Below are 72089 nucleotides of genomic sequence, written 5' to 3' on the forward strand. Positions count from 1 at the left end.
GCACAGATATAGAAGTGGCGTGGAGCCCCCTTCAAGTCAAACCACCTCCTCTTCCTCTCCTTGCAGCTGAGTCTTTAGCTCTTGTTGCTATGGTTACACCATCACTTCACTTCAAGTAAAGGTCCATGTCTCCTGTATGCATCTCAGCCATGTAAACATTTTCACAGCCTGGAAACAGCATCTCCAGGCTGTAAGTCACCTGAAGTGGTACATGGTCCAGCTCCTACCTTCTACTCTGTACTTGGTAGGCACTTTAAAATGTTGACTGCTACAGGGCCATTTATTTTTATTGAGTTAGTCTCAGGATCCTAAAAAGAATCCCATCTTTTTGAGGCTTGGTTCCCTACAGTTGGACAGAAAGACCCTGGAGGGACACATTCTTTGAACAACTGTGCTCTGTATCCATTAGATCTTCTGTCACAGGTGATGGAAAACCACATCCAATCTGTCTTGGCAGTAAAGTAAATTTATTGACCCAAGTGTCTTAAAATAACCCAGGGGCAGATGAGCTGCAAAGCTGGCTGCTTTCAGGGGCTTCATACAGTGTCATCAAGAACAAGTTTTTTGGTTCCACATTTTCTGGGTTAACTCCCAAGATTGCAAAGTAGCTGTCCCACGTTATGTCGTTCTTGATTTGTGACCAGAGAAGAAGAAAGAAACTTTATTGTCTTGGACTAGCTTCAATCAGGTGCCAGCCCCTGGAAGCTTGATGATGAGCAGGGCATGTTCCCAAGTTGACCTAGACCTGGAATTGACACACACACACACACATGCACACACAAACACTCTCTCTCTCACTCCCATGTGTCCTGAGAGAGGTAAAGGAATGGCTCTGTCAGGAACTGTAAAGAATCTGAGATTTTATCCTACTTCAAATTAAAAAGGTGGTTTAATGGATATTAACAAAAGACACTAGATTCTGGGATCAGAGACTATGTCAGTGGTTCCCAAGACCACACCCAGGCCCAAGGAGTCACTAGGAGGACTCACAGAACTCAGAATATAGTCTTACTCCCAGCTATGACTTATTACAAAGTAAAACCAGCAAAGAGAAAAGGCACATGTGTGAAGTGTAGGGGAGGCCAGGCACAAGCTTCCAAGAGTCCTCTCCAAGCAGAGTTATGGAGTTACACAGGACATGCTTAATTCCCCAGCAACAGGTTATAACAACATGTGTGAGATGTTGTCAACTAAGAAGTTCATGAGAACTTTAGCACCCAGGGTTTTTATTGGGGGCTGATCACATAGGCAGCCTCTGCCTGGCACATACCAAATTTCCAGACTTCCAGAAGAAAAGCAGGTGTTCAGCATAAATCACATTGTATGTGCAAACAGTTTAGGTGCCATGAGTCATTCTTATCAATTCTGGGGATGTTGAGATCCAAGTTCCCAAAGCTGATCTTGCAAGGAGGCCTTTGTAAGGATATTGGTCAGGCCTATTATGTTAGCTTTCTGCACAGAGACAAAGGACTCTTTCTCACAGCATTGCAAGCAGTTTACGCTTCATCTTCACGTCATTTCCCCATGTCCCCCAATTCCCAAGGGCCAGTGTAGAGGTGGGCTCAGGTAGATGCTGTGCACACATGGGTTTGTGTCAAAGCCAAGGAACCTCAGCATAGGAATCTCCAACCTATTATGACAGGATTTGACTAAACCTGGCCAACCTCTAAGGGAGACATCATCTCTATTACATTGGACAGCAAACAAACCTGCCCTCTGCTCTGAAGGGAGGCATTGTCTCCAAGGCTGTTGAGTGCAAATCTTGAAAGATGGCCTAGAACAAATTGCTGCCAGTGCCTCTGCTCAGAAGACCCATGGAGAACTGTCTCCCAACAGAATCCCCTAGCAAAAGCCTGAAATGTTGTTGGAAGAAGGAGGGATTGTTGCAAGGAGGCAAATAACAAATTTTGATTGCAGTGGACAAAATGTTTTACACAATAATAATAATAGCAGCACATATTTATTAGATAATTACTACATTACTACTAAAGCACTGATCTAATGTTTTAACTCAGTCCTTGATGAGTCTTTCATAGTGTTCTAATAGGTGACAGATGGGTCTTACTTTTTCTTTTTTTGAGATGAGTTCAAACTGGGGACCTTTGCCAACAAAGTACAAAACCATTGGGTGCAAAATAATAAAAAATGCTGCTCTTAGCTAAATGTGTTTCCTTCCTTTTTTTGAAAGAGAGCAATTCTAGGGTGAGTTTCCACTGATTAATTCAATATGATGACTACTACTAAAAAAAAAAATTTTAATGGAATTAAATTTTTTTAGCTTTTGGCAACTTTTTGCTAAGTATTTTTGTTTAATGCCCAGAATTCTGTACCATTTCCTCCCAAGGAAGGAAGAGGAAATAGGGGGTGCTGTGGTGGTATGGGTGGTGGCAGCAACTTAACCTCAATTAGGTTAAATTTCATCAGGAGGATGGAAGTGGTGAGGAGCCCATTTAAGAGATCTTCTAGTGTGACAAGAGCTGGGGAATCATGTTTCTGGTTTGATGTAACTATATTTTTTATAAAAAAAAATTTTTTTTAATTGTATGTTTTCCCTGAGTGTGCCCTCCAGGTGCATGCTTCTGTATGCACTCATAATGAGGTGGCTCGAAGCTCTTCACAAATGCCCTTTTCCTTTCATTCATTCTTTAACAAATATTTATGGAGCATCTCCCATTTGCCGAGGCCTCTGCTGATCACTAGAGAGCTGCAGGGAACAAAACAAGGCTCTGCAGCACGGTGCTTTCATTCCATCTGTGGAAGATGGGAAACCAGCGCCAGGATGAGGGCACTCTCCCAGGATGCAAATTGCAAGGGGACGCTCAAAACACTTAGTTATCAAGATAAAAATATTTTGATGCAATATTTTTTAAGAAATCAAAATCGATGCAAAAAATCCCTGGGGAACACGATATCAAAATTTGTTGGGCCCATTTTTAGGAGCAAACATTATCTGTGAGCCACATGGTGCCTATGGGTGGAGGATAAAGATGGCGCCCGCGGGAAGCAGGGGAGGCTTAACCCAAGATAGCTCCAAAAGGTTTTTATTGGTCCTGCAGTATTTCCGCACTCGTGAACCCTGCGTGATTGCTATGCTCAACATGTTAGTACAAAATGCATGCCCGCATGATCCTTTCATTGATTGGTTAGTTCATGGAAAGCCCTACTTGCTTGCTTATATAAATTGCAGTGTTATGGCAATAAAGTGGAACTGCCCTGACAGAACCCCTGCTGTGTCTGAGTGTCTCTTTCACGGGGCTGGGTTGGCGGGCAGCAGGCTCACTTTTCCCGGAGATCCCTCGGTCCGAACACCAGGGGTAATCCTGTCGGCTCCTTCTCCTTCTGGGTCTGCAGGAGGACCCCAGGCGCACCCTCACAAAAATTTAAATGTATAACATGATGTCAAGGATGGTAAATGCAATGAAGAAAATAAAACATGGTAGGAGGTAGCATGATGGGGGAGAGTCCGGTCTTACATGCAGAGCTTAGGGGAGACGACTCCAAGGAGGGGACCAAGGACTAGAATGCAGAATCACTCAAGGGAGCCACCTGGGCAAACATCAGGAAAAGAGTGTCCCTGGAGAGGGATCAGCAAGTCATGAGTCTGGAGGTGGGAGATTAGGGTGGCCAGTGTGGCTGGAACCAGAAAGGGAAAGAAGTGGCGAACAGGAGCTGGGAGGGGTGGCCAGAGACCAATTCACATAAGGCCTGTATATTCCTCAAATATTTCCCCAAATCTGAAAATTAAAAGTAATTTTTGTCTTGAATTATCTCAGTAATCACCCTAATTTTCTACTTTATTTTAACCTTCTTTGGGACTCCCTCCTAAGAGTGACCTTAAATAACAGGTGTAAGACTCTTTAAAAATTCTCACACAAAGTTTTTTAATGCTTACTCTTAAAATGACTTACTTTGCATATTAGCTTTTTCCAGACAGTATTTCAAACTGCAGCTATGGAAGAGTACATGAGCAGAACTATTAGGAAATCAAACCTTTGACAGTTTAGAAGTCTGAAATATTTGGGAACTATTATAACAGCATTTAAAGTACTGGTTCTTAGCCTGGGCCTCAGGACGCTGTGAATGAAATGCAAACATGTATATCCTGTATAAACATTTCATAAGTGTTAAGAGATATTTTCCTGGGGAATAAGTCTAAAGTTTTAATCAAGATCCAACAACTCCAAAAGGTTAATAAATACTGGTTTCACTAGAGGAGGAGGATTTTCTTTCATGATTTCATTCTTCCCCTTTTCACATCTACAGCTTGGCAGGGACAAAGTTGTCCCTGAGAATTCTTGTAAGGAACATTTATTGGCTCATTCAACAAAAGCAAATGGCAATGGAGGAAGTGGACCATAATGACACCTGCTTCCCAGCGTGGCTGGGAGAATGAAATAGCTCAAGTCAAGCAAAGTGAACACAGCACCCGACATGACAGCTAACTCTCAACACAAATTAGTTGCTCTTGATGATGATAAACCACACAAAAGTTTCAGCTGTGTATAGTCTGAGGCACAGAGTAGCCTAGAGACCAATATTCTAAAAGAGGAAACCAAGGAGGAAGAGAGAAATCCAGCTGCCTGAGCTTTAACCTCAGCACAGCTCCCACCCACTGTTGCGCTTTAATGGCAGGCAGTTTAATGGGGATCTGGAATCAACCTAGGAACACAGCCTTCTGCTGCTAGAAGCCATGTTAGATTTTGGTCAAGCCTCTTAGTGTAAATGTTTAGATGGACTTGTCATGTGCCGAGAAGTCTGCAGTTCTCAGTTTTAGGGTCTGCCAAAACTGGGCTTGTTACTACACTCTGTACTTTTTCTTTTGGTTTATTGAGGAAATAGTGAGTATGCCAAAGACTCTTCTAAGCACTGAGGATACAACTCCCTTAGGGAGTTTGCAGTTCTTGGGATTGGTGAGATAAAATCATAAGCCAATCAGAAACCAACTGATTGAAGGTTTCTTTTCTTTCCCATTAATTTCTTTTAATTCCCATTAATTGCAGTAACATATACCCCAAGTTTATATAAATCTTGAAGTTTTCACATACATTTATTTTCTGGGCAACTGTTCCCAAGTGGGAAATATTTTCAACTTTTGTTTCACTTAGGTCAATATGGTAACATCCAATCATAAAAGCCCACTTTCTTGGCAGGGGAGAGACTTTCCCAATAATTAAGGGAACAAATAGATGGTCAAGAGCCTGAGAGCAGACGATCACGGATCTTAGCAGGGATTTTGCAAGGGATTTGTGTTCTCCTTATAGATAAAATACAGTCTGTCTCTTGGAAAGGGAATGGAGATATCAGTGTACCTTTTATGAGAACAATTGTATCGTCTGTTAGTTACACCTGGTTCTAAATAAATAAATAAATAAATAATAATAATAATTAATTAATTAATAATATATATACATATACATATATATATATATATATATATATATATATATATATATATTTTAGCCTGGGCTGCAGGAGGTCGTGAATGAAGTACATACACGTATAAACTGTACGCAAAATTTCACACCTACAGGAGTCTTCGAAAAGTTCATGGAGAGATTTGTATCATCTAATTGCACTTTTTCCACGAACTTTTTGAAGTACCCTCATACACCGTACATAGTATACATGGCAATATCAGAAAGTCCCGGGCCTTAGGTAGACGATCTTACTCCCCAGGATCTACTATAACATCACTTCACAGTTGGCGCTCAGTAAGGAGTGGGTTCTCCTTCTAAACACATAAATAATTGAAGTAATAGATCGCGTTCACCGGCATCCTTAACTGCAGTAACAAGCCGCGGGCCTTTCTCTCAAGGCGCTCACAGCCTAGGGACGTGCCAGATCCACAGTCACGCAAGGCTGGGGTGGGAGTTGGTCAAGGAGCGGTGGGGGCTCCTGAGTCACCCACGCCCTCGCCGTGCTCCCGGAGCGTGGGCGAGCGATTCCGATCGTGCAGCAGAATTCCAAGTCCTCAGAGGAAAGAGGAAAAGCACACGCGGCGGCCAGGAGCTCCGGAGACGCACCCCCCCGCCACTTCCGCGCCGCAGGAGCGGCCTGCGCGGACGCAGCCCACGCGGCGAGCCACGCCCAGCTCGAGGAGCCGCTCTCCATGACAACCTGGACTTGGCAACGGCCCCGTCCTGCCCCCTGCGTCGCGACGGACGTGCTGCTGCGCCACCGTGGCGCGCCGGAAGTGGCTGCAGATTTCGTCAGCGACCCCGGAAGTAGCTGTTTCAGGGTTTTGGAGCTACCTCTGATTCCCAGCTTGCGATGGGTTGCGACGGGGGAACGATCCCCAAGAGGCACGAACTGGTGAAGGGGCCGAAGAAGGTTGAGAAGGTCAGTGACGTGGGCCCAGTATGGTCCGGGGGTGGTGCGAATGCGGACGCCCCAGGTAGCGAGGGGAGGTAGGAAGGGGGAACTAGCAGGGTTCCAGACCTGACTGCGCGCTCTTTTATCCCATTCAGAGAACTCACATTAACAATATTAATAATGGGCATTAGTTGAGTGCTTACTGTGGTCATTCGCTAGGCAGTAGCCTTAAACATGGGGGTTTCTTATGTAATTCTCACATCAGCCCTATGGGTACATACTGTCATTCCCATTTCAGACATGGAAATTGAGGCTCAAAAGGAGGAAGGTGTAATAGTAAGTGGCAGAGCCAGGATTTGAACCCTGTTTGTGGTTAGTAACGATAATGCTAATAAATACTATTTATTGAGCTTTGTATACATCAACTTCATTTCCTCGGAGAAGTCGTCCCAAACCGCTCCCTTACCTATGAGATTAGGTCCTTCTGTTATAAATTGTCTTGCCACGAGGAGGTTCCAGTCAAGATGGCGGAATAGACGGTCCCCAGCATCACTCTCTCCCACAAATCAACCAATTTACAACTATAAGAATGTAACGTCAGCCAAGCTGGAGCCGCTGGAGCCCAGGGGAAGAGACGGAGAGACCTACGGAGTTCATGAAGGTTGGGGAAACCATGACGAGAGAAAGAAAAAACTGCTCTGAGGGTTTTGGGCCGCCGCTGCTTTAATGCTGGAATTCCTGAGCACATGGAACGGGAGCCAGCAGAAGCCGCAGCTGTGCTCTTCAGGTGGAGTTTCTTGGAGGCAGCAGGGGAGAAGAGGGCCTTGGCGGCCCCCAGGCCAGTAAGACCACTATTAGGGTTCCCATGGACTCACACAGGAGTGAGGAGCCAGAACAACTGAAAAATGGGAGCCATTCAGAGGCTGGTGAGTCATCACAAGGGACCAGTGCAGGGCCTGTCCCATGGGAATTGTTTGGAGCACAGGTGGTGGTGAGACAGGACCACCGGGAGAACACTGGGACACAGCAAGGACAACCAATCTGTCCCCCAATCAGTGCAGGACCACTCAGAAGAGACTGGTCAGGAATGCGGAATTGCATGGGGTGCAGTTTGATGAAGAAACACAGGCCCAGATCAGAGTTTTTACACAACCCAGACCCACCTGGTCTCTGGAGAGCTGGAAGTACTTGTAAGGTCAACCATTAAACCCTGAGCTGCACAAAAAGTCTTCCCTAGGGCAACAGCAGTAAAGCGGCAATTTAGTTCAACCACACAGCTCAAGTACTGGTTCCCACAGGAAGTTCCCCCATTTTAGAAGTAAGCAAAGGCCAAAAAATTAGTTCTGGCCCAGGCACACCACCAGCACCTTGGAGCCTGCCAGGGAACCGGAGGCTTGGAGCTGGGGTCCAGACCCCACTCCCACATCTAGGCACACCATGCCAGTGCCTCAGGGCCCGCCCAGGGACCCAAGGCATGGAGTAGGGGACCAGACCCCGCTCCCACAACCAGGCACACTGTGCCAGTGCCTCAGGGCCCGCCCAGAGACCTGAGGCATTGAGAAGGTGACTGGACCCGCTTTCCACAACCAGGAACACCACGCCAGCACCTCAGGGCCTGCCCCTCTCACAACCAGGCACACCGTGCCAGTGCCTCTGGGCCCACCTGGAGATCTGAGTCATGGAGAAGGGGACTGGACACACCCTACAACCAGACATTCCACCAGTGCCAAGGAGCATGCCAAAAACATCACATACACGTGGGTGGCCCGCCACAGCCACCACCATAACCATGGCTGCCGGGAAAGCAGCTAGACGCCACAACCACCTCACAGAGGGTCTGTCAACTACTGGAGTACATTGACAAAAGGAGAGTCAGCAGCAGAGATAAAGAAGAGAAGAGGATGTCTCTCTCCCAAAGCCCATTTCAGAGTGACAGAAGAACCATCTACTCTGTGATAATATTGGGGGACCTGATCACACCTCTCAGCATTGGACAGATCATTTAGGCAACGAATCAACAGGGTAACCATTATTGTTTCAGAAGGAGAGAAGAAATCTAGGGTAATTAGAGGGGGGAGGGAGGAGAGGGGGGGATGGGGAGAGATTGGACAAGGGGCATGAAGAATAATTATGATTTGTAACAATATGTATGCTAGTAATATTGATTTGATCTACATATCTCAATGTTGAACCCCCAAAATATGTATAATCAATTTTGATTCAATTAAAAAATAAATAAGTGAAAATAAATTGTCTTACCACCCTGCACACTACGTTCATGGTTGATTCATGTTGGTCTCTCCCACTAGACATTAAGCTCCTGATAGCAGAGGCTGCACACTTTTTCTTCTACAACTAGCATGTGTCCTGGCATAGTAAATATTTTGAATAAATGAATGAGAGAATGAATAATCCTTAATTCTCACAGGCAGTTGAGCACATTATGTGTAGTAATTTCCGTACTTTTTCTCTGACAGAAATTGAGTCCAGGGAAATAAATTAACGTGATTAAGGTCACACAGCTGGTAGGTAATGGGGCCACGATTCCCATGCAGTTATTTGGGATTTCAGAATTAGTGCTAGTAATTATGTAGTTACTTTTTCTTTTTTTTTTTTGACGGCTGGCCAGTTCAGGGATCCAAACCCATGATCATGGTATTGTAAGAATGTGCTCTAGTAGTAATTACTTTTTAATAGAAGATTACTCCATATATGCTGATTTAGCAGCTGTAGAAATATTTTTAAAAGGTAAACTCCATGTGCTACTACTGTATTTAAAACACTCCAGTGGCTTCCCATCACATTCAGAATAAAATACCATCAGGCCCTGTGTGAGCAGATCCCTGTCTATCTTTCTGACCTTATCTTCTGCCCCTTTCCAGCTCTTTCATTCTGTTCCAGCTACGAAGGCCTTGTTCCTCAACCTGGAGTATTACAGTTGACCCTTGAACAATGCAGGCATTATGGGTACTGACCCCTGTGCAGTTGAAAATCTGTGTAACTTTTGAAGACTTAACTACTAACAGCCTACTGTTGACCTAGAAGCCTTACTGACAATATAAACAATTGGTTAACACATATTTCGCATGTTACATGTATTATATGCTGTTTCTTACAGTAAAGTAAGCTAGAGAAAAGAAAATGTTATTAAGAAAATAATAAGAAAAAGAAAATACATTTACAGTACTGTATGTATACTTATTGAAAAAATCCATGTATAAGTGGACCTGTGCATTTTAAACCCATGTTGTTCAAAGGTCAACTGTATTTCATCGATCCAAAATGTTCTTCACTAATTTAGTCACATAATTAGTTTCTTTACTTCATTCAATTCTTTATTCAAATGTCATTTCAATCTTCTTTTGCTGAAATATGCCTCAGTTGCAATCACTCTCTATCCTCTTCTGCTACTTTACTTTTCTTTATAGTGCCTATCATTATAGTTATTTGTTTATTGTCTTTCTCCCATGTGGTCAGGGACTTCGTATGTCTTGCCTCTATAATGTCTACAATGTGTCTGCCACAAAATAGACACCCAATAAATGTGTATTGAATATGAGAATGAATGAATACCCAAGACGATGGAATGTGCCCACTGATCATACCTAGATACGCACAGGCAGTAGTTTTTTGTTTTCTTAAATAATGGAGTGTAGCGATTAAAGAGCATGGTGTCTAAGCCAGCCTGCCTGGCTTCTTACCTAGCTCCTTCATCCACTAATTACGTAACCTTGGATGTGTAACCTAAACTTTTGGTGCCTCAATTTCCTCATCTACAAAGGTAGGAATACTGACTCAGGATTTTTATGAAGATTAAAAACTTAATAATGGAAACGGTTTTAGCACTGTTGCATAGTACACAGGCACTTAAGCAGTTGTTGCTGCAAGAAATTGAATTCAGTGGGATTTTTTTCTTTTTTTCTTTTCTCCTCCTGATTTCTTCCAAACATGCCATCCTGTTACATTATTCAGGTTTGGGATTTTAGGAGTGGGAAAGAGTGAGACATAGAATATTAGATAGTTGAAAATATCATTTGAGGGCTATGGAGGGTAATATGTCTAGATTTTCATACTGTGGATAGGGTTTGATATATCCCTTAGTGAATAAGCAAAAAACCCTTATTTAACGTTACCAGTCTTTAAAAAAAAATGCCTATCTTCTTAATTTTTAGTTTTTAAAGTCTGCTGTAACTTTGGATCCTTTCCCATTGTCAGAAATTAATCTGTACTGCTTGTTTTTTTTCTTGTGTGGCCTCCCTAATTTTACTGTTATAATACAAATGTTAATATTTGTATGTAGGTTGCATAAACAGTCTAATGATTTGATATAAACTCTTTCTTTGTATGTGCCCTGTTTAGACAGGCCTTTATTTGACATAGTGTTAATTACTTGTGACTTTTTAAATCCCAACTTCATATGTCACTATTTTTTATTTAAGAAACAAAAATGAGGGCTGGCTGGTTAGCTCAGTTGGTTAGAACATGATGCTGATAACACCAAAGTCCAAGGTTCAATCCCTATACTGGGTAGCCACCAAAAAGCAAAAATCATCACAATGTGGTATTATTGAATTAACTTTTATATGTAGAACTGTGGACCATGTGTCTTTCAGAGGTGAAAATTTATTGAAAGGGCTTTTTGTTTTCTTTTTTCAGGTTGACAAAGATGCTGAATTAGTGGCCCAGTGGAACTATTGTACTCTGAGTCAAGAAATATTAAGACGACCGATAGTTGCCTGTGAACTTGGCAGGTATGGTTCCTTTACTTAGTGAAGATGAGTTTATTAAATGATTTTGAAGATTTTAATGTGTAAATGCAGTTCTTGATTAATCAAATATGAATTATCCCAAGCAAACTTGTGAGGAATAGGTTATCATTCCCTGTCTCTAAAAATAGTTCTGCACTCTCCTAATCAATTAGGTTGATTTAGTCCATGGTTTGAAAACTCAGGAGCCAATAGGAGCTAAGTTATAAACATAAATGCATGAAGGAGTCATGTGAGGTGTAGTAGGGAATAGTGGCGAATGGAAAACTGGAGAGTTTATGTCCTGTCTAGAGAGGGAGCTGCTACCAGTTCCAGCTATTTCTTACATTTCAAGAATGTGGGCCTAGTGATTCCAGATCTTCTGAGTTTTATTTTTTAAGATTGAAAATTTCCCAATTTTTATTTTTTCATTTTTTTCTTTTTATTTTTTTAAAAAGATGACCAGTAAGGGGATCTTAACCCTTGACTTGGTGTTGTCAGCACCACGCTCTCCCAAGTGAGCTAACCAGCCATCCCTATATAGGGATCCGAATCCTTGGTCTTGGTGTTATCAGCACCACACTCTCCCAAGTGAGCCACGGGCTGGCCCTAAATTTCCCAGTTTTTAAAATCCTTGTTCACCAGTTTGCCACCCTTGATTTAAACTAGTTCTTTCTTTGTATGCTCTGGAAATAGTTGAAAGAGGGTTAGTTACTTTTTAGTAATGCAGGGCATTCTTGTTACCAACTGTAAATGACTTTTAAATTGTGTTCAATTTATTCTTCCTTCTTTTTTGGTTATTTGAAAGTTGATTGTTGCCATCATATTTTGTCTAATCCTTATGTTGCAGACTTTATAACAAAGATGCCGTCATTGAGTTTCTCTTGGACAAATCTGCCGAAAAGGCTCTTGGGAAGGCAGCATCTCACATTAAAAGCATTAAGGTAAGACTGGTGATTCTGAAGTGTTCCAAGGGTCTCAGTGATTGAGGTTTATTTTACAGAATTCATGTACATTAAAGATGAAACCCAGAACTTTGAGATTCCAGTCCCACCGAGCCATCTAATACAGGTACAATCTTGGAAAGTTACTTAAATCTCAAGCCAGGAGTTCCCACACATTTACTTCCTGCATCATAAATCTGTTGTGATTTCGTGTGTGTGAATGTGCTTTGAAAATTCTTAACATGCTATATGAAGTATTGGGAGGCATTATTTTTGTAATTAAGACTTAGCTACTTGAATTTTGGTTTTGGAAGACACTTTCATAGAATTAGGGAATTTTATAGGTAGATCACTGTTAAATCATTGTGGTTACTTGCTGCTGATTAGAAGATCTGATGGCAATTAAAGTTCTCTCATAAAAGTGGAAAAACATGTTTTTTAGTAAAAGAAGTTTGTTGAGAAGACAAAAACTTTCAAATTTGGTCAAAGAAAAAAAATCAGAAAGATAGTAAAGAAATTGAGACCCAACAGGATAATCAAACCCTTCATCTCACTGTAAATGACTTGCATGATGCCACATGTCTAGTTAGTGAAGCGTTTCAGCCAGAACCAGATTCCCTGATTCTCCGTCTTAAGCTTTAGGCTTTTTTTTTTTTTCCTTTTTTATTATTAGGCTTTTTGTTTGAATTCTTGGGGGTGATTACAGGATATGTGTATTTCAGGTAAGTTAATAATTTTGAGATGTAGCTAATCATTTACCTTGGGAGAAGAATTATTCATTTCTGAAAAACTGGATGGCATGAATTATCTTACTTCAAAAATGCAGTTATCATTGAAATTATACAATTCTGGACTTAAAACACGTACAATATTCAATTTTATGGGGTTGAATCTTTAATGCAAAAAAAAGAAACTCTAAGAAATTGAAACAGTAAAGACAAAAGGATCCAAATAAAACAATGCAAATACGCAAAGATTATTACTGTCAATTAACACTTCACAAATACTGTGAGCAGGGAACTTGATGAGACACATGCTGGCTCTGGACCAGCAAGCGGACTGTGAATGGTAGCTTTCCTTTCAAGGCTTTCAGCTGCTCTCCAGAGTACTGAAATCAAAATGGTCTCATTAAATATGAAGAAATGCCTTGAACGCAAAAAAGCAGAACTGTTGAATCAAACTCTTTATAAAGCTGAATTTTGGAAGACTTGAATGGCTGTGTCTTGGAGTATGACAGTATTTTCTGGGTAATATTCTGCCTTAGATTCATTAGGCCATGGCCTCACCGATTTTACTGTCTGTTCAACTATTGCATAAACGTAGGTGGTCAGTAATACGGAACAACCTTTGTAAGGATTCTTCAGCAGGGAGAGAAAGTGTTCCTTTCTGGGTGGAACTAATGCAAAGCTTTCTTGGTGGAGTAATTCTTGATGTGAGAAGTTACGTTTCCTTAAATAAAGTATTTGTAAAATAGAAATTACTTAACTAATTTACTTGCTAGTCAGTGCATTTAAAAAATCTTGTTTCTGGGGCCGGCCTGTAGCTCACTCGGGAGAGTGCGGTGCTGATAACACCAAGGCCATGGGTTCGGATCCCACATAGGGATGGCCAGTTGCTCACTGGGTGAGCGTGGTGCTGACAACACCAAGTCAAGGGTTAAGATCCACTTACTGCTCATCTTAAGAAAAAAAAAAGAAAGAAAAGAAAAATCTTGTTTCTGTACAATTTATGATTTATTTTTATATCCATGTTTATTGATGGCCAAAGGAAAGTAACTAAGACAAAGAGGTTTGGATGAGAAGGGAGTAGAATAACAATTTGTTTGTTGATTTAGGTGGTAATTAAGGCAAAGGATGATCCATTTATCAAATGAATTTTTAAAATATTAATGGTTTTTCCCAGAATGTGACAGAACTAAAGCTTTCTGATAATCCTGCCTGGGAAGGGGATAAAGGAAACACAAAAGGTGACAAGCATGATGACCTCCAGAGGGCACGTTTCATCTGCCCGGTTGTGGGCTTGGAGATGAATGGCCGACACAGGTCAGTAATGGATGTGGGACAGACGATGTGGGAGGCTGGTGAAATAATACTGGTCTTGTTAGGATTTGTGCCATAGCTTAGCAATCAAATGGATTTCTTTACGGTGTCCTTGGGTAGTTCCTTCAAGGAAATGGTGCTCAGTCACGAGCATGTTTGTTCCCCATCGGCCATTTGTACTATGACTTCCAAGTCCGCTCAGCTTTGTTGTCTGTGGCCTTCTGGTCTTGAGGTAGGAAAACCCAAAGTAAAGTGGGAGTTAAAACAATTCTAATATGAAACTTATGAAACCTGAGTTTTGTTATTTGATCATCTTTTCCTATGGGACAGAAAGCAAAGGGCAAATGTTTCCCATCAAAACAAATCCCATTTCATTATAATTGCTAAAATTTATGCAATGGCAAACAGTGTTATAGAATATGTGATTGATCGGTCAGCTAAAGGCCCAGCTAGTAATGATAACTTGCTTTGACTTTGTAGCTAAAAGATCCTCTGGCTAGAGCACCAGAAATCCTAGGTTTGAGGCTTATATAGCAAATGTAAGTGACCTGTGTATTTTCCTCTTTAAAAACTATAAATGTTGAATGGGTTAGTAGGTGCCATTTTAAAGGACGTCTAACTAAGCAAAAGCGTTAAGCCCTTTTCCCCACCAACTGGAAGTATCTTTAATAATTCGTGGTCCAGACTGCCCTCTGGAATCTTCCGTCTAACACATGACATACTGAAAAGTAGCATTTTTCACTACTTTCATTCAGGAAAGGGGGGTGGAAAGCATCTCAATTAAGTGAACTTTTTTTATTCAGCTATAGACAACCATATTTAATCTTGAGCATTCTGGCACGTTTCTGTATATTCATTTAACAGATACATGTGGGCAACTTCACATGTGGCACACAGTGTGCTTATGTGGCAGACCACCTGCCATGTTCTGAAATGGAATAACCTGAGGCTTCACGGATTTGGAGAGAAGTAAAATTTAAGGCCCAAGGACCTTTGGCTTTTAAAGATTATACTCTTCTTCAGATAATCCAAATTTAAACCATTTAAGGCTGTCTTTTAAACTTCATCATTTGGGTCAAGGAGGAAATATTCTGTGGAACCAGACTTATTCACCTAACCTTGTCCTACTTCTTTTCATATTTTTATTTATTTACGTGTGTGTGTGTGTGTGTGTGTGTGTGTGTGTGTGTGTGTGTGTGTGTGTGTGTGTGTACATTGAGGTGGAAGTCATGTAACAAGGTGAAAGTGACATGACAAAAATTGACCATTTTAAGGTGGATGTTTCAGTGGCATTTAGTACATTCACAATGTTTTGCAATCTCCACCTTGATCTATTTCCAAAATATTGTTTTCACCTGAAAATAAAACTCCCTATCATTAAACAGCTACTCTCTATTTCTCCCTATCCCCAGCCTCTGGCAACTACCATTCTGCCTTCTGCCTCAATGGATTTACCTGTATCTGGATATTTCATATAAATAGAATCATATGATATTGTCGTGAGGCACCCTCCCACAAGAATGCACTTACGCGCCACTCGTGCAGAAAAGGGCAGTTTATTCACTCCACCTGACCAGCGTCCATCTCCCAAGGAGCAACCAAGGAAGAGCGGCCTTGGGCCTTGGTCTTGTGGGGTTTTGAAACACAAAAACTACCTCCCGTTGGCACACGGGTTTGTCCAGGTGCACGAAGCAAGCTAGGGAGCTAGGTCACAGAAGCCAAGAATGAGCCGTTAGAGCAATCAAGCATACAACTTTTCATTGTGTATGTTCCCATATAATAGTTCACTGTGTATGCTTCCTGTTCCCATGTAATCATTTACTGTGTATGGTGCCTGTTTGTGTGCAACGGCTTTTGTTTCAATGAGAAGGTCAATGGTTTCTCATGCAGAAGGGGCGGGGGTAGTCTGCAGGTCACACGGGGTAAAATGGAGTTACTTAGGTTAAGCAAGCAATTCTACAAAAGCAGATAGCGTACGTTATGAGGGTGTGGGGAGCTCTATTTCAATATATGACCTTTTGTGTCTGGCTTCCCACTTCTTTTTAAGAAAACTGTGGTTTACCACAAGAGAGGAACTTATCAGAAACAAGCTCAACTGTGGGGTCTTGAGTTGGGAGTTACCTGTAGGCTGTTGCTCTGATTGTGGCTTCCCCTAGTTTTTTCCCTTTTATTTGCAGGTTTATCTCTTCTCCTTTTTCTCTTATTTTTTTAAATTGAGTTTTGCCTGTTTTGGCTTTGTCCTCCTGTGATTAATAAAGCCTCTGCTCTCGAATATCAATTTTTGGATTAGTTTGTATATTTAGTAAAGTTTGTATAATAAAGATTTAAATATAGAGAAAAACAGAAATAAACTACTAATGTAATGAAAACATTGGGCCTTTGTTCAAAGAAAATAACTTTCGGGCCGGCTCTCATTTGGGAGAGCGTGGTGCTGACACCACCAAAAGTCAAGCGTTAAGATCCCCCTACCGGTCAACTTTTAAAAAAAATTAAAAAAAGAAAATAACTTCCTAATTTATTAATAAATAGGATTTTTTTTGTTCTAAACAATATTTAATGCAGTGTTATTAATTGGATTTTTGTTAGGGCAATCTGCATCTGCTATAATCCCTCGGAAATTAGAGAAAATTCTATTGTGGAATTTTTTGAGGACTATCTTAAGTAAAATGTAAAAGTACTTTCTGCCTCTCTCCCCAAGTCCTAGCCTCCAGTGGCAGTATTATTAGTTGTTTGGTGTTTAATATTCTCCTCCACGCCACGCACCCACATCTGCTTTCCCATACCTCTGCAAATAGACATATAAATAAACATGTATTCTTCCCAAACAGTCATAGGGTCATGTTGTACATATTTTGTAAACTGTTTTTTCCTACTTCTTCATCAAATTTGAACATGTTTTCATAGCCTTAACTACAGATTTACCTTATTCTTTTTAATTGGTGTATGGGTGTTAATAATTTATTTAACCATTTCTCTATTGATGAGCATTTAGGTGGTTTTCTTCTCTCCCTTGTTACAGTACTGTACTACACAACTTCATAAGTACATATTTATGTATTTGCATACTTGTGGGCATGTTTCTATGGAAGAAATTTCTAGAAGTGATACTTTACTTGATATTACCAAATTGTCCTCCTAAATTGCTGTACTGTGTTGTACTCACCCACCAACCAATATGCCTGTGTCCTTGGACTAGATACTTTTAATTTCTATAATTATTGCCTGCCTGATAGATAAAAAATTACGTATTGTGGTTTTGGAAGGCATTTCTGTAACATTTGAAGTTATGAATCTTTTCATATCTTTGGCCTTTATATATATTTTTTGTGAACTGCATGTTAATTCCCTTTGCCCATTTTTAATTTAATTTAATATAATTTTGTTTTATTATTATTTTTTTGGTGGCTGGCTGATATGGGGATCTGAACCCTTGACCTTGGTATTACCACACACCATATTCTAACCAAGTGAGCTAACCAGCCAGCCATCTCCATTTTTTAATTATATTATTTACTGTTGTTTTTTAAGACCTCTTTGAATATTCATGAAATATTCCCTGAACCTCATATATATTTAAAATATTCTCTCCCTGAGTTTCTGTTCTGTCTTTTGACTTTCTATGTTTGTGGTTTTCATTTTGATATATTTTATTTTTTGTTTTGGACATACAGATTTTTTTTAATGGGATACAGTGTAACAGTTTTTTTCTTCATGGTTCTTGGCCTTTGTGTAAACTGAACAAATGTTAATAGATAATGTGGATTATAATTTTTGAGTTCTTGTTTAAGTCATTCTCCATGTTGGATTATTTTTCCAGGTTCTGCTTCCTTCGGTGCTGTGGTTGTGTGTTTTCTGAACGAGCCTTGAAAGAGATAAAAGCAGAAGTTTGTCACACAGTGAGTTCTTGACATACACCATTTGTTGCTTCTCAGTAGCTGAGGAAATCTGTTGGCTTAGGCTTCCTACCTTTGACATTTAAATATCCTAACGTTCTTTCTGAAACACAGATCTGATAAGTTGCTTCTCTGCTTAAAACCCTTTGACGGCTCTGGCTCTTCATTGCTGAAAATACAGTCTCAAACATCCTCGTGTCACCTGACCACTGCCTGCCTGTCCAGATCAGACCACACTTGGGCTGTTCCCTGAACGTGCTTCTGTCCCCTGGGCCTCTGTTCCCTCCACCCTGTCAGCCCAGAGGGCCTTGCACCCCCACGAGCCTTAGATCCAGAGTTCTTATATCCTCTGTGAATCCTTCTTGCTAAACCTCCTTCCGTGTTCCCTGGGCACCTTGTTATCTCACCTCTCTCATCATAATGTAATTGTGTATTTATGTGTCTGTTTTCCCACTGGACATGTGAGTTTTTGAGGGTGGAGATCAAGGCTTATTCATCTGTCTGTCTCTAGGGCATGCAGCATGACCTCAGTGAATACTCACAGAGTGAGCAGATAACTTGATGTGAGAGCTAGCCTTTTTTTCTCGGCTCACATGAAGGAACTACTGATGACTTTGCCTTAACAGTGTTGTTGGTGAAGCCCAGAACATTTGTGTCTCTGGCCTTCTGCTAGCCCATGTAAAGCCCGGTATTTAGTTTAATGTCATGCATGCCAGCACCTCCGTTCTGTATTAGCTCTGCTTAAGTTTCTTTAGGCCCCTGTTGTATTGCTTCTCCCTGTTATGAACAGTTCTTTCGATCAACAGCTTTTACTGAACAACTGTTACGGGCCAGCCCTTGTCCTAAGCACTGTTCGGTGGGATATCATGGTGGGTAAGATCTATGAAGGTCCTTGCCTCATGAATCCCACATCCCAGTTGAGGAGGTAGACACTTAAATAAGTGAGCAAGGCAATATCAATTGTGACCAATGCCAGGAAGGAAACACACAAGATGATGTAACGGAGGGAGAGAGGCTACCTTAGTAGTGGTCGACAAAGGCCTCTCTGGAGGTTTGAGCTAAGACCTAAAGGGCACAAAGCCAGCTGTGCAAAGCTTGAGAAGCAGCCTCTTAGGCAGCAGGAACAGCATGTGCAAAAGCTCCAAAGTGACAGAGGACTTTGCTAGTTCAAGGCACAGAAAGTGTGGCCAGGGTGGAGGGCAGGAGAGGAGAAGTAGATGAGATTGAGTGGTCACATTGGGGCTTGAGGATTTTATTCCAAGAGCAGTGGAAAGCCAAAGGCAGCTTTAAGCCATCCGGGATGTACTTTAGTTTTAAAATGATCCCTCTGTAAAAGAAGCTAGGCCTGGAGGAGGACACACTGGATGATTCCATTTATATAAGGTTCAGAGACAAGCTGTTATGTGAGAAGCCAATTGGTGGTGAAGAAGTTAGTGGGGGGCATTTGAGTTGTTTCCAGATTGGGGTGACTATGAATAAAAGCTTCATAGAATTTGGAATCTGTCTCATTAAGCTTACTTTTAAGAAAAGAAATTCAAAGAGTGCATTTGGGCACTGATTTTTACTATTTAGTCATTTAGTTATTTATTACATCTCCTGTATTAAGATGATGGTATCAGTGTTCCAAGGAAAAATAAGACTTGGATGACATAGTCTCTTGTGCTCAAGCAGACTACATTCCTGCAGGATTCATAAGTTATATGAAATGTCATGTTCTACTTTGTTTTTTGATGCCAGGATGGTAAAGATGTTATTGGTGTTCAGGGCTAGGAACTTTCTTTTGTTTGTGCTGTTGAAAAATCTTTTTATGAAGGGGAGGCATTTGTTCTGGGCCTTGAAGGAAGAGCGTGGTTTTTGTCAACCATACTCTCCTGGAGACCGGCCTGATTGCTTGGGGGGGTGGGGGGGTGGGGCTACTTTGAGATGGTCCTCGGACAGGATGTTAAATATCTCTGCAAGACATCATCTAGTGAGGTAGTAACTTCCATTTTGGCTCTCCTGCAACTTTCTGCTTGCTTTGAGGATAAAGTCTCTGTTTGGTCCTAGTATGTTTTTAACACCTCTCTTAACACTTGCTAATAGCCTAAAAGAGAGTAGATCTTAAGCTCAGAGCTTTGACAGGTAGGATCTAGGGACAGTGTTTTGTCTTCTCTGTGTTTTTATGGTTACTTTATATTTATGGCAAAGGGTACTGTTACTATATTTATGATAGGAATATATAGTTAACTGTTAAAATAAATTTAAGTAGAAACAATGGGTAGATTTAAAGAAAAATACTAAAATATTGATAGTGCAGTTGGCAGGGGAATTCCTGAAGTTTGTGAAACACTGTCAGAAGTGATTGTGTGTGTTGTTGGGGGAGGGAAAGGGGTAGAAGAGGATCGGGTGTTGAGACGAGGAAGAGGAGCAGGAGGAAGAGTGGTGGCAGCAGCATTTGGGGCAGAAGTGGCCAAGGCAGCCTATAGAGATGGGGGCAGAAGGTGTCGTCAAGGTGCAGGTGGGCCATTAGGACTGTGGTGTGGGTACAGGAGTGGGGAGAGAAGCCAGAGACAAAAGTCTGACTGGATTGTGAAAACCTTCAAATGCCAGACTGGGAGCAGGCACAGTTGGGAGTGCAATAGGGAGCCAGCAGGAAGGGGCTTTGGGAACATAAATGTGTAGACCTATGTAGGCTGGGCAGGGAGAAAAGACTAAACAAGAACAGGAGCTTGACAGCAGGTATGAAATAGGATCCTCTGTAAGAAGCGTGAAGGGATGGGACTCCGCTGGAGTGGAATTCCTGCCAGCAAGAAGGGAGCTTTGCATATGCCCTATGTTCAAGTGTGCACGTGTTTTCACAAATAGTGTGCAGGGCATTAAGTGTTAGACACATTTGCAAGTACACACAAAGTCTCCTTGAAAGAATATACATAGAAGAAGATGGGAAATGAAGCTGTAATTTAGAACAGAAGTCAAATGACTTAAATCAGTGGTTCTAAAATCGCCTCGATAGTTTGTTAAATTCCCATTCACTGTCTCAGACCCACTAAGTAAAAATCTTCAGGATTGGTATAGAGCCCCTGGATTTCTAATTTTTACGAGTTTCCAAAATAATTCTAATGGGCAGCCACGTTTGGAGAACTCACTGATCTAAAGCAAAGTTTTTTTTCTTGTGCCCATCTCTTAGATTGGTGTGTGGCTGTCCTTTGCATTGGCTGGCCTAAAACCTCCATGCTAGTAACTGCACTGACACACGTCCCGCAAAACAGTACTGTGTGCAAAGAGCTTCACAGAGAAGTGGGTTTTGCTTCATGGAAATACACGTTACAGGGAAACTCTGAGGTCATGTTGTTGGTGCTTGGGAAATTTTACTGAAAGCTAGTAAACATTTGACAGTCTGTACCTGAGCACTTCAAGGAAAGGGAAGGAGGCAGGAGGAAAGAGGAACAGCTACGTCAGGGCTGCGCAAGGGGAAGCAGAGACCAGGTGATGACGAGGAACACTGGCTCCTCCCATTTCCTAACAAGGCTGCTGTGGCCATTGAAACCTCTGCAGTTAAGGCAGGTCACTGGCTGTAATTCAGGAATACCTCAGAGAGAACATTTTCTTAAAAACAAATCTGTTGCCTGAAGAACAAGACAACGAGCACTTTCCACTTATGTAATCTACACAAAAATGACTTTGCTTAGCTAAGTACTCTATGCATTAGCTTGCTAGGGCTGCTATAACATAGTACCACAAACCAGGGGACTTAGAAATATTTTGTCTCACAGTTCTGGAGACTAGAATTCTAAAGTCAAGGTGTTGGCAGGGTTGGTTTCTTCTGAGGGCTGTGAGGGAAGGATCCGTTCCAGGCCCCTCTCCGTGGCTTGTAGAAGGTCTTCCTCTTCCAATTGTTTTCCCTCTGTCATGTCTGTCTCAGTGTCCAAATTTCCCCTCACCAGTCATATTGGATTAGAACCCACCCTAATGACTAATCTTAACTAATTACATCTGCAACCCTATTTCCAAATAAGATTACATTCTGAGGTACTGGGGGTTAGGACTACAACATATGAATTTGCGGGGGGGGGGGCACCACTGAACCTGTAATACTGCACAGTTTAGAAATCACAGAGCATGGAGCAGTCAGAGCACACCTAGAGTGGAAATCATTCATTCATTATTTATCCACACACTCTTTCTTAGTCTGTTTTGTGCTGCTATAACAGGACACCTGAGACTGGATAACTTAGAAAGAATAGAAATTTATTTTATCACAGTTCTGGAGGCTAGAGAGTTCAAGAGCAAGGTGCTGGCATCTGGTGAGGGTCTTCCTGTTGTGTCATAACATACTGGAAAGCATCATATGGGCAAGAGACAGAGAGAGCAAGAGAGGGCCGAAATTGTCCTTCTTTAATGAACCCCCTCCTGTGATAATGACATCAATCCATTTATGAGGATGGTGCCCCCGTGACCCATACACCCCCCATTAGGCTTTGTCTCCCAGCACCGCTGCATTGGGGATCAACACATGAATTGGGGGACACATTCAGGCCATGGTACAACCAATACCAAGAGGATGTTATACATCAGTTTTGGCTCCCACACCGTTCTGACCTTGGAACTATCAATCTCTCTGGGCCTCAGATTCTAATACGTAAAATGAAGGAATTATAGCAGATTCTCAGATGCTTTTCTCATATTTTTATTTTATTTTTGTTTGTTTTGGCAGCTGCCTGGTACAGGGATTGCTTTCCTTTTAGACCCAAAATTCTAAACAATAACACTTTTAAATGAGAAAATAAATTAAGTGACGAGTTAGTATACTGCTATCAGGAATCAAACTCCAATTTCTAATTAAAAGTTTCTAAAGTTATACTAATTGTATTGATCAGGTTTGGCTAACTGCTATTAACAAACAATCCCCAAATTCCAGGGGCTAATACAGCAAGAGTTCCTGGTCAAGCAGCTCTCTTCAAGGGTAACTCAACGATTCAGGCTCCTGCTGTCTGGTAGCTCTGACACCTCTGGTCTGAGAAGTATTCCATCTTCGGTTGACTTGATGGGAAGGAGAAGGGAGCATCTGTTTTTAGGAGGATTTTATGGGCCAGGCCTGGAAGTGGCATTCATCACTTCCGCTCACATTCCACTGGCCAGAACACAGTATATGCCCAGGCCTAACTGCAAGGGAGCCTGGGAAATGTAGTCTGGCTGGATGCCCAGGAAGAAAAGGCCGACACTAGCCATTTCTGCCAAACTCTGCCAAAAGGAAGAGAATGGTACAGTTTCAGGAACTGCTGTATATTATGAAAATGTGAATGAAGGAAGATAAAGCCACAGTGTCAAAGTCCAGAACAGATGTTTTATTTTTTAGGTACTATCTGAAATTTAGAGAAACCAGTGTCATAAAAACAGCATCAGGAACTTCACCGGTATTTAGAGTATGCATTTTCTCTACTTTTCTGTCTGTAGCTTCACCAACATGTGGCTTTTCAGTTCACTAAGAGACTGAAGGGTTTGAAATAGCTTTGGTTCTGTGTTCTGAAACACGTGGTGTGCACTGTTGATTTCAGTAAAAAGGGTCCAAAGAGATGTAGTTGCTAGGTTTTTTTGTTTTTACTATAAACAAATCACTAGCCAAAAAATTAATTGTATTCCCCACTGTGTTCTTCACTTCTTGCAATAGGAAGAAACATATTGGAGTAATTATAGGTTGCAAAATAAATGGTGTGCTTGTTACTCAAAGTGTGATACATGGATCTGCAGTTCTGGCATTACCTGGGAGGTTGTTTTTTCGTTTCCTAAAAAATGCAGACTCTCAGGCCCCACCTCAGACCTGCCGAAATAGAATCTGCATTTTAGTAGAATCAGGTGATTTGTATGCACAGTAAAATTTGAAAAGTGCTGACATATATATTAGAAGTGTATGTGATCAATAGCATTTGGCTTGCTAGCTCTCTGGCTTCTTTATTTAGGCTTTGTAGATAGGTGAATGATGTGTGTAGATGTTTTAAAGTTGGAAGTAAAATAAAAAATGTATACTCATCCTGTTTTTTTGCATTCTATTTATGGAGGGGGTGGAGTAGAAAGGGGAAAAGTTAAGTAAAGGAATTGGGTATCTTTAGAAGTGATCAGCTAACTCTGATTTCCACCTTTGGCCTCCTTCAGATTATTTTAGCTTTCTGCCATCTTTATGGTCTTTGTGAATATTAAACCTCAAGGAATTGCATAAAATACAGCATAGGCAGCCTTAAACTTTTACATGTAAGAAAAATCTAATAGAAAAATTGAACAGTAAACTTTACATGTTAGCAAGAAGGTTCTGTTCCCGGAAAGCTAGAGAAATTATCTCAGGATCCCTATTTTTACATAACCTTGGCAATATTTGTCAGACAGTTTTTACAAGTGATTTAATTTTGTTCTTTTACTTTATAAGTGAACACGCTGAGAGTCTGATTCAGGATAGAGTGAACACCGTGTTGGTTCTGGTGCTGACGGAGGCTGCAGCTTTCCCTCGCCTCCCTGGCCTGCCACCGTCATGGCACTGCCTGCCTCTCGGTCTCCCTTTCCATCACTTCTCCGATTTTCTACTGAAGCCCAGTCTCATGCTGCTTCATTCTACCCTGCCTTTATGTTACCTTTATTGTTTTGATTTTATTGTGCTATTACTGAAGTGATTTGTTCAGGAAGCTTTGTCCATGATGGTGTTTGAGCCTGTTGGGGGCAGGTATGTGTTTGAATTTTCCCCTCTGTGTGTGGCGTAGTGTTGGCTTGGGCTCTGCAGCCAGGCTGCCTGCCTGGTCCAAGTCCTAGCTCCACCCTCCTCTAGCCACGTGCTCCTAGGAGGGTTCCATCATGGCCCTGTGCCTCAGTTTCTCATCTGTGAAAAGTGTCAGACATTATTCTGAGTGCTTCATTCAGATTAACACACTTGGTCCTCAACAGCCCTGGTGGGTAGATGTTCTTACCAGGCCTTCTTCATCCTTATGACTATACTGTGGATTGGCATTGAAATTAAAGGAGGACAGGCTTGTGTTTGAAGTAACTTGAAAACATAAACATTTAAGGTTTGCATTCAGTTGTTAGTAAGTTGTTGTAAAATACAGGGCACATAATTGTGGTAAATCTGAGCTTTCTGAACAACTAGTCAGAATGTAGCCAGTTAGTGACCAGGAGCACTGTATTTGCCTGTAAAAATGTACAGGAGAGCAGAGGTGTGCTGTCACAGGCCTCTGTGTTCTTTGACAGTCTTAACATTTTCAATGTGTGCTTTCCTTGGAATTAGATATCTGAGGGGAAGAAATGTTTGTTTAAACAAGACTTTAATATTCTGTGGTTCACTTAAATTTGATTTGTGGTGTCTGCCTTCAGAATCCCTTTTCTTTCTATTTAGCTTTGTGCTTCTCCAAGACTATTTCACTGACTTCAGTGGATCTTATTTCATTTCTAGGTGTGGGAAGCTCCAGCTCACTGAGGCGCTTGTACGAGGGTACTTCAAAAAATTTGTGGAAAAATAGAATTAAGTGATAATATGAATTTTCCATGAACTTTTTGAAGTTCCCTCATACTTTGCCTTGGAATTATATGTTTATTTCTTTAGTTTCCTGTCCTGTGGTTCCTACTTTTCCTTTTTTTTTAAAAAAAATTTGTTTTATGTTGTGCTATTTAATAGTTGTACATTTCAGTCTTGAACTCTTTTAGAGAAAGAGAGTATGTTTAAAGTTCTCATCAACATCAGCAACAACATAAAAGTCATGGACTTCATAAGGGAGGAGACCTGGGTCTGTGAATAGAGATAATGAAGACCATTCATGCCTTAGATTTGTGCTGTTCAGCATGGCGGCTCCTAGCCGCAGGTGCCTGTTTAAAGTTAATTAATTAATTAAAATGTTAAAAATTAAATAAGAATTAAGAGTCACTTCCTCACTCACACTAGCCACATTTCACTGTACACTAGCCCCCTGTGCTCTAGTGGTTGTGGCTAGTGTTGGGCAGGTCACATGTAGAGTACATCCATCACCACAGAAAGTACTGGTAGAGTATGTATCGGGACTGCAGAAACTTAGGGCAGCCTTTTTAAGACTGTGTTTTCCAGTACAGATTAATTTCATTTTACCCAAAGATGTGGACTATTCATTATTTTTCTAGGAATGGCAGAGCAAAGTTAAATTGTTCTCTGCCAACGAGGACTGTTTTAGCTAAGCATGTTTTCATTTTCAGTGGGAATTTGTTCTTTATTAGTATTTCATGCACAGTAGCATCCAGACCTTCAAAATAAGATATGGTGTTCTCTCTCCAGCTTGCATCTAAGCCTCTGGAGATTTTGGTTTTCAGCAGCTGTTTACTGACGCTGTTGACCTTCCAGCTGCTTATCTGTTTGTCACCATTGGCAGCTTGAGGTATTTTTTCTTGCACTATTTCTCTCCTAAAGTTATAAAAGTGGCCTATAATAGATAGTAAAGTCTTGTTAGCAGCATGTTTCTTAATTTATTTTAGGATTTATTTGTATCAAGCAGTCATTTTCCCATTCTTTCTGGTCTGGTTCAGTGTTCTCTTGTTTCAAATCAAGGAAACAGAGTGATGCCAGTAAGAAAGCAAACACTCTTTGTCAGTTCAGTTTCATATTAAAATGACTCTCCTGTCGAAAATGCCAGTGTGGCTCTACAGGAACTTCTGCCTGCCTGAGTACTTTGAGTCTGTGCCGCCTCTCTAAGCATGTAACCACGAGGGGGTCTGTTGAGGGCTCAAATTTGTTGGCAAACAAAGAAGGTGAATGAATGATCCATGGCAAGTCTCCCAGTCCATATACACAGGTATCTTGGACATAATGGCCTGCAAAAAGAAACACAAAACAGCTGCCTTTGTTTCCCCACCAGTTTATATTCACACAGAAACGTGGTGATTCTTCTAATGTCATCAGTAAGGCCTCTGCTTCTCAAGAGTTTACATCCCACAGCATTTCCATGATTGCATTCACAGGGGTTTTTATGTTGAGTTTTGAATTTATGATGGAAAGGTACATTCTTATTCCTTCTGTTAGTGATTTCTAACATGTTTGATGGCTAATTTGGGTGAATATTGTGGAATTTTAGCTAGTCACGGACACAAGGGAGATAAAATAGCACTCATTTGCCTGGTAAAATCTAATTTCCTTTTTTTTTTTTTTTTGTTGATAAAATCTAATTTCTGATAGAATCTAAGTTTCGTGAACTCTTCTTTCTTTATTTTTTCCCTTCTCTTATTTACTTATTGAAACATAATTGATTGTACATATCTGTGGGATACCACATTGAATATCAATAACCATGTGCATCATGAAGTTTTAAGTCATTTCCTTGGTTCATAAGAATGTTGGTGGTTTTAGTAAGTCAGTGCTCCTATCTTTTACTTGTTTTTCAGAGTGAGCATTTGATATAAATTTAAGTAATTATAATGGGAACTGTCCTGTATTTCCCATTGTAATTACCAGAGACGAACTCAGTGGCACTTTTTATGTGCCTGGCACTGTGTTTGGCTCTTTTTACTCTCTTTTAATCCTCACAACATAACTATGAAGTGGTTTCTGTCATCACCCACAGCTCACAAGTGAGGCAACAGATTTAGAGAAGTGAGACCTCAGCTTTTTGGGGGGAAAGTCCATCCCTTTTGGAGGCCTTGCTCTTTCTCTGCTCAGCTCCTTTCTGCTCTGTTTCTCCACAACAGCTCAGTGATCCTACTTCAAAAAATCCATCTTAAGGAAATATTAAGGAATATTATATTCTATAAATATAAATATTAATATATTAATATTTGCATGCCCCAAAAGTTCGGTGTTGTTGGTAAGACTGAAAAAAATCAGAAGGAACATTTCTCCTATTGAGCTGGTGTTTATCTACATAAAGGGCCTGTGGTGATGGTATAAGTGGCAGCTGTTATCACGACTAAAATTATTTTAACAGACAGACATCCTTGGTATAATGTGATAGAATCTCAATAGAGTTACATTTAGCCAGTTGAAAATTATAAATATGAAGAGAAGCAGTGTAAAAAACTTAGGACGTAAGTGAAAAACAAATCAGCCACACCTTGATTATAACTGTATAACTGTAATTTTTCAGAGTTGTGTTAATGCTGTTTGAGTGATTAAAACTAATCGAGCTCTTCATTGCTGGTAATAATGGGATAGCTGTCATTCTGCATTCAGAGTTAGGCTGTGACTCATCTGGTATTTGGTGGCAGGCAGCTGCACCTCATGTGAGACCCAGCTCTGCCACTTGCTGTACCTTTGAGAATGACTTCACTTTTCTGAACCAGGGGCTCCTCATCTGTAAAGGGGAACGCTAATAGTTACTACCTGAGAATGGTTGTGAGGCTTGCGTGCAGGCCCAGAGCCAGGACTCTGGGAGGCTTACCACCACCCCTGTGCCGGTGCTTGGCCTCAGTCAGGTGCTGACTAAATGCTGGCCACAAATGGCCATGTCACTGCTTTACCGTGAGAACACTTTGCACACTGAAGCTAGTGATGGTAAGAATTTCCTGAAGTATTTACTTTTAGGGAATGATGACTTTGTTAGGATTTACAGTAACTAGATTTTTTCAGACAGTATTGAAACATTCAGGTTGGCACTGTAAGAATTCTGAGTCATTATTATTGATAGCAACAACCCTTCGTGACTTCAACCCTGTGCACACCTGAGGGAATTGTGTTTTCAGGAAGAATTTGTGCCCCTTGCTTTTCTGAGGATTTATTTACCAGTCCTGACAACCCCAGTGTGTAATGACAAGGAGCACCTGCCTCGTAAAGAAAGGGCAAGGCCTGTTGTTCAACTGTCACATTCTTGCTCTGTGAATAGCCACCTAATGGAATCATATCTACCTTTTAAAAAATACCGCACTAGAAAATTATCCCAGCCCTTCTGACCTGGCACCTCACAGGAGGATGGCTGTGCACCTGGCAGCAGGAATTACTCGCCTTTGAACTATTCTGGTATTTGAGTTTACATCTTTTAGTTGTCTGCAATCTGTTTATTTTAGGTCAGTCTGATAGACAGCTGGGAAACTGGGCAAATCTAGTTTATTTTGCACATCTACTGTATTCAAATTCAAGGACCATACCCAAGTGCACTATTAAAATAGGTTATCGCATCTCAGTACAGTAGCTCCTGCCAGCGGTTAGGAAGCTGCTTGTCGACAAATGGCAGGGTCCAGATGTCCTTGAAGAGGCGCTGCTCTGCCATAGCCACCTTCAAATACAGTTTGCTCGAGTCTTCCTGCACTCTCTGTCCCTCATGACCTGCAGCCCCATATAAGATCCCCCTATTGTCCTTTCCATGAGCTTTCCCAGAGCATTTGCACATCTGTCTGCTGGACTCATTCACATTGTGCTGTGAATTGCTTGTCATTCAACTTGTTCTCCCCAAAACGGTCTGCTCCTCTCAAGCAGCTGTCTGCAAACTGTGGTTGGGGTGGATCAGGAGAGCTGGGCCTTCCATCTCTGCCCCCCAGAGTAGGCACAGGGCAGCTCCACAGGAGCCACATTCCAGCTTCTCACTCCATAGGTACTTCCCCCAAGACTGATGTATCTGAGAACACCTCTGCAGTTCTCCTCCAACGCTTTCACAAAAGCAGGGCACCTCTCTCCACTGTCCCACATCTTGTTTCGGTGTATTGCCCCAGTAACTAAAACCTCTGAGACACCAGACAAAGGGACAGAAGGAAAATATACTGTTCTCAGAGAGACTCTCATGGGGGCTAAGCAAAAGGACCTTCTTTCAGCAAGATCTACCTAAGAACCATCCAGTGAGGGCTCTGTGCCTCAGCTAAGTACCTTAAAATGAAGATTTCAGAACAAGAAGGTTGCCACAAGAATGCATATGAAAGCATTTATTTGAATCTAAAAATGAAATCATACTTTTTTGGAGAGAATGTCAGTCTCTGGTCTGATTGGCTTGACCATGAGGTCTGTCTTGGCCAGTTAAGTCTTATGGCAGAGTTTTCCAGAAACTGAATGAGCTAAATGAAGTCTGTAGCTCAAAGATTCTGATGAAAAATTATTCAAAACACATTACAGTTTTTAGTAGGTAGGTTAGAAAATACACCTTTGCAACAATTAAACCTAAATTAACACTTTTCCCTATTTCTTTTAGAGATCATACAAGCAAAATAAGAGTGAAGGCCATTGCTCTAGAGCAGGCAGGGCAGACGTTATCTATAAAGGGCCAGAGAGTAAATACCTTTGGCTTTGTGGGTGGATGGACTTTGTCGTAACTACTCAGTTGTGCCTTTCATTGTCATAAACAATATACCAAGTGAATGGGTGTGGCTGTGTTCCAGTAAAACTTTATTTATAAAAATAAACAGTAGTTTGCTAACCCCTGCTCTGGAGCATGTACCTGTGTTATTCAGTTTTATATTCTAATAGAGAGGCACAGAGCTCATATTTAACAAGTGTTTAAATTTGAATTCTAAGAGCAGGTAGAAAAAGCCAAATAGCTCATGTGTTTTTATTTTTAAACTTTGTAAGTTAACATCCTTGCTGTGTGTTCACTTTGTGAAAATTTATCAACCATCTGTGTTTGTATATATTTGGGGGGGGGGTCCACTGGCCAGTACGGACAACCTGTATGTTTATGATTTGTGCACTTTTCTATATGGATCTTATACTTAAATAAAAAGTTTTTAAAAATTGACAACTGTCCTAATTGGATCATCACTAATTCTGGATTACTTTAAACAGTCTTTTCCCACTGTCTCACTATAATTGAGACAGCAGTTGTATAGTTTTTGTAAAATCTGAAGGTGTTTTTGTTTTTACCTTTACACCCTTCATGAACTTTTCCTTCCTCATTTTTCCATTTAATGGCTCGAATGTTTCCTTCCCAGCCAGCATTTGGAGTGGCACCTGGAGCATCTAATGGGGAAAACAAAACCAGTACACAGTGTGGAAAAAAAAAAACAACAACAGTATACAGCTTCCCAATTCTTTCAGCAAAGGTTCTTCTGCTCTATCATTTCCATTTCTTTTAGATAAGGTAATTAATGAGAAAGAGAGGACAGTCCAACCTTGATTAAAATGTTTCATTTGTCACATCTGATAAAAGGCTATCACTTCTGAGGCTGGGTGGCTTGTACTACACTAGCAATAGCATTGGGTTGACCAGGGCCTTAAATCTCCATCTTTATATATATAGATTTCATTTTTCATCCCTGTCCCGCATCCCTTGTAACTCATTTGATGTTTGCTAAGTGCTCTTCTTGATTATGTTGGGGTTCTTTGGATTGTGTTTTCTCTTTAACAACCCTCTGATGTGATTTGAAAATAGAACTTGTAATGAAAATGAGAGAGTATAAAAATGTCCTAACCAATTTCTGCTGGATTCACTGTTTGTACTGTTGTCTGGACTGATAAACTTAGTTGTTCAAGTTTGAAGCCACGCTCCCTGTAGGAACCAATCAACCTTTTACAAAGGGAAAATACTTAAGTCCACTTAAAGAAGGGCATCGTATTTCCTCAGAAAACGAATCTGAAGTATCAGATTTGCCACAAAAACATTACTAGTTTTAAGATTTTCCATTCTTAAAGAGCACTTAGGGGCTGGCCCGTGGCTCACTCGGGAGAATGTGGTGCTGATAACACCAAGGCCATGGGTTCGGATCCCATATAGGGATGGCTGGTTTGCTCACTGGCTGAGCGTGGTGCTGACAACACCAAGTCAAGGGTTAAGATCCCCTTACCGGTCATCTTTTAAAAAAAAAAAAAAAAAAAAAAAGAGCTCTTAGCACAATGCCTGGCACTAATAGATACCTAGTACTATTTATCAAGTGAATGAAGAAATAAATAAAGATTTACGCTCAGAATTTTCAAAAGGCTGTATCTGGAGAGGGAACATGCTTCCTTTCAGCTAACTTCAGACCCCTAAAATCAAAGAACCTCCTGTACTCCCCAAGTGGAAGGTCTTACAAAATGTGGAACATTTACAGAGCCCTAGAAAAATAGCTGAATTGAAAGAATCCTCAATTAAGAATGAAACTTCTGCTGCTTTTGCTTCTGACCTGAACAGATATCTGTATTGTTGAATGGTTCTTACCTTTTAGTCGATTCAGGGTCACCCAGTAGTGTTGCTCTGGGCTGTGCATGTTTTTGCACCACTGAAGCATGTCTTTTGCCCGAATGTCAGTCAGTATGAACTCTACAAACTTTCTTGTAAGTACATAGTAAGCGCTTCCAGAATAAATTGTTAAGTTATGGGGTGGTTCATCTTTGAATCTTTTATTTGGAGATAAATAGCTATTTCCTTCCGGGCTGAATTCAGGATGACTTCCACTTGTCTTGGATTTAATGTTTGATGGTTGGATTACTCCAGGAGTGATATTTTTATCATTCCATTTGCTTCTGATGTAATATATGATTTCTTTGTTGGTTTTGATTGGAAAATCCTGTCCACAAAGATTAATGACGTAGTTCCATTGAAATTTGGAAAGAACTAGATCTTTCATGCAATTAATATCTGCCTGTAGTCTTGTAAAGTCAGCATAAGCCATCTTCTCTCTCTTTGATGAAATAAAAATGTTTTCAAAACAGTTAACCAGGGTTTGTACGGCAGTCTTATACTTCTTTGATACCTTTTCATCAACATGAATACAATAAACATTTTGAGGTACATAAATTGCTCTAAGAAGCTGCACAAACATGGCCAACTCCTTATGAACAGTTATAATATATGCCAAAGAGAAGTTGGCCTCTTCTGCAGACAGGGGTCTGGTTATGAAATGCAACCCCTGGGAAATCCTGGAGCAATTTCCTGGTGTATGTAAATGACCAAGTATTTCAGATCGATGAGGATTTTTACAAAATTTTGCAATTTGGGGGGCTGCCCCTTTCCCTTCAAATAGAGCTGAACAAAGTTCATCTGGATAAAAGCCACATTCTACTACTACTGGATAGGTGGGTTCCTCCTCTGGTTCCTCGGGAGTTGAATTCCTTAAATAGAGAAAAATGAAGATGCAAATAACTGTGCACACAAGAAGTCCAGATTTTGTGACTCGAAGCTGGCTCATGTTTTGAGCTCCAAGTGCATTCTTAGTACCATAGTTTGAAATTTTTTCCGTTGGGCTTCCTAAAAGAACAATGGATATAATTTTGGGTGTTGTTACTTTTGTCCGCCAACTTTACTGAAGTACACTAAATTACATGTGTTTAAAATAGGTAATTTGACCAGTTTTTAATGTATGTATACACTCGTGAAACCACCACCACAATCAAGATAACAAGGATTTCTCTCACCCTTGAAAGTTTTCTTATGCCCTTTTAAATCCATCCTTCTTTTCATCCCGGTCTCTGGGCAGTCGATGATATGCTTTCTGGCACTAAAGATTAGTCTGCATATTCTATAATTTTATGTTTTTATTTTTATTTTTTTGGCAGCTGGCTCACACAGAGATCAAACCCTGGATCTTGGTGTTAGTCAGCACTGCGCTCTAACCAACTGAGCTAACCGGCCGGCCCTGTATCCTATAGTTTTGCATAAATGGAAAAATGTAATCATACAGCATGTACCCTTTTTGCCTGTCTTTGTTCACTTGGGATAATGATGCTGAGGTTCATTCATGTCATTGCATTTATCACCAGTTTGTTGGGAGGTTTTTTGCATCCTATGGCCATGCACAATTTATTTATTCATTCATCTGTTGATGGGCATTTAAGTTGTTTCCTGTTTTTGGATTTTACAAAGATGCTGTAAGCATTTGTGTACAAGTCTTTGTATGGGCATGTTTTTGTTATTCTTGGGTAAATACTGAAGAGTAAAATGGCTGGTTCACATGTCAATGTATGTTTAACTCTTTTGGAAACTGCCACACTCTTTTCCAGAGTGACATGTGGGAGTTCCTGTATCACCATCAACACTTGATGTGGTCAGATGTTTTAATTTTAACCATTCTAATAAGTGTGTAGTGATAATTTCCTGTGGTCTTACTTTGCATTTCCCTGATGACTAATGATGTTGAGCATATTTGCATGTGTTACTGCCCTTATCCAGGCATAGACACTGTCCTGTCCTGCATTATTCAGAGTTCATTTTATTGTCATTACTTTATATTGTTGTGAGGCTAATCTTTTCAATAATAGGAAGTGACAAACTAAGAAATTTTGTGATTATAAACTTAAACTGAGGCTGGCCAGTTAGCTCAGTAGGTTAGAGCGTGGCCTGTACTGGCCAACCGCCAAAAAAAAAAAAAAAAAAAAAAAAAAACTTAAATCTGTTGAAATGAGTTTATAAATTGTTTTTAGGGAAAACTTCAGTGATTAAAACAAAATATCTTGTTGTACCAGCAGGGTCAACCACCAAAAGTATATAAATTTAAAAAAAAATCTTTAATGAAGTTATTTGATAATAACTGAGTTGCCTATCTTGAGCTCTACAGAAATACATGAATAGTTGTAGCAGTAGCAAAAACTGATCAAAAATGTTTTAATTAATTATAATTCTTCCCTTTGGAATTTAGGGAAGAAATTGATCAGGTAAAATGTCAAGCTTTATATTGTTAGGAATTTTTTTTTCTTCTTTATGAATCTTGACTCTCAGTTTCCTTAAAAAGTCACATCTTATTCCTATTTCCTGTTTTTAAAAACCTGTGTATCTTTCACTGGTGTTTTATCTCAGATTTTACATCGGTCTCTTGCCTTTCCGCATCATTGTTGTAAGTGCTATCTGGATAAAACATTGACCAGGCAGCATTTTAAGTTATACTTGTGTTCTTAAGCTTTGGGCCAATAAAAACTATAAATGTTAATTGTGGATTTTTAAAATGTTCTATTTATTTTCACTGTATAATTTTTTCCTACCCATCATGTCTGAATATGCTAGGTTACAGCATTTTACTCTGGTTGAGTAAATGTTTGCTGATTGCTCCAGACATCAAAAACCTTACAGCCTAATTTTAAAGACTTTTTTATAAATCATACAATACCTATCTTTATAAACATAAAACCATCTTTTTAATTTTCACTTATCATATCTGGTCTCTAAAGCAAACAAAACCTGTATCATCAAACAGAAACTGAATAGGAAGGAAATATCTTAAAATGAAATGAAAGTAAAGCTTTTTACTACTTCTCTTCAAAGAATTTTGATTAAAGGTAAACCATATACTATATAGTTTGTCACATCTCCTATATTATAGCTTGGTGTATAGGAAGGAGAATTTGGGATTTTTTTAGTTTGTTGTCTTGTTTTTTGTTTTTAAACTTATTGTCAGTTAATTGACTATTCTGTTCCTATCACAGAAGTAGTTAACCCCTCTTCACAGATAACACCCCATGTAAACTTAGCCCTGTGGCAGAGCTCAGGGGATTGGGTATTTTCAGTAGTTTACAGTAATTAAATGAAGATAAGTCCCAGGTGTAGGCCATCGTCTGTCAGGGTAATTCTGGGCTATGTGTTTTGTCCTCCCTTATATAGAGACAGGTACAAGAGGGGGTTCAGGGTTAACCTGTTGCCTTTCTGCCTGAGTTCTGTTAGCATAGCTTTCATGGTTGCCCAATGAAGTCTTCCTTCTGGCTCAGGTTCACTTTGAAATTTAGAATTAGATGCCTGCTAGAATGCCACATTGAGTGGGAACTGGGTCACCAGCAGCTCAGCTTCTTGTCATTCAACCCAAGCTGTTTAAAGCAGTCAGTCCAGGTCTTGTGAATGAAGTCTTTGGAGACCTCCCTGCTGTTGAATGTAAGCAGTTCTTGCTATTGCTTTAACATAACACCCAGTGGGTAATACAAACATTCCTGGAGGAGTAAACTCTCTAGGGCCTGGGGCCTGGCAGTTTTTCCTTTTAAAATAGTGGTGAGCTCCATTTTCAGTTTGGAAACATGTCCTGGCAATTCTTGGTGAGTTTTGGTGGTTGTTTTGTTTTTGTGTTGTGAAGTTAACTTTTTCAGCCATAAAGGAAGTGTATTTATTAAATACGTAACTTTCTATCACTAAGTTAATCTCCCAGAAATGTAGGTGGCACTTTGCAAGTGTGGGGAATATGCAGTTTGTATGAAAGTGCAGGCTTACTAACTTTTTTCCTCCACAAAGTTATATTTAAAATATATATTTATTTTAAAGGCTTTAGAAAGAGTGGCTGTTATCCTTGTGTATTGTGGAGCACATATGCAAGTTCTTTGTTCAGACCAGACCCATTTTCAACACGGCAGTATCCTGTTTTCTCGTGTATTGCTGAATCACACATGGTTTCTGAAATTTGGGGTGTGTGTATATGAGAGCATTTTAAAGCTTTTTCCATGTACTGTTTTTCCTTAAATTATCTTTCCTAGGTCTTATGTACTGTTAATAATCTTTTAGCCCCCCCATATCTGGATGGGCATCTTTAAAAGTGAACTTAAAATATTTTGCTATATAGTCTACAATATTATTGTTTTAGGGCATTATCACTAGTTTAAATAACCAGAATAAACAATTTATTTTAGTACCTAAAGAAAGATTTTCAGAGTTTCACTTAAAAAAAAAAAATAGTGGTGCTCATTATTGCATTTTCCTTATTGGGAACTTGATATTTAGCTTATGGGCTAAGGAAAGGGCTTTAAATCAGGGCCCCTGTTTTAGACTTACAGCCCCAGACTAGTACTTACAAGTTGGGCTGTCCTGGGCAAGTCATGGAACCTCCTCATAAGGGTGTATGATAGTACCTGCCTCATAGGGACATCCACCAGGTATGCAGGAGCAGACGGGCAATAGCTTCATGCTGAGCCCAGGCCTGAGGAGATGCTGAGCACCCACCAGCCCTGGCAGCTCATCCACGCCCAGCCCCCCAAGAGGTGCAGTCCCCAGACCAGGAATGTTGGGTGCTCTCCCCACTTACTACGTGCTTGTCCTAAAAGTCACTGTAGCCACAGCAAGAAAAACTTTGTGTCTGTTATCTTTTTCATCTCTAGGCTCAGAATGATGTCCAAAGCCCCCTAAAAGTTAGCACAGTGTTTTTGTGAGCTACTTGAGCTTATGATATTGGGCTGATTTTGAATTCAAAGGCTGTCCAACTGTTCAGTAAAGCAAGTGTCTTAATCACAACATGCTTATTTCTAAAATGCATGTGAATTTTTTAAAGCTATTTTGATGTGAAAATGAAAACTTCTTGTTAGGATATTCACTCAAAAAAACCACAACAAATATACCATTTTATTATTATTATTGGCACAAAATGAGAATGGAGGATATGGACATGGCCTTGAGGCTGACTTATTATTATCTCCCACGTTAGGAACTAACAAATGGTGGCATTTTTAATTTAAAAATCTAGTTGATCCCATACTGTAAAAATATTCCACTTTTATTGTCTTTGACTTAAACAAAAATGAGGACTGTTTTTTGAGAGGAAAATATGCTTGCAACATCTGCATTTTAAACATTATTGATATTGTTTCTATTTTAAAAGAGGCAAAGAAAAACATATTTTACTTCGAAAGTAAGACCTGTGTATCCTGTGCTATTCATTATCCCTGCATGGTTATGAGCCACTTACCAGGAGATGCTCCTCATACTCTGTGGAGTGGAAATCCTGATGCTGTCTGAGCCCAGCCTGGCCCTTCTCTTCCATCAGTTGCTCCTGCAGTGGCTCCAGCTTCAGGCACATGAACAGAGTTGCTGGGCAGGTTTTGTTGCCCTTGTGCCCCTGGAGAGTTTGATTCTTGTTGATTGAAAAATAGTTGCTGCTTTTGCTTCTCCGAGTATTTCTTCAGGACTGAATTGGCTCCTGAGAAAACACAATGTAACTACAGCAGAAAATATCTGGCTGGATGAAGGGCCACAGAGTAGTCCTTGTATTCTGAAAACTGCCAGATGAAATCTTGGCATTCATCAGTCAAATACTTTAAATGCTTTCAAAAACAGAAGGCAAAATTTAGTTATCTGATCCATTTTTCATTAAAGGGGTAAATAAAAGTCATTTAAAAATCTTGTTTCTTCCTTAATAGGAAAAACCCAGGCATTTCAGCCTAGCTCTCTGGAGCACATTACCTCAGGGACTCAGGTGAGCCCGTGCGCAACCTGCTGCTGTGCTCTTTAGCTCCACCACGGGAAGCGTGTGCCACGGCAGGGCAGGGGTGGAGTCTTACACCCTGCCTTCAGTAGACTTATTTTTTGCATTCTTCTCCACCTCTGGGTACTTTTCTTAATGTCCTTCCCTTTTCTGGTTTGAGAGGTTTTCTCACTTCCTGGTACTCTCTTTATATTTACTGTAGACAGATTAGTGAAGCCAAGAGACATAAATCACACGCCATAGAGACTTATCATCTTGTAGATATCTAGACACCAAGGCTGGATGTTTAGTCAGATGAGTACAGATTTTCTTCATCTACTCATGGGATGACTCTGAAACACATGCTGCTTTTTTGCAGAACAGATGTCACTGTTGCTATAGAAGGATTTCCTAACTGAGCAGATAGGATCTTAAGGGATTACAGCATCCATGCAGGATGAGACCCCGTATGTTTTATGTTTGTGTGCAGATGTTCAGAATCCATGAGTTGAAGTTCTAATGTCATCTAGCAAGAATCAGAAAAGGAAAGGTCCTTTTATGTATGGAAAGGCCACACTACCAGCTTGTGAAGTCTTGCTGCACTGTGGCCCCCTGTACCCTGAAAGCTTGTTTTAGAAATCTCCTGGGGTGTTACTGAACTGGCCCAGCAGGTCTGTTCTTACTGGCCTGTTCCTAGGTGTCTTAGTGCATTTCTGTTGCTTATGACAAAATACACAGAACTAGGTAATTAGTAAGAAAACAAAGTTTATTGCTTACAGTTTCGGAACTTGAGAAGTCCAAAGTCCAGGGAACACTTATAGTGAGGGCTTTCTTTGGTGGTGGCTTTACAGCAACACAGGAGTCTCATCTGGTAGAAAATGGAGGAGCAGAGAGAGAGAGAGACTCTCATGTGCTGTCCTTTTAAAGCCCTCAGAACTATGCTTCTGACCACCATTTTTAATCCATTCACTATGGCATGGTCCTACAACCTAATCATCTCTTCAAGGCCCCACCTTTCAATTACCGTGATAGGATTTTCCACCCTCTTAACAGTCACAGTGGGGACCAAGCTACTAATACATAAACTTGGGGGACACAATCCATATCACTAGGTTAAGAGGATTGGTGCTGGATTTCACCTGTCACCTTGCATTCTACACCTGGAAGGAGGAAGCTGTTCAAAGCCAAACAGCAGTGGAAGAATCACCTGAGGAAATGTGGAGAGCGTTGCCTGTGTAAAATGTCTTACTGCCATGGCTCTGGGGGAGATGCTAACACAGGAGAAAGCAAACACGCTGGAGGAGCTATTGCAATAAAAGGACAAAGGGTGAATAGGCTTTTTGTGTAAACTGTTTATACAGATTGATTGAAATAGAATTTTTAAAATTGGCCACCCTAATAAATAGACATATGGCATATACATATAATTACAAAAGAGGCAATATGAATGTAGCGGGGATTTTTGTGTTTCTTAGTTAAAGCCAAAAAGGAGCTATCTATCTTTGACATTCAGATTAGCATAATTTTTTTTTTTTTAATTTCTTCAGATTATATCCTGTGATGGGCATGCTCATATGTAGGGAATGTAAATTTCATGTAAGTTTTTGGGGGAACTGATTGGATTTAAAATTTTATTTTCTTTCATACTGGTTTGGAATATTAGGCTCTGTTCTCATTTATTCACTCATCAATTATTTACTGAGTGTCTGTTGTGGGTAGAGCCACAGGCTATCACCAAAGATAAAGACAAGATGCCTCCCTCTTATAGGGTACAGTATAATAGAGGAAACACACTGTTTTAGAAGTCAATACAGACATGCAAGCATACATTTGTCTGCTGTAAGCCACAAATACTGCAAAGGAAACAATTCTGTGATAGAGAATAACAGTGTGTCAGAAGTGGAATGCTGGGTCAAAGATGTATGCAGTCAGCTGTTGATTACAAATATTATTTGTAAAGACAAAGATTGGGAAACCCCTATTCCATTTGTTTAGTAATGTAAATAAACTTATGTAGTTATATTAGCATATTGCTCCTAATTCTACTGCTGTTTTCTCTTGGCACTTTCCTTACTGGCCATTTTATTCTATTTTTTTAGTACTTAAAAAAAAGTAACATCCAGAAGTCACATGAATATACAGTTACTAGTCTGCTTTTTCTTTTAATGTATAAGTACTTTCTACATTGTCAAAAACTCTAAAATAACTGTATACTCTTCCTCTTTAGGAATGTGTTATGATTTATTTAAACATATCCTCCATTTTTTGGACATCTAAGTTACAAGTGATAAAAGCAAACCAAATTTAAAATGTATTTACAATTTCAACTGTGCAGTAACAGTATTCAAAGAAAACCACAATTGCAAGAAAATGTGGGTGTTTTTTCCTGTTTGTGTTTCCTGTTTATGTTACTTTTATAATTGAAGAGAGGGTCAGTCCCTTGAGCTGGCTGTGCCCTTGCAGCAGCCCTGTCTCCCTCTCTGAAGTGGCCCTCTGCCTGTCAGTCCATGGAGAAGAGTCCCAGCCTGGTTACTGGCCTTGTGGATGAAAACCTGCTTCCTGCCTTGTCTCACTTGCCCTTCAAGGGTGAGCCGCTATACCCAAATTCCCAGGGTCAGGCAGAAGGCTGCTAAGGTCCAGCATGTCCCCAGAATGAACAATAGGGGCATGTAGCAATTGGGAGGGTTTTGTGCCCAGACCAAAATACCTACTCAGGTCCAAGAATTGAGGCTGGTGAGGATGTGGGCGTGGCGTTAATGGAACTTTTGAATTTTTGAAAGAAAGAGCAAGATAGCTCAATTTTCAATGTGAGGAGTTCCTTACTTTTTATTGTCAGCAGCTAATTCAACTTTTAAGATAAAATAACTCTAGATGCAACTCAACTGTGTACAGAATAGGGTCCACAGACCCTCAGTAGCCATATCTCAAGGAAAGAGACACTGACCCCCTCACACTATAGGAAGGAGGGTCAGCAAAGAGTAGTGGAAAGAAAGAGGGAGGCACAGGACCAACAGGGAACAAACCAGGAGGGTTATTTATGCCAGAGCCATAGCTCCAGGCCCCACTGGGCTTTATCTACCACCTGATTCTGTTCCCACAGATTCTTTTTCATTTTCTCTCCAAGGAAGAGCTGCTAGCTCTAGGGGAAGGCTCTACCTAAATCTCCCATAGTGTAGGACTTCCAGGGGCCTCCACCTGCTGAGCAAGCTGTTCCTCCACCCATAGTCCCAACCTCCCTGCAATGATGGCTAAAAACAAGTTCCTTTTCTTCAGAGGCAGTCCTAGTTAAATGCCTGATTGGGCATCTCCTTTCATTATTCATATAACTTCTCTATGGCACCACCCTCAGGGATTTGTGGGTCAAAGGAAGGTGTCTTCAGTTGTAAAAAATTTACCAAACTAACCCCAGATTAGGTGCTGATCTTGACCTGAAACCATCACTTTTGGAAACAAGAACCACAATAAATAATCCAGCTAAGGCAGGAGACTGACGAGGGTCAGCAAACATTCATTGATATCTTCTGTGTGTTGGGAGATGCTAGAAAATCTTTGACAGGTGTAAGAAAAAGAGTACTTCTATGTCTTGTGCTGAGACTGTTTTCTATTAGAGAAGTTCTGGGCATAATACATCTGTTACTGTAACTGTTCTAGGCACAGTACATCTGTTAAAATTACTGTTCCAGTTATTTAAGGAACTTGGTTCTTGATAATTTGGGTGCCTACCTTGTTCATCAAAGGCAGTGTATGATGGAGTAACTAAATAGTTTGGTTAGTAACAGACTTTATTTGGCATATTTTCAACATCTATAAACTATAATATTTAATGAGTTGCCTTTTATAGATATCAGAAAAAATCTTTTGGGGGCTGATCCATTCAATATGTACCTCTTTAAAGTTATGTTACCTCAGTAATCAAGATAGTATGGTACTGGCATAAGGATAGACATATAGATCAATGGAATAAAATTGAGAGTCCAGAAATAAACCCTCACATCTGTGGTCAGTTGATTTTCAACAAAGAGACCAAGACAGCTCAATGGGGGAAAGAACAGTCTTCTCAACAACTGGGCTGGGGAGCAGTACTTTGGCCATGAAGGTTGGAATCCACATTGGAGTGCGGAACAGCTCACCTGCCAGAAAAAAACAAAACAAAACAAAACAAACAAACAAATGGGCCAGGGTAACTGGATATCCACCTGCAGAAGAATGAATTTGGGCCCCTACGTTACATCGTATATAAAAATTAACTTAAAGTGGATCACAGACCTAAGTATCTTAACTAAAACTATAAACTTCTTAGGAGAAGCACAGGAGTGAATCTTTATGATTTTAGGCAATGATTTATTAAATGTGACTCTAAAAGCATAATGGCAAAAGAAAAAATTGATAAGTTGAATTTCATCAGAACCAAAACTTTTGCGCTTCAAAGGATATCATCCAGAAAGTGAAAAGACAACCCACAAGATGGGAAAAAAACATTTCTTAATCATATATCCGATAAGAGACTTGATGTGAGCTGAATGTATCCACCTAAAATTCATATGTTGAAACCTAATCTCTAATGCAATAGTACTAAGAGGTGAGGCTTTGGGGAGGTGATGAGGCCATGAGGACTCTGCACTCATGAATGGGATTAGTGCCCTTATAAAAAGAGGATTGGGGGAGCCCTTTCCCTTTCTGCCATGTGAAGTCACATAGAAGGATCCATCCAGGAGAAATGGACCCTCCCCAGACAACAAGTCTGCTGGTGCCTTGATTTTGGACTTCCCCACCTAAACTGTGAGCAGTAAATTTCTGTTATGTGTGTTATCCAATCTATGGTATTTTGTTATAGCAGTTTGAATGGACTAACAGAGAGTTTACATCCAGAATGTATAAAATACTCTTACAACTCAACAGTAAAGAGACAGCACAATTAAGAAATGGGCAAAGGATTTAAATAGACATTTTGCCAAAGAAAATATGCAGTGGCCAATAAGCACATGAAAAGGTGCTCAATATAATTGGTCATTGAGAAAATGCAAATTAAAACCACAGATACCACTTCTCACCCATTAGGATGGTTATAATTAAAAAGACAACAATAACAGATGTTGGGAAGGATGTAGAGAAATCAGAATCTTCTCACATTGATGGTGGGAAAGTGAAATGGTACAGCTGCTTTGGAAAATCATCTTTTGAGGAAAGGCATTTCCTCTAATAGTTAAACATAAAGTCAGCATATGATCCAGCAAATCCACTCCTAGATATCTGCTCAAGAGAAATGAAAACTTACGTCTACACAAAGACTTGCATGTGAATGTTCTTAGCAGCAGTATTCATAATAGCCAAAAAGTAGAAACAATTCAAATATCTGTCAGCTGATGATTGGACGAATAAAATGGATGAAATATTATTTGACAATAAAAAGAAATATAGTTCTGGTACATGCTACAATATGTATGGCTCTTGAAAACATTGTGCTAAATGAATGAAGCCAGTCACACACACGCACGCGCACACACGCACACACACACACATACCATATATGGTATGATTCCATTTATATGAAAGGTCCAGAAGAGGCAAATCCATAGAGACAAAACGTAGACTAGTGGTTGCCTGAGAATGAGGAAGAGGGGAGTGGGAAACGAGAGCTAATAGGTGTGGGATTTCTTTTGCAAGTGACGAAGATATTCTAAAATTCGGTTATGGTAATGGTCGCACAACTCTGTAAATATGCTAAAAGCCATTGAATTGTATACTTTACATGTTAGTTTGTAAACAATTTATCCTGTAAACATCTGTATCTCCTCACATAATTACCTGTTTGTGTGTGTGTAGTAAGAGTGCCTGAAATCTTAGGTGAACTTTATGTTATGTAAATTGTATTTCAATAAATCTGTTTTTTAAAAAGGCAGGTTAGATAATAAATGTAAATGCTAGTCAAGCCTTCCTCTTTAGAGCCCACTCTTAGCATTCTATCATGAGTATTGTACTGTGAGTTAAGAGATAGAACATGATTTCTGCTGCCCCACTCCCTAAAAAAGGTAATGGAGATCAATAGATATAAAATAAAAACCGAGAATGCCCTTCTATGTTATAGCCACGTTCTTAGGCAGGGAGATAAGGAGAAGTTTCATAGACAAGATGGTAATAATAAGCTCACTTCTCTTCCATTTTATATTTTTAGGAAATCCCCACCCAACTCACAGCAGAGTCCATGACTTATTCAGCGTACCGCCTAGCACTTGCTGGGTGAAATACAGAAAACAAAACTAAACTGATTTTGTGCACCTCTCCTCCCTAGGCCTTTTGTGGTGATTGTCGCCAAAGTTGTTACCTGATACACTTGCCGTTGCAATAAAAGTAAATCGTTTTGGTAACAAATAATGAAAAAATGAGATTACTATGCTCCTCTTATGTCCTTAATGTACCAGTTAGTCTGTTTTCAAGAATTCAGGGACAGTAAGATTCCCCCTAGAGCATACCTCTTCAATTAACAGTAAGGAAACCAGTACTTATAAAAATGATAGTTTACTTTTTTAGGGCTGGCCCGTGGCTCACTTGGGAGAGTGTGGTGCTGATAACACCAAGGCCAAGGATTCGGATCCCTATAAGGGATGGCTGGTTAGCTCACTTGGGAGAGCGTGGTGCTGACAACACCAAGTCAAGGGCTGAGATCCCCTTACCAGTCATCTTTAAAAAAAAAAGAGAGATAACTTTTTTAAAAATTGTATGTGTTTAAAGAGTACAACATGGTGTTTTTATATACACATACATTTGACTGTAGTAAAGCAAGCTAACGTATTTATCTCCCCACTTAATGACCTTTGTATGTCTGGTACAGTATATGGTAACAGTGCCTGACGTCTTAGTAAATTTGCAGCAAACATACATATTATTATCCCTACCCTAGATCTCTAGACGTATTCATCCTACATAACTGCCACTTTGTGTCCTTTGACCAGCATCTCCCCTTTTCACCTGTCCCTGAGACTGAGGAAGAGGTAACCACCTGGTTACCCTGGTAACTACCATTCTACTCTCTGTTTCTATGTGTTCAACTTTTTTGATTCCACATATAGGCGAGGTCATGCAGCATTTGTCTTTCTGTGTCTGGATTATATCACTTAGCACAGTGTCCTCCAGATTCATCCATGTTGTCCCAAATGAATGAATATTCCATTGTATGTATATACCACAATTTCTTTACCCATTCATTCGTCAGCAGACACATAGGTTGTTCATAGAGATTTTACTTTTTGCCTGTAAGGCGTAGGAAGCAGTGTAGAGGTTCTACCTGGCACGCAGCCCCTGATCTCCAGCTGGTGGTTTGAGAAGCTCAGTAACCTCTGGGGGTGGAGCTGCAAGGATTTGTGTTCCTGCTGCTGAGAATTGGGGGTTCAGAGCCTTTCTGTTTAATTTACTCTGTTTTTTTCAGGAGGTGGTGTGTGGGAGGGTATTATGAAGAGTTCTTATATGAATATAATTACATTCTGTAAGTTATAGAAATTATCTTTGAATGTTATATATGCTGCACATATTTTCTCTTAGTCGTTGGCTTACATTTTTATTTTGTTTATTGTGACTTTGTCATGTAAAAGTTTGTAATTTTTACCTAGTAAAACTTATTAACCTTCATGGCTTCTACCTTTTTCTTATTTTAGATGACATTTCATACTCCAGTGATAAAACATATTTTCCTATAAGTTCTTCTTCTTTAAAAATTTTTTTTACATTTAAGTTTTTACAACTCTAGTTCACGGTGTTTCAGCCTCAGCACGAGTGGCACTTTGGACTGGGTAACTCTCTGTTGTGGGGGCTGTCCTGTGCATTGTAGGATATTTAGCAGCATCCCTGGCTTCTCCCCACAAGATGCCAGTAGCAGCTGTGTCCCAGATGTGACACAAAAATGTCACCAGACAGTGCCAAATGTCCCCTGAGGAGCAGAATCTCTCCTGGTTGATAGCTACTGCACCTGAGTTAGACAAGTCTCTCTTTTTACAGCTGAAGAAACTGAGGCCCACAGAGGTAGAGTGACCTGATCAAGGTGACCTAAACAGACCATGGCAGAAACCCCAGTTCAGAATGCAGGGGTGGGGACTTCCACCTCTTGCTTTCATTTTTCCCTCTTTTTCCTGCCCGCAGCCCTGGTTTACAGGGTGGGTACTTGCTGTGTGTCGGGCACTGGGCTGGGTGCTGGGGCCACAGCAGTGAAGAAGACAGGGACTTCAGGTCACGATTAGTGCCATGGAGCACACATGTAAAGGGGCTAGGGGGCTGGCTGGTTAACTCAGTTGGTTAGAGCGCGATGTTGTTAACACCAAGGTGAAGGGTTCAGATCCCCATACTGCCAGCCACAAAAAAAAAAAAAAAAAAAAAGGAAGGGTACTAGGATGTCACAGGCAGAGGGAGGCAGCAGCTTTCACAGAAAAGGATCACAGATGGCCTCTCTGAGCAGGTGGCTCACTCACTGACAAATCTGTGAGCACACCCCTGTGTGTGCATGCTATACATTCTGCCGCCAAGGTGCTGTCTGGGTGGTCTAGACCTTGCTTGCAGTCTTGTAATGCCAGCGTGTGTTGGGGATCCCCAAGACCATCCTCATGCTTGGGGATTTTCTAGAAGGATTCACAGGACTTGACATATAGTTGTACTCTCAGCTAAGACTAATTGCAGTGTTGTAGTAAGGGTACATAGCCAGATGGTAAGGGAAAAGACACAGGTAGTAGACTCTGGAAGAATCCATGTGAGGCTTCCTTGTGCCCCCTCCCCTGAGAGGTCAGGCAGAGCAAACGCTTCCCTAGCAATGAAAACACGGCAGCAGGTGTGCAGTGTTCCTGCCCGGGGAAGGCAGTTAGAGACTCAGTGCCCAGGGTTTTTGCTGGGGGCTGGTTGCATATCCTGTGCTTAGCACGCACAGAAATTACAGACTCCCAGAAGGAAAGCAGGTGTTTAGCATGAGCCATATTGTTTATGCGAACAGTCTAGGTACAGTGAACCATCCTTATTAGATAAGAAATGGTGGAAATCCTCCCCAAATCCAGGTTACCAGACAGCAGCCAGGGGCCAACCTTGCAAGTAGGCCCTTTCAAAGCTAGCACTCTCAGGCCTGCTATGCTGACACTTTGTGTGCACAGAAACCTCCCAAGCCAGGGGCCCAGAAAAGTGGCTGAGCCAAGATGCAGGTGGGAAAACAGTAGGAATTTACTAAGAGCTTGAGGGCCAGTACTTGGGAGTGTGCTTGGGGGACTGAAAGTGGCTTCCTTCTGCCTGGTGATGGAATCTGTCTTCTCTTTTTTACCCTCTCCAGTGTGGGGTGGCCTTCCAGCAGGATGATGTCATTGTGCTCAATGGCACCAAGGAGGATGTGGAAATGCTGAAGAAAAGGATGGAGGAGAGGAGGCTGAAAGTGAAGCTGGAGAAGGTAATGGGAGTTTGCTTCTGTCCCTCACCTTCTGAGAGTCTTAGGCGAAAGTAGAGTCTCTGGGTTCGCCCAGCCTCCTCCTCTGCTCCAGAGCCAATTGCAAACCACCAGGCTGTGGTACTGATGGCTGCTTAGGGGTTTGCAGTGGTCAAGGAGATTTTTATAACCTAGAAGGGCCTGGGCCCTAGAAACAGGTTCAAGTGGTGGGTCTTAGCCATGGCCTGGCTGTGTCAGACAGCAGTTCTGCTCTGCCACGCTCAGTTTCGTCGTCAGTGAAGTGACAGTAGTAACGACACCTGCATAGGATGTGGGGTTGTCAGAAGGATCAAAAAGAGCATGCCCATGAAACACTGACACAGAGCATGGCCACAATGAACCCTCAGGGAAAGGCAGCAACCATGATTGCAGTCACTGTCATTGATTTTGAAAGAGTATATGCTCGGTTTTTGTAACTTGGAAAACAAAGGAAAAGGGAAAAGTCACCTATCATCCCAGCAAATGTAAAGATCCTATACTTCCCAGATTTGAATGTGCACAGGAGTCACCTGGCAGTCTGGGTTCCTACAGGCCCGGGAGCCTACGTCTCTCACCACTCCCAGGGCAGCTGCACGTAGCCCCTCGACCACGCTCTGAGTGGCAAGGAGCTGCCCGCAGGTGGGAGCCTCTCCCTCCCTTCCTGAGCCCTCCCACCGGGGTGCTTGGTCATGCTGAGTGGCACTTCAAGCTCCCCAGAAAGAAGCCCAGCAATACAGTGCTGGTGACGATGACCAAAGCTCTGGTGGATGAGTGCATGTTAAAGCTTTGTTTTGGCATCCTGTGTTTGGAACCACTTTCCAGCAGTGGCTAATGATATGACATAACGAGCGGGCTCAAAACAGTGCATCAGCTAAAAAATCATTCAGTGTGCCATCGATTCTGGATCCAGCAGTACAGTTTATTATTTGTTAAGTATTTACAGTTGATAGCCGTGTAACACAGGTCTTTTTTAAATGGCAAATTTTTTGTTCTTTAAAAAAAAAAGTTAGGCTCAGGATTCACTTGGGAGAAAACTTTATGTAATCAGAACTAAGGCAAAAGAATGCATAAAGTATTAGAAAATTAGTTTCAGTATCCTGAGGACATAAAAGTATGGGAAAAAAAAATAGACTGTCCTTATATGAGCATGCATTTACCAGTGTCAGTCTGAGGTGAGTAATAATTTAAGACTTTTCAGAGGCTTGGTTTTTAAATTATTATTATAATAGAAGAAAAGACAGGACCATATCACCCTGGAATAATATATAATTGATGGTTGGGAGACCTAAAGCTGATGCTTGAGCACATGGGTGCATTGTTACTATGCATGGATCCAGAATTATCAGAAAGAGCCAAATGCATTTGCATTTCTCCCTTTTGTGATTTTACTTAAGTAGAAAATAATGCATATAAATGATTCTGTACTACAAGGAATTGTGCCCAAACTTTGTAGTTAAATAACAATAGAAATACTCTGTGGAGCAGTTTTATAAGATATTAATACAACATTCATGAGAAATATTTAAAGAGCCACTCGGTCATTTAAACTCGGTTATTTAAGTGCTGCCTTAAGGTTAAAAAACAAATACAGATTGTGTGTGTGTGTGTGTGTGTGCGTGTGTGTGTGTGTGTGTGTGTGTGTGTGTGTTAATTCTAAGTTGTTTTTCTAAATTACAGTCATGGATCACTTAATGACAGGCATACATTGTGAGAAATGTGTTGTTAGGCGATTTTGTCATGTGTGAACATCATAGAGTGTACTTACACAGACTTAGATGGTATACAGCCTACCACACACCTAGGCCATATGGAACAGCCAGTCGCTCCTGGGCTACAAAGCTGTACAGCATGTTACTGTACTGAATATTGTAGGCACTGTAGTTGTAACACAGTGGTAAGAATTTGTGTATCTAAACATATCTAAAGATAGAAAAGTCATGCTAAAAATATGAAGGATAAAATTGGCCCACCTGTACCAGGGCACTTACCGTGAACGAAGCTTGCGGGACTGTACGCTGCTCTGGGTAAGTCAGTGAGTGGTGAGTGAGTGTGAGGTCAGGATATTGCTGTGCGCTACTGTACAACACTGTGCACTTAGGTTACCTAAATTTATGAAAAAAAATTTTTCTTTCTTTAATTATAAATTAACCTTAGCTTACTTTACTTTATAAACTTTTGAATTTTAACTTTTTGACTTTTTTGTAATAACACTTAGCTTAAAACACAAACACATTGTACAGCTGTACAAACCTATTTTTTTCTTTACATCTTCATCCTGTAAGCTTTTTTCTATTTTGAACATCTTTTATTTTGTATTTTTTTTCTTTTTAAAATTTTTGTTAAAAACTGAGACACAAACACACACATTAGCCTAGGACTGCACAGAGTCAGGATCATCAATATCATTGTCTTCCGCATCGCCACATCTTGTCCCTGGAGGTCTTCAGGGGGGCAGTAACATAAGTAGAGCTGTCATCTAGGGTAGCAGCACCTTCTTCTGGAGCACCTCCTAAAGGGCCTGCCTGAGGCTTTTCTTGAGGAGGTGTCACTTTTCAGAAATATGTCCATGGTGACTTGCTGTGGTTTGTTTCTTTTTTTCGTCAATTATAAGCACGTAACTTATCATCAACGTTCCTCTCTGTTAATGAAAACCTTTCAGTGTTGGGGTCCATATTTTCAAACTTTATAAGGAGCATGTTCAGGTCTGTAAAAGCTTCTGCTAAACTCTTCACTGTCAGTTTTCTTGAGGGAATTTTTCAGCGCCGTTATCTGCCATTGACCAAAACGTCATTATGCATCACGTGACTGTGCTATGATTTTGTTATCATAAGAGCAAGGAAAAGAAAAAAGCTTGAGGTATTTTTGACAAAGCACGATTGTTAAAAGGGATCTGCTTGTTTCTTCATTGCTACAATTGATCAAACTCAATTTTTAAAAACGGAAAAGGAAAAAATTGTATTTTCAAGTAGGATACTAAAGATTTACATACAGTCTTTGACCATTTTACTTTAATGAGTTTTCTGTCACAGGCTTCCTGCCAGGTCATTCAAAGCCCAGTGGAAATAACATGCCCCTCTCTGCAAAGTACTCACCAGAGCTTCTGGGAATGCCTCTTAGATACTGATGCCAGGATACCAAAATATTTCCCAAATATGCTTGCATCTGGAAACAGACATAACATTTCCTAACCCCTTGCTGCTCATGCATTTTATATAACCTCGGCTTAGAAATAAATGGTTGTCTCTATTTTTTGAAGGACTGAGCATCAACTCTCACAAAATTTGAATGCGTGCATTGTATGTATGAAATGAACAGAAGGTTTTTATGTTTTGTGCAAGTGTTATAAATCACATTCAATATGTATGTTACAAGTTCAAGGCCATTGCCTGAGCAAGGTCTTTTTTAAATGTAGTGATAGCGGCCTTCTGAAATAATTAGGCTGCATATCTTTAGTGCCACCTTTTGGATATTTAGGAAAATGACATGTTTAAAGTAAATGGAATGAACATAGTCCTATTTGTTATTTCTGCAATTGAATCAGTTCTAAAACAGCTGTGTAATTTTAGAATAATTAGATTTTTTTTTTTTTAATTCTTGCTAACCAATATAACTATTATGAGTAACAAAATCCTAGTGCCTAAACATGTAACAAAAGAAATCCAACCGGGGCCGAGCCCATGGCGCACTCGGGAGAGTGCGGCGCTGGGAGCGCAGCGACGCTCCCGCCGCGGGTTCGGATCCTATATAGGACTGGCCGGTGCACTCAGTGGCTGAGTGCTGGTCATGAAAAAGACAAAAAAAAAAAAAAAGAAAAAAGAAATCCAAGGTCTGGCCTGTGGCTCACTTGGCAGAGTGGTGCTGATAACACCAAGGCCACGGGTTCAGACCCCTATATAGGGATGGCCGGTTAGCTCACTTGGGAAAGCGTGGTGCTGACAACACCAAGTCAAGGGTTAAGATCCCCTTACCAGTCATCTTTAAAAAAAAAAAAAAAGAAATCCAGAGTTTAGGAGAATTAGCTAAAATAGTTTTTAATATAAGCCTCAAGACCTTACAGTTAAATAAACAAATATGAATGCAGCTTGACAACTTTGAAAGAGTTACTGGAATGGCTAAGATTTAGTACATATTTATGCTAGCTGGACTTTACACACTCGTGTATACTTTATGTTATTATTCATGTAACTACTCCTTTGTATACAGTAATCATCATTAACATAGGCTGTTATCACTGAAATCTGTCATCTTCATTTAATATTTTTGAGAATGTGATTTTTGGAATATAAATACAAACCTAAGCAAGGCAAACGTGTGAGGCAAACATGTATAACTAGAAACACCTGCAAAGGATTAAGGTTTAGAACTAATGGAATATCAGAAGCCTCCTTCAAAATGAGTACCTGCCCTATGTGAACTGCATCGGCCTGTCAGTAGGGCTCCCAGGACAGTGAGCAGCACAATGGTGCTGAAATAGAGTGGGTCTTAGAACATCCTCCAACTTCCTCTCTCTTTTTACAGAAAACAAAGAAACCCAAGGCAGCAGAGTCCGTTTCAAAACCAAATGTCAGTGAAGGTAAGAGGTCCTTATTTTAGCAAAATAAGACTGTAGGGCTGTTTCCTAAATTAAGTTTATGCTTTTGTTTTGTTTCTTGGTTTTGTTTTGATTTGCTTACTTTATTTCTTTTATAGAATCCCCAGGGTCATCAAAAGTTAAGATAGGGAAACCTGAAGAAACCGGCCTTGATTCTAGAGAGAAGAAAACCAATTCAGCTCCCAAAAGTGCAGGTGGGTCCTTGTGAGACAACAGTGAGCTCTTTAGGAAGCTGGAAACCTGTGAACATGTGAGAAAACACAAGCTTGTCCTAAGTCGTGCCTCTACGTAGTTCACTGAGCTCTCTTGAGTGGGATAACTGAGACGTATGTGGCACACCCCCTAATCAGGAGCCCGGTCAGGGTTCGAGGGGTCTGGCACAAATGCTGATTTTTCCATTTTCCTGTTGAGTAAGCGCTTGGGGCCAAGCTAAGAGGCTGCACAGAGAACTGGACTCAGACATACCGTAGAGACTGTTGAGTGGACTGTGGCTCAGGGTACTAGGCTAGAATGTTCCTGATTTCTTCACAGTTGGGATTTTTATGTGTTCCACATGTGCCACTTGGTGTCCCTTCTCTCCACCTGCCTCTTGGCCAAAAGTCAGAGTTTCTTCTGAAGCTCTCTTTTTTAACTCAAGGAAAAGCATTTATTTCACAAAAGAAAAACACAGACTTATTAGGTAAAACAGTGTGTAATCTTGTGTTATAAACAGCATCCACAGTGGTTCCCCGGTTACAGTCCTGACTCTTCATATAGCTGCCAGGCCTGGGGTGGATCATTTGGCCTCCTGGTGCCTCTGTTTCCTCCCTTGTAAAGCAGGCACTTGCCTCGTGAGGACGATCTAATTTAAGCCATTTGCAGTGCTGGGATGTAGCAAGTTGCAGTTAGTAGGATATTAAATAACAAATTTAAAAGTCATAGCGTTGTCTGATTTTCAGGAGCCAGTGATTAAGGTTATGCATTTCAGCATTCGTCACAGGAAGTAGGAGGGGAATGCTTGGGATAGAGCGACTTGCTTTTTCCCTTTTGAGAATGTGATATTGGAGTGATGTTTAGTCCCAACCTTAAACATTTTGGCTTTTCATTTTTCCAGCAACAAATGGGAGCTCTTCTGGAAAAGCCGAGAAACCTTTATCTGGAGCCACGAAGAGGTCCATTGTCAACAGCGAGGAATCTGAAGCCTATAAGTCCCTCTTCACAACTCACAGCTCCGCCAAACGCTCCAAGGAGGAGTCAGCTCACTGGGTCACCCACACATCCTACTGCTTCTGAAGCCTGCGGCTCCTTCTCTCCAAGAAGGTTCTTTTCAGTTTCCATGTAGGCAGGTTGTTGTGATCCTCTGATTGTACTATGTATTCTCTGGTGTAGCTCCGTTTGCACCATGTCATAAAGTTGTCCTCAACAACCTTTGAGCCGGCATGGTCACTCTTACTGTGAGGCCCGTGGGTTCTGGGGAGGACGTGATGGGTGGTTTGCCAAGTGCCCGTCCCCCTCTCCTACAGGCCTGTGTTCATGCTCACTCCCACCTGCAGTGGCATTTGGACTTTTCCACAGCCGGAAAGTCGTGTTGGCTGCACTTTTTATGCCTGCAATAATGAAAGACTCCAGACTCCTCACAGGTGTGTGGTTGGCTCGTTTTGACTAAAATTCTAGTGGCTTTGCTGACAATGAAAAATTAAGTAGGCCAGGTGAAACTGAGCTTTAGAAAGGATGAATTTCAAATACCCTCTGCCTGCCAGAGTCTTTGAAGGGCATTGTCCCTCTCCAGCCCTGGAGGGAGCTGGGAGCTTGTTGGTCTAGTACATAGGGGAGTCCTCCCTATCTTATTTTGAAGCCAGCAGAGATTTTAGTTGGGCACCTGATGATTTAGTACAGAAATAAAGCAAGTCCATCTTTCCTCTCATCTGTCTGTATTTTTTTTCTCTTCCTTCTGCTAATGTTTTGGTAAGAACATCGCAGCTATTGCATTGATGGTGGGAGAAATTCCATAAAATCATAGGAATTCCACCTTTTCTACCCTCATCAGAAGGTAAAAGGGGAATTGTACATAAAATTGGTATATTTTTTCTATCCTTAATGTGTGTTGGAGTCAGTAATTATTGACACTTCTGATGAGACTGCTACTGAAGGACCAAGAATTTCTGGGCCCAGCATAGTGATATCATCAAGCCAATTGATTGGTTCTTTATGCCACAGCCCAGTGCACTGGGTTTCCTTCAAAGGCAGGAAAAAGTGCAAGGTCAGTGGGTGGGAGGCGAGCAGGTGGGTCTATGTCGGAGATGTGGTGGGGAAGGTTCCAGGGCGAGGTGGAACCGCCCTGAGGCCACTGCTCTTTCTAAAACCCTGCTGTGTCTGGTTCTAAACTCTGCTTCATGGTGAGAAGGTTTAGCCCCATGGACATTTTGACACTGTGAATATAGAAGCATTTTAATCAGAATTACATTAACTAGTGAACTTTTGTTATGAATTTTTTCAGAACAAACCCGAATTAGCCATTTTATTTCCCTAACCAATTTTCTATACTGTCCAGTTAAACCATTTTCTAATTATTTTTCCATTTTATTTTGTTAAATTATTCCATAATTTGTTCTTTTATTATTTGGTTAAAATTATTATTATTTTTTTTGTGTGTGTGTGTTCATAATGCCATTTTTATTTATTTATTTATTTATTTTTCATTTAATCTGTTTTACTATTTTGACATTATCTTTTTTTTTTTTTTTTAATTTTTATTTTGTCGATATACAATGTGGTTGATTATTGTGGCCCATCACCGAAACCTCCCTCCCTCCTCCCTCCCCTCCCTCCCTCCTCCCTCCCCACCCTCCCTCCTCCCTCCCCTCCCTCCCTCCTCCCTCCCCTCCCTCCCTCCTCCCTCCTCTCCCTCCCACCCAACAATGTCCTTTCTGTTTGCTTGTCGTATCAACTTCAAGGAATTGTAGTTGTTAAATCTTCTTCCCCCCCCCCCCCCCGGTTTTGTGTGTGTGTGTGTGTGTTTGTGTGATTTTATTTATTTATTTTTAGCTCCCACCAATAAGTGAGAACATGTGGTATTTCTCTTTCTGTGCCTGACTCGTTTCACTTAATATAATTCTCTCACGGTCCATCCATGTTGTTGCAAATGGCAGTATTTCATTTGTTTTTATAGCTGAGTAGTATTCCATTGTGTAGATGTACCACATTTTCCGCATCCACTCATCGGATGATGGACATTTCGGCTGGTTCCAACTCTTAGCTATTATAAAAAGTGCTGCAATGAACATTGGGGAACCGGTATACCTTCGACTTGATGATTTCCATTCCTCTGGGTATATTCCCAACAGTGGGATAGCTGGGTCATACGGCAGATCTATCTGCAATTGTTTGAGGAACCTCCATACCATTTTCCATAGAGTCTGCACCATTTTACAGTCCCACCAACAATGTATGAGAGTTCCTTTTTCTCCACAACCTCACCAGCATTTATCGTTCAGAGTCTTTTGGATTTTAGCCATCCTAACTGGGGTGAGATGGTATCTCAGTGTAGTTTTGATTTGCATTTCCCGGGTGCTGAGTGATGTTGAGCATTTTTTCATATGTCTGTTGGCCATTTGTATATCTTCCTTAGAGAAATGCCTACTTAGCTCTTTTGCCCATTTTTTAATTGGGTTGCTTGTTTTTTTCTTGTAAAGTTGTTTGAGTTCCTTGTATATTCTGGATATTAATCCTTTGTCAGATGTATGTTTTGCAAATATTTTCTCCCACTCTGTTGGTTGTCTTTTAACTCTGTTAATTGTTTCTTTTGCTGTGCAGAAGCTTTTTAGTTTGATATAATCCCATTTGTTTATTTTTCCTTTGGTTGCATGTGCTTTTGGGGTCGTATTCATGAAGTCTGTGTCCAGTCCTATTTCCTGAAGTGTTCCTCCTATGTTTTCTTTAAGAAGTTTTATTGTTTCAGGGTGTATATTCAAATCCTTAATCCATTTTGAGTTGATTTTAGTATATGGTGAGAGGTATGGATCTAGTTTCATTCTCCTGCATATGGATATCCAGTTATCGCAGCACCATTTGCTGAAGAGACAGTCTCTTCCCCAGTGAATAGGCTTGGTGCCTTTGTCAAAGATCAGATGGCAGTAAGTGTGTGGGTTGATTTCTGGATTCTCTATTCTATTCCATTGATCAGTGTGTCTGTTTTTATGCCAGTACCATGCTGTTTTGGTTATTATAGCTTTGTAGTATAGCTTAAAGTCAGGTAGTATTATGCCTCCAGCTTTATTTTTTTTAATCAACATTCCTTTGGCTATGCGTGGTCTTTTATTATTCCATATAAATGCCTGAATAGTTCTTTCCATTTCTGAAAAAAATGTCATAGGAATTTTGATGGGGATTGCATTGAATTTGTATATCATTTTGGGTAGTGTGGACATTTTCACTATGTTGATTCTTCCAATCCAAGAGCATGGGATATCTTTCCATCTTCTTGTATCCTCTCTAATTTCTCTCAGCAGTGGTTTGTAGTTCTCATTATAGAGATTTTTCACATCCTTGGTTAACTCAATTCCTCAGTATTTTATTTTTTTGGTGGCTATTGTAAATGGGCAGTCTTTCTTGATTTCTCTTTCTGCATGTTCATTATTGGAGAAAAGAAATGCTACTGATTTTTGTGTGTTGATTTTGTATCCTGCTACTGTGCTGAAATCATTTATCACCTCCAAGAGTTTTTTTGTAGAGGCTTCAATATATAGGATCATGTCATCTGCAAACAGGGACAGTTTGACTTCTTCTTTTCCAATCTGGATGCCCTTTATTTCCTTCTCTTCTCTGATTGCTCTGGCTAGTAATTCCAACATTATGTTGAATAGAAGTGGTGAGAGTGGGCATCCTTGTCTGGTTCCTGTTCTTAAAGGAAAAGCTTTCAGCTTTTCCCCATTCAGGATGATATTAGCAGTGGGTTTGTCATATATGGCTTTAATTATGTTGAGATACTTTCCCTCTATACCTAACTTATAGAGGGTCTTTGTCATGAATGAGTGCTGAATTTTATCAAATGCTTTTTCAGCATCTATAGAGATGATCATATGGTCCTTGTGTTTGACTTTATTAATATGATGTATCACATTTATTGATTTGCGTATTGTTGAACCAACCTTGCATCCCTGGAATGAATCCCACTTGATCGTGGTGAATAATTTTGCATATGTGTTGCTGTATTCTGTTTGCTAGTGTTTTAGTGAGGATTTTTGCATCTATATTCATCAAGGATATCGGCCTGTAGTTTTCTTTTTTGGTTATATCCTTACCTGGTTTTGGTATCAGGATGATGTTTGCTTCATAGAATGAGTTTGGGAGATTTGCGTCTGTTTCAATCTTTTGGAATAGTTTGTAAAGAATCGGTGTCAATTCCTCTTTGAATGTTTGGTAAAATTCTGTTGTGAATCCATCTGGTCCTGGGCTTTTCTTTGTTGGGAGTCTTCTGATAACAGCTTCAATCTCCTTTATTGTTATTGGTCTGTTCAAATTTTCTACGTCTTCATGATTCAGTTTTGGGAGCTTGTGTGTGTCCAGAAATTCATCCATTTCCTCCAGATTTTCAAATTTGTTGGCGTATAGTTGTTCATAGTAGTCTCGAATGATTCCTTGTATTTCAGATGAATCAGTTGTAATATCGCCTGTTTCATTTCTAATTTTTTTTTTTTTTTTTTAAATATTATTTTGTCGATATACATTGTAGCTGATTAATGCTCCCCATCACCAAAACCTCCCTCCCTTCTCCCTCCCCCCCCTCCCCCCCAACAATGTCCTTTCTGTTTGCTTGTTGTATCAACTTCAAGTAATTGTGGTTGTTATATCTTCTTCCCTCCCCCCCCGATTTGTGTGTGTGTGTGTGTATGTGTTTGTGTGAATTTATATATTAATGTTTAGCTCCCTCCAATAAGTGAGAACATGTGGTATTTCTCTTTCTGTGCCTGACTTGTTTCACTTAATATAATTCTCTCAAGGTCCATCCATGTTGTTGCAAATGGCAGTATTTCATTCGTTTTTATAGCTGAGTAGTATTCCATTGTGTAGATGTACCACATTTTCCGTATCCACTCATCTGATGATGGGCATTTGGGCTGGTTCCAACTCTTGGCTATTGTAAAGAGTGCTGCGATGAACATTGGGGAACAGGTATACCTTCGACTTGATGATTTCCATTCCTCTGGGTATATTCCCAACAGTGGGATGGCTGGGTCGTATGGTAGATCTATTTGCAATTGTTTAAGGAACCTCCATACCATTTTCCATAGAGGCTGCACCATTTTGCAGTCCCACCAACAATGTATGAGAGTTCCTTTTTCTCCGCAGCCTCGCCAGCATTTATCGTTCATAGTCTTTTGGATTTTAGCCATCCTAACTGGGGTTAGATGGTATCTCAATGTGGTTTTGATTTGCATTTCCCGGATGCTGAGTGATGTTGAGCATTTTTTCATATGTCTGTTGGCCATTTGGATATCTTCCTTAGAGAAATGCCTACTTAGCTCTTTTGCCCATTTTTTAATTGGGTTGCTTGTTTTCTTCTTGTAAAGTTGTTTGAGTTCCTTATATATTCTGGATATTAATCCTTTGTCAGATGTATATTTTGCAAATATTTTCTCCCACTCTGTTGGTTGTCTTTTAACTCTTTTAATTGTTTCTTTTGCTGTGCAGAAGCTTTTTAGTTTGATATAATCCCATTTGTTTATTTTTCCTTTGGTTGCCCGTGCTTTTGGGGTCTTATTCATGAAGTCTGTGCCCAGTCCTATTTCCTGAAGTGTTTCCCCTATGTTTTCTTTAAGAAGTTTTATTGTCTCAGGGTGTATATTTAAATCCTTAATCCATTTTGAGTTGATTTTAGTATACGGTGAGAGGTATGGATCTAGTTTCATTCTCCTGCATATCGATATCCAGTTATCCCAACACCACTTGCTGAAGAGGCAGTCCCTTCCCCAGTGAATAGGCTTGGTGCCTTTGTCAAAGATCAGATGGCAGTAAGTGTGCGGGTTGATTTCTGGATTCTCTATTCTATTCCATTGGTCAGTGTGTCTGTTTTTATGCCAGTACCATACTGTTTTGGTTATTATAGCTTTGTAGTATAGCTTAAAGTCAGGTAGTGTTATGCCTCCAGCTTTATTTTTTTTGCTGAGCATTGCTTTGGCTATTCGTGGTCTTTTATTGTTCCATATAAATGTCTGAATAGTTTTTTCCATTTCTGAGAAAAATGTCTTTGGAATTTTGATGGGGATTGCATTGAATTTGTATATCACTTTGGGTAGTATGGACATTTTCACTATGTTGATTCTTCCAATCCAAGAGCATGGAATATCTTTCCATCTTCTTGTATCCTCTCTAATTTCTCTCAGCAGTGGTTTGTAGTTCTCATTATAGAGATTTTTCACCTCCTTGGTTAACTCAATTCCTAAGTATTTTATTTTTTTGGTGGCTATTGTAAATGGGCAGGCTTTCTTGATTTCTCCTTCTGCATGTTCACTATTGGAGAAAAGAAATGCTACTGATTTTTGTGTGTTGATTTTGTATCCTGCTACTGTGCTGAAATCATTTATCAATTCCAACAGTTTTTTTGTAGAGGTTTTAGGCTGTTCGATATATAGGATCATGTCATCTGCAAACAGGGACAGTTTGACTTCATCTTTTCCAATCTGGATGCCCTTTATTTCCTTCTCTTCTCTGATTGCTCTGGCTAGTACTTCCAACACTATGTTGAATAGGAGTGGTGAGAGTGGGCATCCTTGTCTAGTGCCTGTTCTTAAAGGAAAAGCTTTCAGCTTTTCCCCATTCAGGATGATATTGGCAGTGGGTTTGTCATATATGGCTTTAATTATGTTGAGATACTTTCCCTCTATACCTAACTTATAGAGGGTCTTTGTCATGAATGAGTGCTGAACTTTATCAAATGCTTTTTCAGCATCTATAGAGATGATCATATGGTCCTGGTGTTTGAGTTTATTAATATGGTGTATCACATTTATTGATTTGCGTATGTTGAACCAACCTTGCATCCCTGGGATGAATCCCACTTGATCATGATGAATAATTTTTCGTATGTGTTGCTGTATTCTGTTTGCTAGTATTTTAGTGAGGATTTTTGCATCTATATTCATCAAGGATATCGGCCTGTAGTTTTCTTTTTTGGTTATATCTTTACCTGGTTTTGGTATCAGGATGATGTTTGCTTCATAGAATGAGTTTGGGAGATTTGCGTCCGTTTCAATCTTTTGGAATAGTTTGTAAAGAATCGGTGTCAATTCCTCTTTGAATGTTTGGTAAAATTCTGCTGTGAATCCATCTGGTCCTGGGCTTTTCTTTGTTGGGAGCCTTCTGATAACAGCTTCAATCTCCTTTATTGTTATTGGTCTGTTCAAATTTTCTACATCTTCACGGTTCAGTTTTGGGAGCTTGTGTGTGTCCAGAAATTTATCCATTTCCTCCAGATTTTCAAATTTGTTGGCGTATAGTTGTTTATAGTAGTCTCGAATGATTCCTTGTATTTCAGATGAATCAGTTGTAATATCGCCTTTTTCATTTCTAATTTTTGTTATTTGAGTCTTCTCTCTTCTTTTTTTTTGTTAGCCATGCTAATGGTTTGTCAATTTTATTTATCTTTTCAAAAAACCAACTTTTTGATTCGTTGATCTTTTGAATTGTTTTTTGGTTTTCAATTTCATTCAGTTCTGCTCTGATCTTAATGATTTCTTTCCGTCTGCTAACTTTAGGATTGGATTGTTCTTGTTTTTCTAGTTCTTTAAGGTGAAGTGTTAGGTTGTTCACTTGCCATCTTTCCATTCTTCGGAAGTGAGCATTTAATGCAATAAATTTTCCCCTCAATACTGCTTTTGCAGTATCCCACAGGTTTTGGTATGATGTATCATTGTTTTCATTAGTTTCAATAAACTTTTTGATTTCCTGCTTGATTTCTTCTTGGACCCATATGTCATTAAGTAGAATGCTGTTTAATTTCCATGTGTTTGCATAGTTTCCAGAGTTTTGTTTGTTATTAATTTCTAGTTTTAATCCATTGTGGTCTGAGAAGATACATGGGATAATTCCAATTTTTTTGAATTTATTGAGACTTGATTTGTGACCTAATATGTGATCTGTCCTGGAGAATGATCCATGTGCTGATGAGAAGAATGAATATTCTGAGGTTGTTGGGTGGAATGTTCTGTAGATATCTGCCAATTCCAATTGGTCTAGAGTCTTGTTTAGATCTTGTGTTTCTCTACTGATTCTTTGCCTAGATGATCTGTCTAATATTGACAGTGGAGTGTTCAGGTCCCCTGCTATTATGGTATTAGTGTCTATTTCCTTCTTTAGGTCTAATAGAGTTTGTTTTATAAATCTGGCTGCTCCAACATTGGGTGCGTACATATTTATGATTGTTATGTCTTCTTGATGGATCAGTCCTTTTATCATTAAGTAGTGTCCCTCATTGTCTCTTTTTATGGTTTTTAGTTTAAAGTCTATTTTGTCAGATATAAGAATAGCCACTCCTGCTCGTTTTTCTTTTCTGTTTGCATGGTAAATCTTTTTCCATCCTTTCACTCTTAGTCTGTGTGAATCTTTATGGGTGAGGTGGGTCTCTTGTAGGCAGCATATAGTTGGGTCCTGCTTTTTGATCCAGTCAGCCAGTCTGTGTCTTTTAATTGGGGAATTTAAGCCTTTAACATTAAGAGTTGTTATTGAAAGGTGTTGATTTATTCCTAGCGTTTTATTGGTTGTTTGGTTGTCTTAGGTGTCTTTTGTTCCTTGCTCTCTGATTTACTGTTTGTTTTTTGTGTTTGTTGGTTCCTTAGGTTGTAGATAGCCTTTTTGTTTGTTTGTTTTCTCTTCATGAATGCCATTTTTATTATACTAATGGGTTTTGATTTTTCTTGGGTTTTTTGGCAGTGGTAGTTATTTTTCAGGAACCAAACCCAGTACTCCCTTGAGAATTTCTTGTAAGGGTGGTCGTGTGCTGGTGAACTCCCACAGTTTTTGTTTGTCTGAGAAATATACTATTTGCCCTTCATTTCAGAAGGATAGCCTTGCAGGGTAGAGTATTCTTGGCTGGCAATCTCTGTCTTTTAGTATTTTGAATATATCATCCCATTCCTTTCTAGCTTTTAGGGTTTGTGATGAAAAGTCTGATGTTAGTCTGATTGGGGCTCCCTTATAGGTGATTTGACACTTCTCTCTTGCAGCTTTTAAGATTCTCTCTTTGTCTTTGAGTTTTGCCAATTTGACTATAACATGACTTGGAGAAGGCCTTTTTGGGTTGAATACATTTGGAGATCGTTGAGCTTCCTGGATCTGAAGATCTGTGATTTTTCCTATACCTATGAAGTTTTCTGCCACTATTTTGTTGAATATGTTTTCAGTGCAATCTCCTTTTTCCACCCCTTCTGGAATACCCATGACTCGGATATTTGAGCGCTTAAGGTTGTCTGATATCTCTCTCAGATTTTCTTCAATGCCTTTGATTCTTTTTTCTTTTTTATTGTCTGCTTGTGTTATTTCAAACAGCCCATCTTCAAGTTCAGAGGTTCTCTCTTCAACTTCCGTAAGCCTGTTGGTTAAACTCTCCATTATGTTTTTTATTTCGCTGAATAACTTCTTCAGTTCGGCAAGTTCTGCTACATTTTTTTTCAGGACATTGATTTCCTTGTACATTTCCTCTTTCAGGTCCTGTATACTTTTCCTCATTTCATCATGATGTCTAGCTGAGTTTTCTTGTATTTCATTCAGTTTCCTTAGAATTATCACTCGAAATTCCTTGTCAGTCATATCAAGGGCTTCTTGTTCTATAGGATCTAGAGTTTGAGATTTATTAACTTTTGGTGGTGTACTTTCTTGATTTTTTGTATTTCTGGTATCTTTTTTTTGATGCTTATTCATTGTGGCAGGGGGTTTCACAGTCCACAGGTTTGAGACTATTGACTATGATGTTGCTGTGGTTGCCAATTTGGTATGGCTACCTCCGTGACTGCTCAGTTGGCCTCTAGTGTCTTGTGTGTGTGGTTACTTCGGGTCTTGGACCTCTCCGGGGAGCCACCTCTCTAGTCAGCTTGGACTCTGCTGGGCTGCTGGATCACGGGACGGTACCGCAGGGTGTGTGGTCTCTGCTGAGCTTTCACTTCCTGTGCCCGACTTCTCCCTGTTCCTTGAGCTCTGGCCGGGGTTGCTGGGATGCACCGAGGTGCCGCAGAGCATGTGGTCTCTGCAGAGCTTCCCCTTCCCCTACAGGATGTTTCCCTGCTCTGTGAGTGATAGGCCAGGCTTGGGATGGAGCCGGGTGGCGGAAGTGAAGCCTTCCTGCTGGATCATGCAGTGGCGGCCCCACAGGTTGTGTGTTTTCTGCCGAGTCTCCGCCTCCCTAGCCAGACATCTCCCAGCTCTGTGCGCACTGGGCTGGGCTGGGAATGGAGCCGGGTGGCGGCGGTGAAGCCTACCTGCTGGATCTCGCAGTGGTGGCCCCGCAGGGTGTGTGTTTTCAGCCGAGTCTCCGCCTCCCTAGCTGGACGTCTCCCCCCTCTGTGCACACTGGGCTTGGCTGGGAATGGAGCCGGGTGGCGGCGGAGAAGCCTACCTGCTGGATCTCGCAGTGGCGGCCCCGCAGGCTGTGTGTTTTCTGCCGAGTCTCCGCCTCCCTAGCCAGACATCTCTCTGCTCTGACTGGGCTGGGCTGCTGGATCTCGCAGTGGCGGCCCTGCAGGGTGTGTCTCCTCCTGAGCCTCCGCCTCCCTTGCTGGATGTCTCTCCACTCTGAGCGCACTGGGCTGGGCTGGGAATGGAGCCGGGTGGCGGTAGTGAAGCCTATCTGCTGGATCGTGCGACGGCAGCCCCGCAGGGCATGTGGTCTCCATGGAGCCTCTGCCTCCTCTGCTGAATGTCTCCCCGTTCCATATACATCTGTTGTTATGTTTTTATAGCTTAAATCAGTTGATTTGTGGGAGAGAGTGACGCCAGGGACTGCCTATTCCGCCATCTTGACCGGAAGTCGTTAAAATTATTTTTTACCACAATCTTTTCTCTATTTTAACTTTATGAAGAAAACTTGATTGATTAATCCTTTTAGTCAGATTTTACTACTTACAGCTTCCGCTGTCATGAGCTGGTTTTTTTTATTTTAATGACCATTATTTCCATCAGGTTCGGTTTTATTTTTAGCCTTAATCAGTCGATCTTTTTTTGTTTTGATTATGTTGGCTGTGACCAGTTTTTTTCCAGTAACCCAGTGCCTGTGTCCACAGCATCGTGACTTCAGGATCTCAGAGCTCTGCCCCAGCCTCCTTGGGGTACTCAGGCTCCCACCTGGGCTGTACAGCCTCCTGCCCTGCCTTTGCCCAGTGGAGGGCTCACCTGGTGGGAGAAGGAGAAGGGTTTTCTTTGGAGATTCCTATTCAGCCGTTAATATTCAGCAAAGGCACCGCCTCTTCAGAGGCCTGAGGACCACTGTGCTGAGCATGGCTCTTACCCCACATGAGGGAGAATGTGTCCCCTAGCTGTGCCCTCACCCACAGTGCCCAGCATGATGCCTTGACACACCGGGGGCAGGGAGCAGAATAAAGATGGCCAGTGGCTCACATTGTTCTCAGGGCTCACCTAAAGAGCCAAGCACTTGACAGGCTTCATCTCATGGGACTCTCAGCAACCCTGTGAGGTGGGACGATGGCCACCACCCCATTTTATAGGCAAGATACTGAGGCCCAGAGTAGTCAGGTAGATTGCCATTCTTCTGATCAAGTCGCTCACCATGCTGTCTCTGCAGTGAATCCTTCCCTGGTGAGTATTTCAGTGAAAGGTTTCCACACAGGGCACCAAGGCCATGGCTTTGGATGCTGGCCAGAAAAAGGAAGGGGAGAATGTGCAAGCTCTTCCTTCTCCATCTGCCCCAGGACCCAAGCCACTTTCCAGCAATGAGGAAGCTGAGGACAAAATTGAGGATGAAGAAACTCACCAAAATACAGTCTGTGTAACTCACCACTGTCCTTTATTTCTGGAAAGTGAAATTAAAAGTCTCCCCAAAATCTTATTGGAGCTTAATAGATCTACAACATAACCAGCGCCATTTTAGACTAGCCCAAGTACATAATGGCGCTGTCTACCTCCTCCTCTCCCCTCCCCCATTCTCTTTTACAAGAAGCCTCATGGTTTTGGAGGAAATGAAATTTTCGGCATTTCTGCATGCACAGAACTCTGCATCCCCATGACCTAACTCAATCCTCACCCCAGAATTACATCACCCAGCTCTTGGCACCAACAAACCAATACAAGCTCCCACTGCCCTAGGTTACCTGCTGTCCTTCGTTTTGAGGGCAGCCCTAGGCTGCCCGTCACTTTGAGCTCAGCCTGGCTGATTCTTTTCCTTTAATAAAGCTTGATTGGTACCCAGCATCTCAGCTCACGTTTTCATTATGGTGCCAAAAGCCGGGAAGGGTTTTGGCCAGACCATCGGACGTTCCCCTCTCTCTTGGGTTGATTGGCCCCTCCCGGCCACCCTTCCCAGACCTGCCGAACTGGGTACACTTGGTACTCTCTCCCCTTTTGCTGTTTCAGACCAACACATCCAACATTGGCCTCAATTCAGGGTGAGTCAGTGGGTCAGTCCTCTCTCGTCTCAGTTTCCCCCGACTCACTCTCTCTCTCTCGTTCTCAAAGCCCAGGTGCCTGGCTGAGGGAACCTTTCTCGTGCCCCCAAGCTATTGGAGGATGCTCCTCTAGCTGGTCGGTGGCTTTTCTCTCTAAAAGAAGGTGGACAGCAAAGAGGACGCTCTTTGTTGGCACACTTCTTCTAGGAGGACTGCCCGTTTCCTTTCTCACCCTCTAAATGGGATCCTCACAATCCAAATCTAAACGTCTTGTTTTCTACTGTACTCCATCCTCTCTGCCTCTGGGCTGTACACTAGCCAATCTCTCGGCCTCCAGAGAGACATTAAAACTCGAATGCCTTGTTACAGTGGATCCCAGTGGCCACAAGATGGCACTCTCAATTTAGATAGTCACTGAAATGGCAAGATGGAGAGATTCCTTGTTCAGGCCTTCTCTGATCTCTGAACAGATTCTTCTCTGTCAAAACTGTCCTATGTCTCAAATTCTCCTAGCTCATGCTTGACCTCCCCTTCTGGACTTGGACCAATCTTTTGATCTGTCAGACTAATCTGTTCCCTGTACAGGCCACCTCGACTACTTTCGTACACTCCAAATCCTTCACCAGCCCCTCCACCTTTTCCCTCTTTTCATCCTCAGCCACCCAACCACCCCCCTCTCCTTCTCCCCCTTTGTCAGATAACAACCCTGCCTCAGCTCTGGCTCCTTTATATCCCCTCCATGAAGTGGCTGGGATGGAGGGAATTGTCTTAGTCCATGTACAGGGAGCAGGTCTGGATGGCAGCTCAACGACAGGCAGATGAGGTACATGCTCAAAATAACAGGTGGCCTGTGGGAGGCGTTGCTGTTCCTTGCATGGACTCAAATTAGGACTACCAGGCTGGCCATGGGGATTGGGATCTTTATGGCCTCCAAAAGGGTGCTCACAAGTCAGTCAATTATGAGAAGCTTAGAGAAATCACACAGAGATCCACTGAAAATCCCAGCATGTTCCTAACCTACCTCTCTGAGGCTTTACGTGAATACACATGTATAGACCCAAACTCCCCTGCAGGCATGGCCCTTTTACACTACCACCTCAACTCAGCTTTCAAGGATTTTTAAACAATAGAAAAAAAAAATATATATATATATATCATTACAAAAGAGATCAGACCAAATACCAGCCCCTGGCTAATGCCATCTGTGGCTCACATACTCCCAAGCCAGCTACCTCTAGAGGCAAGCCACCCAGAAACTGCGTCAAATGCAGTCAGCTGGGCCACTGGGTAAGAGTCTGTCCTAACCCAAGGCCTCCTTCCAGGTCCTGTCCTCACTGTAAACAGCCAGGTCACTGGGGAGTTGACTGTGCCACTCACCAGAGAGGAAGTGGCCCGGTTTCTAACCCACAACCTTCAGCTCCACAGCCATCTCTACTGGAGCCTCTAGGCTTTGCCCAGGAGGAGGACTGACGATGCCCAGGGCCCAGGGCCCCCACAGAGATCACCACGCATGAGCCCAGGGTAACTCCTTGTGGCAGGTAAGCCAATCTCTTTTGTCATCAATACAGGGGCCACTTACTTTACCCTTCCTGAATATGTAGTAACAACAACCCCATCCTCTATCACAATAGTAGTGGTCACAGGATCAGAATACCACCCACAGATGACTCAACCCCTTTCCTACACCCTAAAACACACCCAATTCACACACAAATTCTTAATAATGCCTCAATGCCCACCCCCTTACTGGGATGGGACATTCTTTTCAAATTCAAAAGCTTCTCTTACCCTAAACACTTAAACTCCAGCTACAATACTCCTGTAACAGGCTGCACCCAGACCTGCCCCGAGGCTTCCACCTTCCCCTCCCCCTTGGACAAGGTTAATCCCATAGTATGGGACACTTCTCTCTCCATTGCTACACACCATTCCCCTATCCTTGTTAAACTGCAGAACCCCTCTTTGTTCCCTAATGTCCCACAGTACCCCATCGCTAACAAACACCTAATAGGCCTAAAACTCGTCATACACAAACTCCTTTCTTCTCATCTCTTACAGCCTACCCACTTGCCTTTCAATACACCCATCCTTCTGGTTATAAAGGCTAACAGCTCATACCATTTAGTACAGGACTGATCCCGACACACTCCGTTGTCCAACTTACTTGGACAGTACTGCCTCAGGGGCTTCGGGATAGCCCCCACTTTCCAGCCAGGCCTTAGCTCAAGCCTTATCTGAACTTCCTCCAACCTCTAGGACTTTAATACAATATATGAATGACCTCCTCCTTTGTAGCCCCTCCTGTGAGGATTCACAGGCCCACACTGTTGCTCTCCTTAATTTCCTGGTCTCCAGGGGATATCGAGTGTCCTCCAGCAAGGCCCAAATTTCTCCTCCTTCAGTCACCTATTTGGGAGTCCACCTCATCCCCAACACCAGAGAAATAATGGTGGATCACAAAAGTCTAGTTTCTGAACTCCCTACTCCTACCACAAAGTGAAATTCTCTCTTTCCTGGGGCTTGCAGGATATCTCCACATGTGGATCCCCAGCTTTGGCGTGCTAGCAAAACCACTTTATGAGGCAGCCAAAGGGGATCCTACCATTTCTTTAGATCCCACAGAGCCCATTCATTCTCTCTTCCAGCGATTAAAAGCCACTCTCCTCACAGCCCCAGCTCTATCTCTTCCAAACCTATCTCATCCTTTTATCCTATACATCACTAAAACCCAAGGATTGGCAGTTGGGGTTTTGGGACAAGAGGCAGGAGATATTTTCTCCCCTGTTGCATACCTCTCTAAACAACTAGACTCAGCTCGAGAATGAGCCCCTGTTTATGGGCCTTGGCAGCAGCTGCCCTTTTAGCACAAGAAAGCTGTAAACTAACTTTTGGACAACAAACAGTCAAGACCTTCACAGCCATAAGGCCAAGTTAATTCTCTCCCCTCCCCGCCTAGAACTTACTCACCTTACTTTCATTGAAAACTCCCAGTTCTCCTTTAAGCCTCTCCCTCCCTTAAAATCCAGCCACTTTCATCCCCAAACACTCACGACCCTTAGAACACAATTGCATGGAGGCTTTACCTCTTTCTCAGTCCCTTTCCACACATCTCCCCACATCCCATCACGCGGCCCCAACATACCTGGTTTGTAGATGGGGGCGCCACCTCCACGCCTGCCCCCCGGGCAGGTTATGCCATAGTGAATCTAACAAACTATCGAGGCAGCTCCCCCCAACACCACTTCCCAACAGGCAGAACTCATTGCCCTCAACCGCGGTCACTCTAGCAAGTAACAAATGAGTCAATATATACACTGACTCTAAGTACGCTTACCACATCCTACACTCCTGCGTGGCCATGGGGAATGAGAGAGGATACATGACCACTCAGGGAGGGCCCATAAAAACGGACATCTTATCAAGATACTTCTTGAGGCTGCACAACTCCCAATGGAGACTGGGGTTATACACTGCAGAGGACACCAAACCTCCAATGACCCAATAGCCCAGGGAAACAAACTGGCGGATCTAATCCCAAAACAGGCTGCTTAGTCGCCAGGCCCTCACTCTTCCTCTTCCACTCAGGTCCTTCTCATGGCCCCCATGCCCTCACCCCAATACACACCCAAGAAATGCAAAACCTCCAACAATTGGGATCACAGAGGAAAGACAACTGGTATACCTCTCCAGTCGCTATGTCCTCACTACCACACAAGCTGAGCAAATCCTTTTAGATTTCCATAATTCAGTTCATATAGGCTATGAACCCCTACTACGCCTTCTTCAGCCCTTATATTACTCTCCCCACATGGCCAAGTTACTAAAACAAATCACTCAAAACTGTTCTTTGTGTACTCGTTGCTCCAATCCTTTCCCTCCCGCCAGGCCAGAGGATACACTCCTGGCCAGGATTGGCAAATTGACTTTACTCACATGCCTCCCCACAAAAGGATGCGCTATTTTCTAACATCAGTAGATACCTTTTCAGGATGGACTGAGGCTTTTCCTTGTACTTCAGAGGATGCTACAGCAGTCCCTCATTTTGGCTTGCCCCAATCGCCTCATAAAAACACACCTCACCAAGCTGTCCATGGAACTTCGCCTCCCTTGGACCCAACTTCTCCCTTTAACACTCACTCGCCTACGAGCTGCCCCCCGCAAGCCCACAGGCCTCAGCCCCCTCGAACTAGTGTATGGTAGGCCCTTCACTCTCACAGCTCTCCCTTCCAGCTCATCACCTTTAAGCCATTATCTCCCTACTCTTTCACTCATTAGGGATCTTTTTAGGGAATAGGCCAACCTTCTATTACCTCATCCTTTCCCCACCACCCCCTCAGACTTTAAACTAAGCCCAGGACAGCAAATGCATATTAAGACCTGAATCCCAAAGCCCCTCTCACCATGTTGGGAAGGGCCTTATACAGTACTTCTCGCCACCCCCACGGTAGTAAAAGTACTAGGAAAGGCCCCTTGGTATCACTTATCCTTGGTGACTTTAGCCAAAAATCTGTTAACACCAAGCCAGAGGGGTCCCTCTACTCAACCCCCAACCCAACATCTTACACTTCATCCATTTTAGGACCCACAAAATTGAAAATCTCCAGGACCTCCAGTCTTCCACCAATCCCAGAAGGATGATCTTTCCCCCAGCGATCATCCTCTCACTCTTGCAGGCCCGCTCCACATCCCTTGCACAAGAGCTACTCCAAGACTGGTCCCGACCTGCTATCGCGGGTTTGCCATTGTGGGACATGATAAGCATATGCCACCCTGTGTCCCTAACTTTTATTATACTAACTGTTCTAGTACTTGCTACAGGATTAGCCAGTGCTGCCCCAAAGTAGTGTAACATTATAGGAAGATTTTTCCTGGCACTCCTTTACCTCCTATCAGTAGGATGCTTCTTAGCAATTTCATTGTGGCAAAATACCCTTCAAATTCTTTTGGCTCCCTAACCCTTTGCATCCTTCCCATGTTTTTCCTCCTATCTCAATGCTCCCCCTTACCTGGAACGTGGAGGTTCCAGGTCCACAGGGATAATGCAGTCCTCAGCGAATCAGACTGGCCCCCAAGCGACAAATCTGTCTCCCACTTCATGAGAAACTTTTTGTGGTTACCCCCTCCCCGTTGATGCAGCCCGTAACGTTTCCACAAACGTCTCTTCACTTTCCTCTAAACTCACCTCAGTGGGGACTGTCAGCGTTATGCGGGGCCTGCCCACACTCTGCCTCACTAACACCAAACACTGCCATTCACTCACCCCCTCCTCATCCATGCCCTAAAACTGGAATATATTTCCTTTGTAAAACTACATTATCCTGTTGCCTGCCCCTAACATGATTTCTTGCATATTCGTCTGGCTCATCCCCTACAACACTGTCCAGACAGATGGAGAGATGGAGACGGGACTGGGACTAACTTCGCCCCTCCCCCCCAGGAAGTGCCTCTGCTCCTGTAGGGCACCAATTGTACCTTTTAATTGGGGCATGGATCCTTCCTGCAACTGGAACTGGCATAGCGGGCCTTGCTACTGCCTCTCAATTCTGTCAAAAACTCTCAGAAGAACTAAGTATAGACAGCATTTCCTCCCTCCAGTGACAGGTCACCTCACTCGCCACAGTCTCTTTACAGAACTGTCAGGCCCTTGACTTCCTTACAGCCGAAAAGGCACCTGCCTCTTCTTGGGGGAGGAATGCTGTTATTATGTAAATAAGTCCGGGGTGATCCAAAACAACTTAAACCATTTCACTGAACCCTTGGATACCCTGGCTTATGCCCCTACTAGGACCCTTAACCATGATAGGCCTGCTTCTTCTCGGCCCCTGCCTCTTTCGGTGTTTCTCTAATTTCTTACAGGAATGCATGCAGGCATTCACCAACCAAAGTGTCACTGAACTCTTCATGGGAGGAGGAGGATACCAGCCTCTCTATGTCGGAGACCTGGAAGAACACAGCTTCCACCCAGGAAACCAACGCGATGTTTTTGTTTGGCCTGATTTTTCCGCCTGATTTTTCCTCCACCCACCTCCAGCAGGAAGTGGCTTCAGAAGAATGCGACCTCCGCCCTTTTCCCCTTTTCCGTATACTTAAAAGGCAGGAATAATAGATCTACAACATAACCAGCGCCATTTTAGACTAGCCCAAGTACAAAATGGCACTGCCCATCTCCTCCCCTCCCCTCCCCCGTTCTCTTTTACAAGAAGCCTCATGGTTTTGGAGGAAATGAAATTTTCGGCATTTCTGCATGCACAGAACTCTCCATTGCCATGACCTAACTCAATCCCCACGCCAGAATTACATCACCCAGCTCTTGGCACCAACATACCAATAAAAGCTCCCACCACCCTAGGTTAGCTGCTGTCCTCCATTTTGAGGGCAGCCCTGAGCTGCCCGTCACGTTGAGCGCAGCCCAGCAGTTTCTTTTTCTTTAATAAATCTTGATTGGTACCCGGCATCTCGGCTTACTTTCTTTCAGAGCTTACCTGCTTGTCTACTGGTTCTGTTCTTTCAAAAAGTGCTCTGGACTTTTGAACACAATGTAGAAAAACAAAAGTGATTCCTATCACTAAATCCACACGAACATTTCCATGTAACAAAAATCACGT

The 72089-nt window shown here is 41.5% G+C and overlaps 2 protein-coding genes across 2 annotated transcripts; one reads left to right on the plus strand and one right to left on the minus strand.

Moving 5' to 3' along the window:
- Positions 1-6209: 6209 nt before the first annotated feature.
- Positions 6210-53801, plus strand: RTF2 (replication termination factor 2). The gene is made up of 9 exons (XM_063107842.1): positions 6210-6339; positions 10969-11063; positions 11908-12001; positions 13904-14043; positions 17858-17936; positions 47179-47292; positions 51826-51880; positions 51997-52092; positions 52992-53801. The coding sequence occupies exons 1-9, from the start codon at positions 6271-6273 to the stop codon at positions 53168-53170; spliced, it is 921 nt and encodes a 306-aa protein (XP_062963912.1). The 5' UTR covers positions 6210-6270; the 3' UTR covers positions 53171-53801.
- Positions 26503-32930, minus strand: LOC134371411 (beta-1,3-galactosyl-O-glycosyl-glycoprotein beta-1,6-N-acetylglucosaminyltransferase 7). Its single transcript, XM_063088284.1, has 3 exons — positions 31961-32930; positions 30688-30783; positions 26503-26726 (listed from the first exon to the last, which is right to left on the minus strand). The coding sequence occupies exons 1-3, from the start codon at positions 32928-32930 to the stop codon at positions 26503-26505; spliced, it is 1290 nt and encodes a 429-aa protein (XP_062944354.1).
- Positions 53802-72089: the final 18288 nt, after the last annotated feature.

This window comes from Cynocephalus volans, chromosome 1 (assembly GCF_027409185.1).
Source record: "Cynocephalus volans isolate mCynVol1 chromosome 1, mCynVol1.pri, whole genome shotgun sequence".
NCBI lineage: Eukaryota > Metazoa > Chordata > Mammalia > Dermoptera > Cynocephalidae > Cynocephalus > Cynocephalus volans.

Coding starts and splice junctions, on each gene's coding strand:
- RTF2 (XM_063107842.1), top strand. CDS start 6,271: ATGGGTTGCGACGGGGGAACGATCCCCAAGAGGCACGAACTGGTGAAG. Junction 17,937..47,178: donor AAGCAGAAGTTTGTCACACA/GTGAGTTCTTGA, acceptor TACCCTCTCCAG/TGTGGGGTGGCCTTCCAGCA. Junction 52,093..52,991: donor TTCAGCTCCCAAAAGTGCAG/GTGGGTCCTTGT, acceptor TCATTTTTCCAG/CAACAAATGGGAGCTCTTCT.
- LOC134371411 (XM_063088284.1), bottom strand. CDS start 32,930: ATGAGCCAGCTTCGAGTCACAAAATCTGGACTTCTTGTGTGCACAGTT. Junction 30,784..31,960: donor GACCCTGAATCGACTAAAAG/GTAAGAACCATT, acceptor TTTCCCCATTAG/ATGCTCCAGGTGCCACTCCA. Junction 26,727..30,687: donor AGTTCATGAAGGGTGTAAAG/GTAAAAACAAAA, acceptor TTCTTTTTGCAG/GCCATTATGTCCAAGATACC.